Genomic DNA, 72,089 nt, shown 5'->3' on the forward strand with positions numbered 1-72,089 from the left:
TTGGATCGTAACTTGATTTTTTGTCTTTCACCGTTTTCGCTCTAGAATCTTCGTTTTAGCTCCGTTTCTCTTGATTCTTTTTTGCATCGTCTTCGTAATTACTTTATCTACAAATTTAACCGAAAAAGCGATTATTTTGCCTACAAAGTTTTGAACTTTATGCTTTTTAGTACTCAATATCGGAGGTAAAAACGTGACTTTTTAGCCGATATCATGGGTGTTAAATCACTAAGATTATAGTGTGTTAATGTTTAGATGTTCTTAAAGAACATGTTAGTTGGTCAAAATGGGTTGACTTTGATGGGTCAAAATTGGTAATGCCACTAATTTGGATTAAATGTAAGCACTTTTGTTAAGTGTTAAATGGCGTTTGTTATGATTACTACCTAAGTAGTAATTTAGTATTAAGACCTAGGTTGGTTTAAATGGTGTTAAGTATAATTTAGGTTAAATTGTACTTGTTTGATGGGTTTGAATTACCACCGGAATTGGTAGTTGGTTTGTGTCCATTAGGTGTTAAATGGGTGGTTTTTGGCGAGCAAGGTGTGATCCCTCGACCAAGGGATAATTGTGTCGGATTCTCTTTTAGAGATTGTGTATTTATGTGTATATTGTGCCTATGTGCGATATAGGTAACTACTTGCTTGGATATGAGGAAGGAGATCATAATACACTATTTGTGCGAACATTCCAAGGTGAGTGGAATAATTATACATGTATGTATGTAATGTATTTACTTGTGCGAAATGCGATGTGGGTTTTAAGTTCGGGTATGCGATACCACATCGTGTTGGCATGGGATGAGGGTTTAAAATTCGGGCATTCAATACCTCATCATCATTTGTGGCATGTGATATGGGTTTAAAGTTTGGGCGTTCGATACCATATCATATGTGTGCGTGGGCGTGAAGTGTGGGTTTAAAGTTCGGGAGTTCGATACCACATTTCACGTAACGGGTGGGTTTAAGGTTCAGGCGTTCGATACCACCCAAGTGGCTAGTGATACATACTAGCGGCATCTGCGTGGCTAACGTTTCATTCACGAGAATCGTTCCCTTTGGATTTTGGTTAACCATGGTTATGTGTTGTAGTATAGCATATTATATTGTTCGGGTTATATGCAATTGTTCATGCTAGCTTGTGTATTGGATATTTAGCGTTATAATTTGCGATGGTATGCTATTTATATTGCTAGCGTGTATGCGGTAATTGTGTGAGTGATTGCAAGTAAGTAGATTATATATGTATATGTATAATTATTGCATTCACTAAGCTTTATGCTTACCCCTCTCGTTGTTTACCTTTTTACAGGTATTGTGATATGAAGCTAGCTAGTTGTTAAACTAGATGCGTAGGAGCACTTGGGCTCGATGGGGTAGCTTTTGGATGTTTGGATGCGGATTGGGGATTTGGTAGTCCCCGGGATTATGCTCTTGGTAATGGGTTGGGTTATTGAGTCTTAATCCGTGTTTTACGGTGTAAACACTTTTGTTTAGTGTAAAACTCGATTTGGTTGTTACAAAGCATTGGTTGTGGATTTAAAGTGTTAAAACTTGTTTTGTGAAGAAAAGTGCAGGTCAGCTGTCTTGGACGCCGTCCCAGTTGTCTAGACGCCGTCCAGTATAACGTGGTTTGGGGTATTTTGGTGACAGTCAAATTTAGTTCAACTGGATGCCGTCCTAAAGTTTGGACGCCGTCCTGTCCTTTGTTACTCGACGTCGTCCTAATGTCTGGACGCCGTCCAGATTACTGTTTGTAAAAAAAGGGGGGGGGGGGTGGTCATGATTGTGGTAAAACAAAGTTGGGTCGTTACATTAGCCGAGGCTGCACCCGCATAATACGCGCAAGCATTTGAAGTTCTAGGCCAAACTGATGCAACCGTGAAAAACTTCAATGCAAGGATATTAGGGCGCAAAATAAACTCTCTTATTAAAATCACACTCTTCATTGAAAAGTTCACACCGCACATTACCAATATGTGCTCACCACAGACCCTACTATTCATATTACAATGGGGTGGTATGACGGCACAACCAATCCAGATGATTTCTTGCAGCAATACGAAGGAACAACACTCGTACAAGAATGGAACGATGAAACTAAATGTTTATAGTTTCCTACTTTACTGCAAGGAGTTGCTAGAGAGTGCTTTAGTAATTTGCTACCTCCTTCAATTAACTTTTATAATGATCTGCGCGCCTGATTCTTGTTGAATTTTCATAATATGCACACAAAGAAGATGACGCATGTCGAGTGCCACGATATCAAGATGCAATCTAGGGAACCCAAGGACAATTCATCGATCATTATACGAAGGAACTGGCCAAGATTCCCTGGTTACCTGAAAGCCAGAAATATCAGGATTTATACATGGAATCGACAAAGAACATCACCTAGTCATATGCTAACGACTCCGTAAGGTAGTCTCTGAAACTCTCGCATAAGCAATCAAAGAGGTGCATAAATATATGCGTGCACATGAAGATACAGTGCGCAACAATAGAAAAGGTTTGGATCATCGCAATAACAATTACGACGATTACCATCAATGGCAATCTGGAGGTTCGAAATGAAAGGGTAATCACGATCATCAAGGTTCAGGGTCAACCAGGTAAAACAACAATAATAATGGAAAATTAAGAAAGGGGCAATGATAACCAGGGGAAGAGTGGCTTCTCGAATTAGAACTTTGCGTTAGTACGGAACCTGAACAAAACACCCAATTAAATTTTAGCTGCCGAACCAGCTTGTCGAATGTTCTCTGCACCCGCCGAAATTTCAGATTATGCGCATCGAGATAAATCGAAGTGGTGCAAATTCCACGATGATTTTGGGCATAATATCGACCGATGCAAAGCCTTTATGGAACGAGTTGTCAAATTTCTGAGGAGGGGGAGTTAAAGCACTTGAAACAACCAAAGAAGCAGGAGGGTGGATCTCAAAGCAATACCACAGATAAGGTGTACCCCTGGCAAAAGAAGAAGGATGACAAAGGTAAAGGTGCAGACAAAACCATCAGCATGGTTTATACTTGGCAAGTGGGTCAGGGACACAAGTCCGAACAGTTGGAGGAATGAGAAGTTGTGCCCAAATCATTCCCTCCATTACAGTCTTTAAATCTATCTAATGCACCCATTGTGATTTAAGGGCGCATAGTGGATTGTTGCTAGGATGTTAAAAGGTTGAACATCAATACAGGAAGCAGCATCAATGTAATGTACGAGCACTGCTTTAAGATTCTCCTCGAAAATATCCGGTCACGACTTCATGCCCCAATAACTGTTCTGTCATGCTTTTCTGGCGAGTCCGCCTGGTCGTTGTGGTACGTTGATCTAGAGTTAGAGTTAACCGAAAAAGATGATTATGCTCTGTCCAGAGTATCAATAGAGTTCTATGTCGTGCGATCTTATTCACGCTATAACACGCTCTTAGTACATCTAGCAGTACAGGATATCGGTGCGGTATCGTCGAATGTGCACGGGTTAGTAAATGTTTCCTCGTAAAAAGGGATCACAACAATACAATCAGAGTTTGACGATGTTTTGTGCATCAATTACCTCCCCCTGAACAGCAACCTACAATAAAGAAACAGATGAGCAGTTATTCCATCTTAGCAAATCCAAAGTATCCTAACCAAAGAATCAAAATAGGTGTCAATTTGTCCAGCAAAACTATGATCAAATTGAGTGACATATTGGTCTCAAATATAGACATCTTTGCGTGGAATGAGGTCTACATGACGGGAGTGCCACGCAAAATAATGGAGCACAAGCTTAATGCCAATCCAAAATATTGACGTTCTAGTGGATAGATTTTAATAATGTCATTGTGTGTGTGTGTGCGCGCTTGTGTGGGCATACATGCATGCATGAATGTATGTATGTATATGGTCATCATCAAAGGGGAAGTAGATTTTAGGGGGAATGGGGAAGTAAATTTATGATTTTTTTTTATTTTTAAAAAAAAATCATAGACATTATGATCATGTGAAAATATGAACATTTAAAAAGACACTTTGTGATTGTTATTATTTTAACCAGAAAATGTTCGAAGAAATAACATTCGTCAATAAATTTTATTCCTGATAACATTCGTCGTGATGAATGTTATACTTCGAGAGTTTTTTTTTCATGTGTTGTGAAGTTTTTTTCGAATTTTAGCCCGATTTAGAGTAATATTGATGGTATTATGATAAACAAAATAACACAAAAAGTCTGTGGCTTTATTTATTCCACGAGTAGTAATTTTAAACAAAAACTGAGTTGCCAACCATACAAAATACGAATATATAAAGACTTCAACATTTAGAAACTATGAAGTTCAAATGATAGGTATTCAATAGGACTTTTCAGATGAAAGATAAAAGACAACTCTTATTATCCAGCTCTTGCACATGTCAATTATCATGATCCACATTAATCTTGTTGTTGGATCCTTTTTTTTTGTGTTCCAAGTATGAGCCCAAATTAGTGGATTGCAAGCTGAATGGGCCCAATGCTAAATCATCCTCCCCCTTCAAAAAGACTCGACCTCGAGTCTAAATCCTCCTCACTATCTTCAAGGTACGGTGATAAGTCTGCAACGTTAAATGTGCAGAAACATTGTAGTGTCCAGGATGGTCGATTTGTAAGTGTTATCATTAATATTTTCCAACGCTCGAAACGGTCCATCAGCTCGGGGTTTAAGTTTACCAAAATGTCCTGTAGGAAAACGCTCCTTCCGTAGATGAATCCAAATCAAGTCTCACACCAAGTACACAGTTGTTTTTACAATGCTTGTTAGCCCGAACCCGGTACTCTTCATTTTGTTTTGTAATTTTATCACGCACCTGCTCATGTAAATCCTTGAATTGATCAGCTTGAGTATGACCATCAGTATGGCCATAATCATGCACTGGACGAGGGAGCATGTCAAAAGGGTAAAGAGGATTGAACCCGTAAATGATTTCATACGGGCTTTTACCCTTAGTTCGATTGACCGAGCGGTTTAAGGCAAATTCTGCTTGAGCCAATGTCAAATCCCATTGCTTAGGGTGATCGCCTACCAAGTTGCGAAGTAAATTACCAAGACTGTGGTTCACAACTTCTGTCTGTCCATCCGTTTTTGGGTGATGCGAACTAGTAAAGTTGAGTTTCGACCCCACACATGCCCAAAGGGTTCGCTAAAAGTGACTGACAAAACCTCACCTCCCTGTCAGATGTTAACGACTTGGGAATCACATGCAATCGTACAAACTCAGAAAAATATAGTCGAGTAACATAACTTGCATAAAAAGTTTTAGCCCATGCCACAAAGTGTGCGATCTTAGAAAAAACGGTCGACAACCACCATCACCACATCTTTTTATCGCTGCGTCTTATGTAACCCAAGTACAAAGTCCAAACTTACATCTTCCCATGGACGACTTAGAACAGGTAATGGCATATAAAGGCTTGCATTTCTACCATGAGTCTTTGCGATGTGGCAAGCACGACATCGGGCAACAATCTTGTTAACCGTACGTTCCATATATGGCCAAAAAAAGTGTCCTTTGATTAATGCCAAAATTTTGTTTACTCCGAAATGTCCTGCAATTCCTCCCCCATGATGTTCAATTACGACTGATTCACGAAGTGAGCTGAGAGGGACGCATAGACGTAATCCCTTAATAAGAAACCGTCACGAATGAAATAAGATGATGTAGGTCCATTCTTTCATTTTAACCAGATAGATTGAAAATCAGGATCATCACGGTACAGTGTCTTCCAAGTATCAAAACCATGAAATTGGACCCACATGGTGGCTAGAATAGTGTGTCGCCGACTAAGGGCATCAGCCACTTGATTTTGAGAACCTGATTTATTCTTTATGACAAACGATTAATCTCGTAACGAATGCACCCATTTAGCATGTTGGGGACTAAGTTTGTGTTGCCCATGAATATATTAAGTGATTCATGATCCGAAAAAAAACAAGAACTCCGCAGGTAATAAGTAATGGCATAAAATTCACGGTCATATGTATAATACTTACGCCGCACCTCATTAAGTTTTTCACTAAAAATGCAATTGGTCGTCCATTTTGACTTAGGATGCCGCCAATACCAAAGCCATATGCGTCACACTCTAGTTGGAATACCTCGTCGAAGTTTGGTAAGGCCAACACCAGGGCTTGGGTGACCCGTTCTTTTAGCTCATTAAAAGAGCGAGTGGTGCTATCAAACCAACTAAAATTTCCACCTTTCATACATTTGGTCACCGGAGCTATAATTGTACTAAAGTCGTGAATGAACCGTTAATAATTGATGCAAGCCCATGAGAGATGCGCACATCATATATGTTGGTTGAAACTGACCACTCCATGATGGTTGTCACTTTATCTGGGTTCATGCGAAGCCCGTCACCCGAAATAATATAACTAAGAAAAGTGACCTGCGATGCAAGAAAATGACATTTTTTAACATTGGCAAACAACTTCTGTTGAACACTTGTCGAAGATGTTGTAAGTGTTGATCAATGGTTAGGCTATAAACGAGAATATCATCAAAATAAACAACCACAAATGTACCGATAAAAGGCCGGAAGACTTGGTTCATTAACCTCATGAAGGTACTCGGTGCGTTGGATAACCCAAATGGCATGACCATCCATTCATAAAGACCATCACGCATCTTAAGTGCGGTTTTCCACTCGTCTCCCGGTCGCATGCATATCTGGTAGTAACCGCTCTGTAAATCAATCTTTGTGAAGACAGTGGAACCATATAATTGATCCAATAAATCATTGAAGCGAGGAATGGGGAAACGGTATTTAATCATGATTTTATTCACGGCCCGACTGTCAATGCACATACGATACGCCCCGCCATGCTTGGGGACAAGTAAGGTTGGGATGGCACAAGGACTTTTACTCTCGTGAATGAGATCTTTAGCTAGCAACTCATTTACTTTCCTTTGCAACTCGACGAACTCAGGCGGATTCATATGGTAGGCGGGCTTGTTTCGAATTGTAGAGCCCGGAACGAAATCAATTCAATGTTGTACATCACGAATTAACGGTAACTCGAGAGGAATATCGTCAAGTAGAACCTCTGAAGACTCATGTAATAGCCCTTTAAACTCGACTAGAATATGATGACCAACCTTGCTTTCTTGTTCAATCACCAACGCAAAAATCAAAGGGTTGGTTTTCACAGCTTCAACAATTTCTATCGACTCTTTAATAATTTAGGATCAACCAGCTGGTTTGTGTGTATTGATAAGGCTAAAAAGGAACATATATTTCATAGCAAAATCCCCCAAGAAAGACAAGATTTTAGTTGCAATTGTTCCATTTTCAAGTAATATTCGTTTATTTTAAATAAGTGCGAAGACAAAAGGCGAAAACGACGAATTGAAGACACAAAGGTCCAAAAAGCTCAAAAGTACAAGATACAATCAAAAAGGTTCAAATTATTGATGAAGAACGTCTAAAAATGACAAGAGTACAAGTTACAAAACGCAAAGTACACGATATAAAATTGTACGAAAAGGCGTTCGAAAATCCGGAACCAAGACATGAACCAACTTTCAACGCTCGACGCAACGGTGTAAAAATTACAAGTCAACTATGCACAAGAATAAAATATAATATTTAAATAATTCATAATAAGAATAATATTAAATAATAAAAATTTGTTAATTGAGCATAGTTCAGGGGTCGTAAGCGAAAATTCAATTTAACATTTTGCCTATAAAAGGCGACGTATTACGATCAATTAACACACACCTTTTTCTATCTTTTTCTTATTTATCAATATCAATTATCAATATCTATATTCTATATCTCTATCATAATGTTAACTTAATAAGATATAACAATAATCTTAATTTTAATTTTAAATTATGATAATAATAAGATTTATGATAGAGATCGTTTGAGTGTGTAAGTCGAAATTCTGTCCGTGTAACGCTACGCTATTTTTAATCATTGTAAGTTATGTTCAACCTTTTTATATTAATGTATCGTAACTAAGTTATTATTATGCTTATTTGAGCCGAAGTAATCGTGATGTTGGGCTAAAATATTAAGAAGGGGTTATTGAACTTTGGACCATAATTAAGGTTTGGGCAAAAGACCGACACTTGTGAAAATTGAACTATTGACTATTAATAGATGGGGGGTTGTCTAATTGAGTGACAACTCATTGGAGTCTGTCGAACCTATCTTCAAATTAATTAACCTAATAATTAATAATGATTATGGTTGTCCTATTTAGTGATGTTCATATGGAATCTGTTATAATCATTTAATTAATTATTCGGGTTGGGTAATTGATTATTCAAACTGATCAAGTGGGTAAATTAATATTCATATCTAATCAAAACAGGGGTAGATTACATACAGTGATAACTGGTGTAATTGTTGACAGAAGTGATAACTGCGTCACAGTTTAAATCCTTAATTAGTTGGAATATTTGACTTCGGGTATAAGGGTAATTTGACAAGGACACTCGCACTTTATATTTATGACCGATGGACTATTATGGATAAAAACCAGATAGGTATCAAATAAACCATGACAAAGGACAATTAACCCGAGTAACAATTAATTAAAATCAAAATGTCAAACATCATGATTACGGAAGTTTAAATAAGCATAATCCTTTTATTTCATATTCTATCGCAATTTTATTTATTGTTATTTTATTTATCGTCATTTATTTATTTTACGCACTTTAATTATTGTCATTTATCTTTACGCTTAAAAATATAAAATCGACAAACCTGTCATTAAACGGTAAAAACCCCCCCTTTTATAATAATATTACTACTTATATAATTATATATATTTTGTATAAATATAGTTGTTAAAAATATAGTAAGTATCACCAGCTCCCTGTGGAACGAACCGGACTTACTAAAAACTACACTACTCTACGATTAGGTACACTGCCTATAGTGTTGTAGCAAGATTTAGGTATATCCCACTCTATAAATAATTAAAACTTGTGTCATATTTTGTATTAAAAATAATACTATTTCGTACCATCACGCTACATCATCAAGTTTTTGGCGCCGCTGCCGGGGAACGCTAAAACGCTATATTTTTAATTTATATTTGTGAAAATATAAGTTTTTTTTAAAAAAAAAAAAAAAAACGTTTTAAAAAAAAAAAAAATGTTTTAAAAAAAATGTTTTAAAAAAAAACATTTAAAAAAAAACGTTTTCAAAAGATAAATTTTTTTTTTGTTGTTTTGCGATACCTCTGTTTTACCTCCTTTCATTCAAGAACTAGGATTTAGATGGTAATTAAAAAAAAAAAACTTTTTTATCATAAGGTTTCATTGTCATCAAGTGGTCCAACATGTTAGGTATTGGCCACCCTTGTCCAAGAGATTGGAATCCAATCTTCTTCTTTTTTTTTTTTATTCCTGGCCTATTGTTAGCCCCGTGATACTAGTATTGTTTTTGAGTGAATTTTTTTTTTTTTTTTTTTTTTATCAATCATTCAGATTCTATTTGATTCCTCTCCTTTAAATCGAATTATGTTTGTTGAGTATTATATTGGGGTTAACAGATAAAATGACAGCTAATATGACTAAATTTTCATTTGTTTTCTAGTTAAAATACTCGACACAATATTCGTTTAGTACAAAATTAAAAAAAAAAAAAAAGCGAATATGACCATAATTATTTAGACTATAGTCGCAACTTCTAGTATTTGCCATAATTATTTTTACTTTTAGATTTCTAGGCTTTGCCGTAAAATCCCTTGAGTACTTTTTCTTTAGATTAAAATTTAGGTGCCTTAAAATTTTGCGACGCCATTTTTCGTGCTATTTTCTTATTTTTTTTTTTTTTTTTTTCGACGCCTTTTACCTATGTATCAATTACAATTCCAATTAGTATCTCTATTTGTAGTTTTAATTTTAAGATAGTGATAGTTATAAGGTTGGATTAATCGCGTGTTTTTAAGTCTTATAAACCACTCTTCGCCTTTTTCATTTTTCGACACTTTTCGAAGCGCAATCTATTTCTTCCTTATTTCTCGTCATTCTAGTTATAGGACATAGAATTTTATCTACTTCTTATCTAATATTTCTTAAACGGAAAGGAAAATTATTTAAGTGGTTAAATTAATAGACGTTGACATTTTTCTGGTTCGTAGTAATAGTTGGATTTGTACGTGGAACGGGTTGTTGGAGCCAAACAGTCCTCAATTATATTGAGACCAAACGAATCCTGCCCCTCTGCTGCATCTTTTGGCTATTCGAAACATGGGCAAAAATCAGAAAAGTCTATTAATTGGATAGCTTATTTAAGTTTTTCTTATTATTTTTATAACTAATAGGATATTCTGTGAATGCACCGAGCAAGACGTTCGCCGCCGGTCATACGTTCACCACCTGTAACTCGATCAAGACATTTAGCGAATATCGCCGCCGTTGATTTTTCTTTAGAATCGTCATCCAGTCGACCAATTACTCAAACTCAAATTTCCGATAATCCAGTTTTTGAAACAAACCTCACAATTGAGAATCCAGAGAATACTCAGGGACAATTCAGAGACCCTGATCCATTAATTATTCCTCCGGAACCTCCAATCATACAAACAGAGATTGTTGAGGAAAGAAACCATTAAATCAGAAACCTCTAGTGATTCAGATACAACACTTCCAATCATGGAAAATCTAGAACCTCTAAGTATGGAAGATCGAATGAGAGCCACACGCACGGGCCAAGGTCACGCCATTATTAAGCCAGAAGTTAATGCGCCAGATTATGAAATCAAAGGACAAATTCTACACATGGTAACTAACCAATGCCAATTCAGTGGTGCACCGAATGAAGATCCTAACGAACACCTTCGTACGTTTAAAAGAATTTGTACACTATTCAAAATCCGAGAAGTGGAAGATGAGCAGATCTATCTCATGTTGTTTCCCTGGACTTTAAAGGGAGAAGCCAAAGATTGGTTAGAATCGTTACCTGAAGGGGCGATTGACACATGGGATGTTTTAGTTGAAAAATTTCTTAAACAATTCTTTCCGGCATCCAAAGCCGTGAGACTTCAAGGAGAAATTGTTACGTTCGCGCAAAAGCCAAATGAAACATTATATGAGGCGTGGACAAGATTCGGAAGGATGTTGAGAGGATGTCCTCAACACGGATTAGATACTTTTCAAATAGTACAAATATTCTACCAAGGCGTAGACGTTGCTACACGAAAAGACATCGACATAACAGCTGGTGGTTCCATTATGAAGAAAACCGCAACTGAAGCTTACAAAATTATTGATAACACAGCCTCCCACTCGCATGAGTGGCACCAAGAAAAAGATATCTTTCGATCATCTAAAGCGGCTAGAGCCGATTCTAGCCATGACTTTGATTCCGTTTCCGCAAAAATAGATGCTTTCGAAAGACGAATGGAAAAGATGAATAAAGATATTCACGCAATACGAATCAGTTGTGAGCTATGCGGTGGACCACACTTAATGAAAGATTGTAATGTTGAACCAACCATGGAACAACGAGAGAATGTTTCCTATATGAACCAAAGGCCTGGAAATAATTATCAAAATAATTATCAACCGCCAAAGTTAAACTTCAATCGAAATCAAAACATTCTTTACAATCCAAACGGGCCCAACAACAACTCGTACAACCAACAAGGTCCGAATAACCAACCAACTCAAAACAACACTTTCAATCAACAAAGACCTAGCTTGTATTAAACACCACAACAACCCGAAGAGAAAAAGCCAAATCTAGAAGAAATGATGGCAAAGCTGATTGAATCTCAAACACAATTCATTACATCTCAAACCCAAACGAACGAGAGGTTTGATCAGTCATTAAGAACTCAACAAGCTTCCATTTTGAATCTTGAAAAACACGTAGGTACTCTTGCTAGCATGATGAGTGAGAGGGAACAAGGAAATCTACCGAGTAATACTGAAGTAAATCCTCGGAAAGAGAATGTTAATATGGTGTCAACAAATTCTGAAAAACCAGCTCCAGAAGTTGGGGAGGTTTTAGATATGAGTAACAATGAAGAAGTTACAACACCACCACCACCCGAGTATGTAAAGCCAGTGGTGGCACCATATAAACCACCCATCCCGTTTCCAAGAAAAGGAGTTGAGTATGAGCAAGTAATAGGTAATAAAGTTGGTGATACCATTGGAAAGAAGAAGAAGAAGAAGTATAAGAAAGTGCAAGAAACAAAAACCGTAGAAGTAAACCCGGTGAAGACAGTTCCACCAAAACCTCCACCAAGAGTAGGTGATCCGGGTGAATTTATTGTTCCTTGTCTACTTAGTGATTGTGTCATGTATGATGCACTAGCAGATTTAGGTGCAAGTGTAAGTGTTATGCCTCTTTCCTTATATAAGAGATTAGGTGTAGGTAAGTTAAGTCCAACGGATATGAGTGTTCGACTCTTTGATCAAACCATTAAGCACCCAGTTGGAATTGCTGACAACCTACCCGTTCAAGTAGGCAATTTAACCTTTCTAGTCGAATTTATTGTCATTGACATAGAAGAGGACCCAAACATTCCTCTAATTTTAGGTCGGCCATTCTTTGCGTTCACCGGGGCGTTATTTGATGTAGGAAATGGAAGAATGACACTTAAAAGTGGTGACAAATCGATCACCTTTATGATTCGAAAATCTAAACCTCCACCAACCAAAACCGTTGAACCAATAAAAACGATTGGTAATAACCATGTTGTTTTACCAACTCCAACGGAAGTGCTTAGCAATAATGAAACGCCTAAGTGTGGGAAAAATGAAGTAACACCTAATGATAACCCAATAACAAAGGACCCCGTTGTTGATACGAAATTAGATGACCCCGTTATTAACAGTTCAATGAAGAAACTTTTTAAACGGGCTATTGATGCTAGAAGTAAGGGGAACTTTAAGTTATGTAACCGGTTAGTATCCAATTTGTCGCCTAAAGAAAGGGCGAAGCTAGTTGAATTATGGGATATTACGGAAGAAGCCGGGCACTGGCTTAAAGAAAAAGTCACAGATAGGCAAGTTGATTATGGACCAAGAGAAATTGACAATGAAGTTAATCACAATTTCAACACCACAGCTACCTAAGTGTGGGGAGATTCGAATGTTCTAAAAAGATAATGCTGTCTAAAGTTATTTGTTCTGTTCTCGTGTAGTTCCGAGAATGGAATCCGATTGGTCTTTTCCGCTAGCAGACACTAAAGAACTAGTTTTCTCCCTCCATTCTGAATTTTTATTTTTTTAGGTTTTATTTGAAATTAATATGCATTTTAATTTATGTTTTATTGTGATTTTAAAAAAAACAAAATTTACTTTATTTCATTAAGTTAAAAATATGATTTTTAAAATTCGTCGTGAGTTGAAGACTAGGTCGTTGAGCCGAAATTACTTTACCCGAGGGCGGGGCGACAAATTTTGTTATCATTATTTTTAATTTTATTGATTTAAAGTATGCCAAAAATATTATACTTTATAAATTTTTGAAAAGTGGGGTTATAAACCAAACTTCAAAAATATATATATATATATATATATATATATATATATATATATATATATATATATATATATATATATATATATATTTGTATTTTATCTTATGTACAAAACAGGGTAAAACAGCGCACTTTCAAAGACTGTCATGAAGTTCAGCAAAAGCTACTGATTTTGACAAGATGCAAAAAATCAAATGTGAAATAACAATATGTTTGCAAACTCGGTATTTTTAATCACTTTTCTACGCTAATCACCCTCATGAATTTAAATTATAGTCTGATTTCATGCAAATGAGGGCATTGCATGATCTTAAGTGTGGGGAAGGGTTATAAATTCTCTCAGGTTTATACTTGGTTTATTTGCCAAATTTTGTGAAAATTTGAAAAATTTTCAACTAAATGAACTCAAAATCATGTTTATACATATTTATGAACGATGAAAACTAGGTGTTAATACCGAAATTATCGTTACCTCGGAAAGGACATAAATTGAGAAACAACCTAAAATGCTTGAATTCATTTAAAATGGAATAAAGGAGAATAAAAAGGCAAAGAAAGAAACTAAGTGTGGGGAGAATGTACCAAGTTATTCAATTAAAAATTGTCTATCACATATCTTTGTACAAGATTATTGCAGGTACTTTTGTTTTGGATGATACTAATCAGTTTTACCCGGTTTACTGTAATATATTTGAAAGAAAGATGGATCTACACGATGAATCAATTCCATCATTAAAAGGAAGTAAAGTCTTCCGAAAAAGACACGCGCTTCTTGATTTAGGTCAAGAAGTTGTCGTCCAGACCAGCTATAGGTTGACGAAAAATCTAGAAAAGTCATCTCTAAAATCAGCAGGAAATCCACGGACCTCAGCATCAAACAGGGTCGCCAAGTGGTCAGATTTATCCTAACCATGAGAAGGATTTATCTCGTACAATGGGGAGGCACCGTGCAAATTAGCTTGATAAGACTAATGAATCAGATCCCCAGAAAGGATAATCTCCTTAAAGATTAAAAATTAGCTTTTAAGACTGATATTACTCAATCCTTGAGATTGACCTTAAAGATTGAGAATTCAAACTCATGGAATTCAATGATATCTAAACTCGAGCTTGAACGAGAAAATATTTTGATCAAAATTAAAACCGATTTATTTTCTGAAAACCCATTTTCAATGCGTTCATTACCATTGAACGTAAAATTCTGAGAATTCATCAGAATTCATTAGGTCACCTGAACCAAATCGGGTGTCAACCGTAAGAACGGTGGTTGCATAGCATGGTCGGAGACAGGACCTTGTGCCAGACTGAAAAATCATAGGATGATCTTTACTATCGCTCCTACCAAGGATAGTTCTAGCATCCGACACGTTAAAAGACCATAATCATCTGCATGTCACGGGACATTGCCTTAACAGTTTCTTGTTCATCGCTTTCCTTTACAACCGGACGGTAGTTTACCGAAAGATAATATACGGAACAAGTAAACTGGATGTGTACTTTCCGATACCGGGATAGCAGTGGATTACACGAACCTAAAAGTTTTAGCCAAAATATTGATCCACAAATATATTTTGCAACACCGATGATGGATCAAATCAGAAAACTTGTCTAGGGTAAAATCTAGCTTGAATTTTCAAAAGATCAAATGTTTTCATAAAGATCCAATTTCCTTAAAGGATCTAAATTTTTATAGTCATGTGGGACTGTAAACCGCCTTTCAAATGTGCACTTTGCTTTGGAAACCGAAAGTAAATCAGCTATTTGATTGCAAGTGTCGTTGTCCTAAACCCAAGGCAACTGTGGATGACACACCCACCTTTAACCATATCGTTACTATCATTGTTTATACCGCTCTATCAAAATCACTGATGTACAAAGTGTGAAGAATAAAGAAGTGATTCGTGTGATGTATTATATTATTTCAAGACTGTATTGCTTGAGGACAAGCAACGCTCAAGTGTGGGGATATTGATAAGGCTAAAAAGGAACATATATTTCATAGCAAAATCCCCCAAGAAAGACAAGATTTTAGTTGCAATTGTTCCATTTTCAAGTAATATTCGTTTATTTTAAATAAGTGCGAAGACAAAAGGCGAAAACGACGAATTGAAGACACAAAGGTCCAAAAAGCTCAAAAGTACAAGATACAATCAAAAAGGTTCAAATTATTGATGAAGAACATCTAAAAATGACAAGAGTACAAGTTACAAAACGCAAAGTACACGATATAAAATTGTACGAAAAGGCGTTCGAAAATCCGGAACCAAGACATGAACCAACTTTCAACGCTCGACGCAACGGTGTAAAAATTACAAGTCAACTATGCACAAGAATAAAATATAATATTTAAATAATTCATAATAAGAATAATATTAAATAATAAAAAGTTGTTAATTGAGCATAGTTCAGGGGTCGTAAGCGAAAATTCAATTTAACATTTTGCCTATAAAAGGCGACGTATTACGATCAATTAACACACACCTTTTTCTATCTTTTTCTTATTTATCAATATCAATTATCAATATCTATATTCTATATCTCTATCATAATGTTAACTTAATAAGATATAACAATAATCTTAATTTTAATTTTAAATTATGATAATAATAAGATTTATGATAGAGATCGTTTGAGTGTGTAAGTCGAAATTCTGTCCGTGTAACGCTACGCTATTTTTAATCATTGTAAGTTATGTTCAACCTTTTTATATTAATGTATCGTAACTAAGTTATTATTATGCTTATTTGAGCCGAAGTAATCGTGATGTTGGGCTAAAATATTAAGAAGGGGTTATTGAACTTTGGACCATAATTAAGGTTTGGGCAAAAGACCGACACTTGTGAAAATTGAACTATTGACTATTAATAGATGGGGGGTATTGTCTAATTGAGTGACAACTCATTGGAGTCTGTCGAACCTATCTTCAAATTAATTAACCTAATAATTAATAATGATTATGGTTGTCCTATTTAGTGATGTTCATATGGAATCTGTTATAATCATTTAATTAATTATTCGGGTTGGGTAATTGATTATTCAAACTGATCAAGTGGGTAAATTAATATTCATATCTAATCAAAACAGGGGTAGATTACATACAGTGATAACTGGTGTAATTGTTGACAGAAGTGATAACTGCGTCACAGTTTAAATCCTTAATTAGTTGGAATATTTGACTTCGGGTATAAGGGTAATTTGACAAGGACACTCGCACTTTATATTTATGACCGATGGACTATTATGGATAAAAACCAGATAGGTATCAAATAAACCATGACAAAGGACAATTAACCCGAGTAACAATTAATTAAAATCAAAATGTCAAACATCATGATTACGGAAGTTTAAATAAGCATAATCCTTTTATTTCATATTCTATCGCAATTTTATTTATTGTTATTTTATTTATCGTCATTTATTTATTTTACGCACTTTAATTATTGTCATTTATCTTTACGCTTAAAAATATAAAATCGACAAACCGGTCATTAAACGGTAAAAACCCCCCCTTTTATAATAATATTACTACTTATATAATTATATATATTTTGTATAAATATAGTTGTTAAAAATATAGTAAGTATCACCAGCTCCCTGTGGAACGAACCGGACTTACTAAAAACTACACTACTCTACGATTAGGTACACTGCCTATAGTGTTGTAGCAAGATTTAGGTATATCCCACTCTATAAATAATTAAAACTTGTGTCATATTTTGTAGTATTTTGTATTAAAAATAATACTATTTCGTACCCTCACGCTACATCATCATGTATCAAGGGGTACAAGTGTCACGTTAACTCCGTCTTTGTAAAAACTAAGTACGTGTTCTGATAGCCGTCGTGTTTAGTCTTCCGATCGTATTGCCAAGGACGACCAAGGAGAATATGGCACGCATCCATTGCAATAACTTCGCACCAACTTCATCGATATACTTCTTCCCGATGGAAAATTGCACCAAACACCAATTTTTCATTGTGATATGATTTCCTTTTTTAACCATGTGAGCTTGTAAGGTTCTAGGTGTTCCTCAGCTTTTAAACCAAGCTTTTCGACCATGTCAACAGAGACCACGTTTTCACAACTACCTCCATCGATTATCATATTACACACCTTACCACGAGCTGTAACCTTAGACCGAAAAATGTTATTACGTAGTCATAAATTGTTGTCTTTTGAATCACCCCCAGATGCGGCTAGTGTTCGTTGGATGACCAACGCCTCCCCTTTATCAGGGTAAAAGAATTCTCCATTGTCTTAATGATTCTCACCTTGTTCACAATCAGTGTCATAAAGTGGATCGCCCGAGGTGTCTCGTACGATTACGGTTCGCTGGTTAACACAATCCCAAAAATAGTGTCCTACCCCTTGGCATTTGAAACATCACGGTTCCCGACTACTGCTTGGTGGTGTATTAGGTTTTGACGGTGCATCAGTTTTGGTTTCATTCGGTAATGGGATGTTAAGCTTTGGTGAAGGTATGCCTCGATTAATGACTTGCTTTCCTTTAGCCTTTCGCTGTTGTTTCTCTAATTTAAGTGATAAACGGCACACATCCTCAGAAGTGAGGTATTGTTGTAAAGATACCACGTCTGCGATCTCGGGTTACGAGCCCCCAAAAAACGTGCAACAACCTGTTCATCCTCTTCTCGTGCATCACACCGCATTCGTAGTCGATCAAACTCTTGAATAAGCTCATTGACACTCAAAGACCCCAGTTGTAGGTTGTGGTAGTCAAGGAATGCTTCCTTCCTGTGATTCTTGGGCAGAAATTTCCTTCGGAGTAACTTGCGCATTTTTTCCCATGTTTCCACATTGGACTTTCGTGCAACCGATCGTTCCCTTTTAACGTGATCCCACCATAAGGATGCATGTTTTCGCAGTTTGATTGCAACCAATTTGACCTTTAGGTATTCTGGAATTTCTTTAACAATAAATACTATCTCAACCGTGCTCAACCAATCAATAAACTTTTTTGGGTGCACGGCTCCCGCAAACTCTGGAATTTCCACTTTCATTCCGATTTTAAGAAGTGGGTCTTTCTGGTAACCTTGATGAAACCGTCCCGGCTGACGTGGAAATGGATTAGCATACTCCGATGGCACAAAAGTGGTATCCGAGTCAGTTTCTTCTTGCTATGGTTTAATTCCAACACAGCAATACGATGTTGGAGTCGCTCAATCTCGGCATCCCGTGGGTCAGTTTCGTTTCCTCGCTCGACGTTTCAACGATTACTTGCCCCTCGCCCTCTTCTACGCCCCGTTCGTTCATCCATTGCCAAAGCTCTTGATACCAAATAGTGTCCGCTCGTGGCCAAACAATATTGATGGTATTATGATAAATAAAATAACAGAAAAAGCTCGTGGCTTTCTTTATTCCACGAGTAGTAATTTTAAACAAAAACTGAGTTGCCAACCATACAAAATATGAATATTTCAAGACTTCAACAACTAGAAACTAGGAAGTTCAAGCGATAGGTATTCAATAGGACTTTTTAGATGAAGATAAAAGGTAACTCTTATTATCCATCAATTGCACATGTCAATTATCTTGATCCACTTTGATCTTGTTATTGGATCCATTTTTGGCGTGTTCCAAATATGAGCCCAAATTAGTGGGTTGCAACATGATTGAGCCCGAGGCTACATCAATTTAGGGTTCAGTGCTTTGAGTTTAGTCCCTATACCCAAACCCTAAATCCTAAATTCTAAACCCTATCCGTCCGTGTTAGAAACTCAATCTAAACCCTAAATCCTAATTTCTAAACCCTAAACAGTGTTTTTCATTAGTCATTATTCATTTTTTCATTAATTTCTAAACGCTCGAATAATAACATTCATCACGATAAATGTTATTTTTTCGAGCGTTTTCTGGTCAAAATAATAAGATTGATCACAAAGTGCCTTTTTAAATGTTGATATCCCCCCCCCCTCTCCTCATAATATCTACTTCCCTCTTGATTAAATCAATCTCTCTCTCTCTCTCTCTCTATATATATATATATATATATATATATATATATATATATATATATATATATATATATATATATATATATATATATATATATATATATATATAGTGGTAGGATCAAGAGGGAAGTAACCAATCGGGGGGAAGCAAAAACTTTTTTTTTCCGTTTTTTGAAAAAATCTTGTTCACGAACATTATAGATGGGATGAAAATATGAACATTTAGTAGAGACACTTTGTGATAAATGTTTTTATTTTGGCGGGAAAACGCTCGAAGAAGTAATATATAACAATTATCGTGTTTTTCGAGCGTACGTTGAGGTTTTAGCTCTTGGGGTTTAGATATTAGGGTTTAGATATTAGGGTTTATAGGGTTTAGATATTAGGGTTTAGAAATTTAGGGTTTAGGGTTTAGATTTAGGGTTTAGATTTAAGATTTAGATTGAGTTTTTAACACGAACGGTTTAGAGTTTAGGGTTTAGGGTTTAGGGTTTGGTGTTTGGTGTTTGGGGTTTTGAGTTTTTAACATACTTATTTTTATGTATGTTATTTCAGCGCATCTACTCCCTTGCAATTATTCGTTTTGAAGTTGTGCAAGTTGAAGCGTTGGGTCGTTCAGGAAGATTGCTCTCCATTTGGAGGGATGACTCTTTTGGCATTTGAGGAGACGACAGATTATCTTTCATTTCAATGAAAAGAAGACAATTAAAGTTGCTACGGGTCAAATGAATTCGTTTAGGAGATAAATATTCATAACTTTTACATCTTTGCATGAGCTCGATACAATGCCTCTGATAGCGCATGCCATTAAATAGATGAGGTCTGGGTCGAATCATGGAGGGTTTCTTTGTACTACATCAAGATCACATCTTCTCAATGGTGCCAGATAGCTAATTTGTAGTCAAGTTTGTTCATGTTTGGTGGTAGATAGCTAATTTGTAGTTCACATGCACTTGTTTTGTTTAGCTTACTGATATTTGCAATTTACTCATGTGGACATAGTGATTGTAAGTCCTCATGTTATTTGATGTATCTTTGATTTTTCACATTTTTGTGAAAAATCCTTTTATTTTATTCTTGTTTTTCGCCGAAAAAAAAAGGTACCCTCGATCATTTGTATTAATTTGCTTATTGAAAACAGTGACATAAATGCATTTGATAGATTTGTTCAACTATAATGGCATATTTGTATGGACATCTTCTAGTATAGCTTATCTAGTTACCTTCACTGAATGTACTATATGTGAAGAAGGCAATATCGGTGGGTCTGGTTAACTTAGAGACTAATATAGGTCATTTGTAGCACCTCTTTTCATATATCATAAAGAGTTCTGTATAGATTATGTAGATGTCGAAAAACGTGTGGGTTTATTTATGGGTCACAATGTATAGCTTCTCTTGTATGGGTTGAAGTGGGTTGGTTCACTTTGGTTTGCAAAAACCTAATCGTCCTTCTAGTTTCGATCCTTGTGCATTATTCTCTCGAAAACCTTCATTTGTTCTGAAGTCATTTTCAAATTTGAATTAAAGTTATTATGTAGGTTTTATAAATAAATATGCACTTAGATAGTGTTTGAATTACCTTATATGAGCTTGAGTACGCAACAGTAGTCTTAGTTACAGATAATACACCTTGCGTAAATATCATGATTTAAAAATATTACCCCCTATTAATGATCCAGTATTTTTTTTTTTTTAATTGTCCACTACCATAACTAGAAAGTAATTTAATGAAGATTAATATATTATCCTTAATGAATTAATATATTAATATATTATCCTTAATGAATTAATTAAACTACAAAAGTTAGATACTTTTCTAATTAATTTGAGTTAGAAAAAAATTACAGAAAAATTATATTTAAATTAATTGTCCACTACCAAAGTAATTTAATGAAGATTAATATATATTATCCTTAATGAATTAATTAAATTAAAAAAGTTTGATGCCTTTCTAATTAATTGATTGATAATAAAACTGTAAAGTTGAAAAAAATTACAGAAAAAATACAGTGTGATAATGTGTTTCTTTTTTTTCTGTCTATGAATAATTAATATTGAGACGTGTTATTGTTGTTCCATTGAAGAGTTCAATTTTTTTTGTGGACAATTAATATTTTTTGTTTTGTTTTGTGGACAATTAATATTAATATTAAGACGTGTTATTGTTGTTCCATTGAAGAGTCAAACTTTATAATTGATTGTATTATGCATCATTGTAATAAGAATTGCATTATGGACCACAAACAAGACGTATACTCGAGCATAAAAGCACCAAAATAGTGAAATTTAAAAAACATGAGTAGGTTTTTATTTGATCATCCTATTTTGGCGACTAATGGAAGATCACACTCGAACACACTAATTATCTAAATAATATCTCCAATAGACTAGATAGAAGGTTGTATGAGTCAAACTCAACCCGCACCCGTTACCTAAACCACGTTTTTGTTGCCCATTTAATTTCGGACATTCGGGTATCCAAATATCCAAAAATTTTGAAAAGTCGATCCGATATACGAAATACGGAATTCCTATTTTTAGGATCGGATTCCTGGATTATAAGGGTTGCGGATTCAGATTTGGATATAATGAACATCCCTAGACATAACATACTTTTACAATTGGATCTAAATACTAATTTTAACAAGTTAGAAAAATATAACCCAGGCACTAAAAATAAGTTATAATAATCCGAATGTCTTACAAAATCAAAAGATAACAAGACAAACATCTGATAAGTGATAAATGCAGCAAGCATAACTATTGCATTGTTGGTTACTTGGTTAAACCTAGGAACACTACAATAAGTTACAATCTGCATGTTTTACAAAATTAAGAGTCAAGTTGGAACCCCAAAAGAAGAGTGGAATTAGTGGTTACAGCCGGTTAGACGACCTCCCTTGATTTAATTAGCGTAAGTAATAAATACAGTAATAGATAGATATATACTAAGTCAAAAGGTCAAACCCAGAGTGGATTTAACTGTTTCCAGGAGCATCAACCACGGTTTCGCTTGACTCGCTGAAATCTTCGTGGTGGCGCTTAAGCACAGGTGCCGCTGCTAGCAATTCATCCGCAATACCTAGTAGTTTATAAGGTTGTTTGTTAGGTTTATAGTAGTGTCTTGCTTTCTTAAGCTTATTAGACTTAATGGCGTATCATCAATGCAATCATGCCTCATAAACAAGACATCCAAATACAAATACAGTTTAGATGCCAAGTAAAACTGAATTTGACAAAACGTTCCTAACATCTATAGACAAGTTAATAATTAAAAAGCTAAACCTGTTTGGTCACGATGGCGCTTGAGCACCGATGTTCCTTGCAGGTCATCTGCTGGATGAAAAGAAAATAAGCCAAACGTGATATGTATGAAACATTAAGGAGTGAGTAATTATGAAAACCATCCAATTTCATCTCAAGATGTGAGTGGGGATTGGATTGAATGTTTACCAGAAGTTGTTGGCATAGCAGTTAGACTTGAGTCACATTTATCCTTGTGGAAGCGCTTGATCACACATGCGGTAAATGCTTCATCTGGCTTACCTATTAAATAACAAAACAATAATTTCAGGTTATTAATCATATCAGAACAGCTACTCTAAAATAACAAAAATCAAGAAGAAAAAAATATTCAAAAGTCTAACGATTACACACCAGAACCAAAAGCGGCACATACATACCAGTTAATGGGTTCAAAACCTTGAACACCTGCTCACGTGGGTCTGCATTGGCTGCGTTGTTATACCAATCAGCTTCAAACTCGGTATCTAATTAATTAACCATAGGTAAAGTTAGTCTTTGCGGCCTATATATTAATTAATAAGTAGGTTCATATTAGTGAATGGTGTAAAAAACACGAGATGAGGGATTTGGTTTCGTTACATACAACAAGTTAATTCTTCAGAGGTATCTCTTATAGTATGCGGAATGAGGTTAAGCTTCACGGGACCATTTTTTTTCAACCTTTCCAACCTTTCCAACCTACCTGCTTCACCTGAACCAAAATCAAAATAAAAATTAACAAAAATTATTATTATTATTAAATATTAATAATATAAATAATTAAATACTAATAGTATTAATAAAAGTGGGGTTATTACGAAGTTTTTGGAGTTCGGCAGCGTCCATATTGACAGGCTTCCATGACTTCCGCTTGCTCCGTTTCTCTTTGATTTTAGCCAGCAGCTCCGGATTGTTTCTTCGAATATCTTCGAGTATCTGATATCTCCTTTGTGTCTCCCGGGAAGGAGGAGCCAAGGGAACAGGGTCCGGTATCACTATTCGACAAAAATCCGTACTGTTTTCCATCTTTTTGACCAAACCCTAGCTCGGATGGAAAGAAAAAAAAACTGAATTTGATTATGATTGATTACCAGAAAATTAAATAAAAAATAGATAGATAAATAGAGATACCTTGCACAACTTTGGAGTTTGGCGGTTAGGTTAGAGAGACCAATTGATAACAATGCGATGGTTATAGATGTAGGGCACATCATCCCTATTTATTTCGTTCATCAAGCAGTAAATGAGATTGCCCTTCAAGGCTTCATGTAGCCAATGGGGCTTTGCCTCATTGGTCACCATGTTAACATGGTGTTCGAGGAGACCAGGGTTCGAGTCTGGGGGGGGGGATTTTCGTGAATTAACTTCGTGTGCTAACCACTAACATTGCCTTTCAAAAAAAAAAAAAAAAAAAAAAAAAAAAAAAAAAAAGGCTTCATGTATATTTACTTTTTTTTAAAGAAAATATTAATATTTATTATTATTATTATTATTATTATTATTATTCCCTCTAGTGCTATCATACATAGTTGGGTACTATTCACCCTCTACATACTATTAGGAGGGTTGGGGTACTATTGGTGAATAGTATGTATGACGCCCACGAATAATGGGTGCGAATCTTATATACTCGTGATCCGTCCATATAGTTATTTTAACGAGACCCATTATCGATCCGCGGGTGAAAATATTTTACCCATGCCCGTGACCCGCAAATACCCGTGACCCGCAGGTAATAAAAATATACAACTTAGTAAAAAAAAATTAAAATGCTATCGATTTAATTATAAACCATATATGTAGAAGCTACATGTAAAAATGACTTAATAATTAATTTTTTTTACTTATATGTAATATTATATATCTAATATCTAATAATTATTATATTATAACTAAAATTACTTTTAAATTTAATAATTATATGTATAAACTCGCGGGTAAATAAAAAAAGGTGCATGGATTTGCGGATCGGGTTTTACCCATGACGGGTAGTATACCCGCGATCCGTCAGCGGGTATAATTTTTTACATGTACCCGTGCCCGCGGGTAAGAATTTATGATGTTACCCGCCTGTCGCGGATCGAATACCCGCGGGTCACGGGTTTTTTCTCGCCCGTTACAATCCCTTGTGAATAGTATCCCAACTATGCTTTAAAATGTTGTACCTAGAGCTTTAAAAGTTGTACCCACTAGCAACATTTACTAAAATATGTCAAACCTCCCATACATGAAGGCATAAAATGAAAACTACCTACACTCTAATAAAACAATTAAAAACCCAAACAAATCTTCGACGGACCACATCTTTCTACATACTATTAGACATAGTTGGGGTACCATTGGTGAATAGTAACCCCAACTACGCTTTAAAATGTTGTACTTAGAGCTCAAAAGTTGTACCCACTAGCAACCTTTACTAAAATATGTCAAACCTCCCATACTTTGAAGGCCTAAAATGAAAACTACCTATACTTTAATAAAACAACTAAAAAAAACTCAAACAAATCTTCGACGGACCATGTCTTATCGCTCGCGGCGCGTTAAATTTTTTCGAAACCACCGTTCAACTCGAAATAAATTTACGAACACAACGCAAAACTATATGCAAAAATGGATGCTTTTTAGAAAACACTAAATATCCGGACTATTATTCATGCATATTGTTTTTTATTGTTATTATGTTTCCCCTTAGAGTCTATTCTGGGCTTCCGCTGGGAAACGCGGGGCTCATTTACTAGTTAATATTAATATTAATATTAATATTAATATTAGTATAAATATATATATAAAAGATCGTAATCCGGTGGTAAACACAAACGACAATAATTGAAAGGTCTCGCTCTGATCGTCTTACAAACATTTTAACGATACTATTAGAAGAGAGCGAGCACATTGAAATTGAAAAAAGATAATACAATCGTACAAACCACCTAACCTAAATCTAAAACATACATAAAACCGATCTCGTATCTAACTTCACAATCGCCGCTACTCAAAAGTCGCACAACTAAAATGAATGTCGGGCACTCCGGCAACATCTAACCCTAGGCCTACAAACCAAAGTAACATCTCGTACCCGAAAAACCCCGTATCAACTCCAACACCAAAGAAATACAAGCCCGTCGTATAAGGTCAAATTCCCGTTCGAGCGGAAAAAAGGACCCTGATCAAACCTAAATTGGTGTTGATGAAGTAATTTTAGATTTGAGTGCTTGATTTGTGGAAAAGGATGAATTGAATGTTTTATCTTCAATAACTGGGCAAACCTCGATTTGAAATCTGAATTTCAAGGGCGTAAAACAAACGATGGGATTAACCTTACTCGATTTGCATTGAATAAGTTAATATCTTAGAATAAAAGTTAACTCCGATATCGACCGAAATCTCTATCGGAGTTGTATTTTCAGCTGGAGAATGCCACAGTAAGAAATTTGGGCAGAGTAACATTAATGCATCCAGTATGTGTGATGAATGAACCTATGTGTGTATTTATAGATGTTATGAGGGAATGATGACGTGGCATATGTCTCTTTCATGGTTATAACAAAAGAACAGCATGTAGAACATGCTGTTCTACACTTGTTCTACATCAATTTTCATCAAATTAAGTTAGAGTTTAGATTTTAGGGTTTAGGGTTTAAATTTAAGGTTAGGGTTTAGATTTAGGGTTTAGAATGAATTTTTTACACGAACGGTTTAGAGTTTAGGGTTTAGGATTTTGGGTTTACTCCGTAAACCCAAAACCCAAAACCCAAAACTCTACATCGGGCTAAATCATTAAAAAAAGTTGATTTTTGAAAAAAAAAAAAAATAGGTGAAATTCAAACAAAACATGTGAAATTCGAACAAAAATAAAAAATTCGAACAAATTTGGACAAATTCGAACAATTATGTGGAACCGAACAAAATAATTGTAGAACCGAACAAAAATGAGAAATTCGAACAACCCAAAATTGTTCGGCTGCCAGTTTTTTTGTTTGGCCGCCTCTTTTTTTTTGCTCGACTTCCCTTGTTTTTGCTCGCCCGCCACTTTTTTTGCTCTAATTGGAGTTCTCACTCAATTTGAGTTCTCACTGGATCCTCTCCCTATATATATATATATATATATATATATATATATATATATATGCAGGTTCAAACAACAAAAAGGGCGAGAACTGCAAGAACTTTTTAATTTCCTAGTTTTTATTTAACAAATTACATCAAAATGTTAATCAGTGCTCATATCATTAACAAACATATGTTCATAACACAAATTACATGTTAAATTTTTAGTTATATGAAATGTTCACATGTTCAAAACAAGTATGCACATGTGAACGAGAATATATATATATATATATATATATATATATATATATATATATATATATCATTATATACGTAAAATATAAGTTTTTTTAAACAATTTTCTGTTCATTATTATTCTCCATCAAATTTTATGGATAATTTAATCTACTCACATGTGAAAATCTTTGTAAATTAAAAGTTCTCGCAGTTCTCGATCTTTTTGTAGTTCTCGATTGAACTTTTAATATATATATATATATATATATATATATATATATATATATATATATATATATATATATATATATATATATATATATATATATATATATATATAATGTATGATATATGGTGAAGATGCATATACAACTTTGCATTGGAGATAACCCAGAAAAATTAGTTTATTTTACAAAAATTGGGCTCAATCTGTCACATCAACGATTAGAGTAGTACAAATTTCTAATATGAGAAATTTTAAAATAACAAACAGATTTGAAAATATGCTAAGTACCCACACAAGACAACTTACTTACAGACAACCTCTTTGCAATACGCTGACGATGCATTAATTTTTGGAGATGAGTCAAAGGAAAACGCAGAAACCTTGGTTAACATTCTGGAATGGTTTGGCAAAGCATCCGGTTGATTATAAACTTTAGCAAAAGTAAACTGTTCGGAGTAGGAGTCAACTATGAAGAAACACAAATCATGGCTGAGCATTTCGGTTGTTCCTCAGGTAAATTACCTTTTAGCATTCTTGGTTTGTTTGTGGGCAAAAACATGAGTTCTGTTGCGGCTTGGGAAGAGGTGTTCAATCGGTTCATGGCCAGATTGGCACCATGGAAGGCTAAGATGCTCTCAATAGGGGGACGACTAACGCTTGTCAAATCAGTGTTAGGGAGTCTTCCTTTATACTATATGTTCTTATATAGAGCTCCGGATGTCGTTCTTAAGTCATTGGAAAGTCTCGGAAGAAAATTCCTCTGGAATCAATTCGATCAGAAAAAGATCTCATGGGTTAGTTGGAAGCAAACGATAGCATCAAAAAATAAAGGTGGCCTGGGAATAGGTAGCTTAAAAGCTAAAAATTGGAGCTTACTATGTAAATGGTGGTGGCGACATAAAACCGGAAAAGTGGCTTTATGGAGAAAGGTCATTGATACCATATAGGGATGGCGCCCGCGAATAATGTGTGATGACCCGTCAAGTACCCTTAACGGCTCCGTCACTTGATCCACAGCTTGATCGAAACTCTAAATGAATTTATTAAACAACATTGCATTCTTTAATCAAAATAGTTCCCCAAAAAGGAAATTTACCAAAATAAGTAGTTTAAACAAACCCAACTTGTTAAAATAACCAAAGTTGACCAAAACATGTCAACCAAACACCCACAGTTTAACAAATCAAAAGAGAATGCAAAGTTTTAATGTTTAACAAAATCTGCTGAATGCATGCAGAGTCTCTAACACAGCGGAAGCCCAAATAATCAAGTACCTGTGAAAACATGCGAGTAAACTGTCAACAAAAATGTTGAGTGAATTATAGGTTTAAATAAATGTATAAACTTTAGACCACAAGTAAACAGCAATTCTTATTCACAAATTACTACATACAAATAATATCTGAGTTATTAGCTGAGGGTAAAATGGTATTTGGTGTCATTCAGTTAATACAATATCTACAAAAAGTAAACAGCAATTCTTATTCACAAATTACTACCTACATTTATCAATATCCATTATATCATCTATATCCATTAAGGACTTATTACTATATTATCTAATAGACAAAAATGGTGAATAGTAACTAGGAGCATTTTCGTCCCTTCACCTTTTTTTTAATTCTAATTAAATTTCACTGCACCAACAAAGACCCCCACACTTTTTTCAAATATTCAAATCGGCCCCCAAATAGGGGGTAGAGTGTCAAATAACCATTTTCATAAAAAAATCTTAAATAAACTCCACCCAAATATTCAACGGGTCATATCTTCTCGCTCGCAACGAGTTACATTTTTTCGACACCATCGTTAAACTCGAAATAATTTTAGGAACACAATGTCACTAACTATACGTAAAACAACGGACGCTTTTGAAAAAATGCTAAATATTTGGGGTACTTTTCATACACGTTGATTTTGCGTTAAATTTTTAAAAGTCGATAATTACATAGCTAAACTCGAAGATGGACATATATTGTTAATTTAAAATAACATTTAAATTTTTCACGGGTTATACCTTTTAGTTCGACTCGAGTTGCGCTTCAACAACATTATTCTTTAGCCACGAAATAATTTTACAAACTAAACGCAATAAAATACATTGAAAACCGAACCCCCGGCGCGAAGCGAGGGTTCAACAACTAGTTGAAAAAAAAAACTAAACATGCCGTTAAAAATTATTTTTTTTTTTACTTATATGTAATATTATATATGTAATAATTATTATATTATAACTAAAATTGCTTTTAAATTTAATAATTATAAGTATAAACTCGCGGGTAAATTAAAAAAAGTGCATGGATTTGCGGATCGGGTTTTACCCATGACGGGCAGTATATACCCATGACCCGTCAGCGGGTATAATTTTTTACCTGTACCCGCGCCCGCGGGTAAGAATTTATGATGTTACCCCACCCGTCACGGATCGGATACCCGCGGGTCACGGTTTTTTTTCTCGTCCGTTGCCATCCCTAATGCCATACATGGTGATGATTGTCCGTTCTGATTGTCCGTTCTGTTTTAGGGCGGTTGAGGAGCGTGATCACTTATTCACAACATGTTATTTTTTAGCTCCATTGTGGAGAAATTTTAGTAACTGGTGGGGTTTTAACACTTTGGTTCCAGTTGGAATAAATAATGTTGTTAACGATGCAAATTTTCAGCTGGGATCAGAGCAACTTAACTTAGCATGCTTGGCTTCGAGATATGTGTTGCTATGATCGATTTGGAAGTGGCGTAATAAATTGATACACAACTCAGCGGATAGGCGAATAGTAATTTTAAAGGAAGATATCATGGTTCAAACAAAGACGCTTTCCCACCTTTGGTTAACAAATCGCAAGAAGAAATGGTCTATTTCAGTGGATGACTGGTATGGAAACCCCAGGAGTTTAAAAACAAGTTGAAGAGCTACGAAGTTGAAAACACAAGTTGCAGCTGTTGGTATTTGGTGTTCATATTTGGTCTGTATAAATTTGTATTGGTTGTGGGCTTTAAGATGTAATTTGGCCTACTTCTTGCAGGCTTCTTTTGGCCTTTTGTAAGTCCTTCTTGGGCCCATTGGTGGTTTATTAATATTATTCTAGCTTTTCAAAAAAATAAAAATAAATAAAAACTTATAGACAACCTCGCCTTTAATTTCTTCAATGAATCACATTAATTATCTGCACAACAAAATATCAATAATGTTATGCGCCACATTGTGAATAGGTACGGAAAAATGGAAGCAGATTTATATACATAGGCGGGAAACAAAAACGAATAAGCACATAAAGACAAATAAGCAGTACAAGAAGTCCGTTGTAGGCTGCACAATATATAAATAAGATAGTTTAAACCATTCCACAACTGCAATGAATAACATTACAAAGTGAATATTAAAGGGAACATGTAGATCTATTGTTAAATGGGCACAGTTTGACTTTAGAGATCAAAATGGAGACATTAGAAAAGTCAATGTGAGATATCTGAGATAAATTCTATAGAAAAAACACATATGAAAAGGTTACGGTATGAGATTTTGCTATGACTTGACTCTTTTTCGTGAATTTTATGATCCTGAAAAAGTAAAGTAAAAGTTTTTAAGATTTTTCTCTACTCGGGTTACTTAGGAAGGCGAGTAATACAATCGTGAGTTGTGTTTTTTTACTACAACACTACAACATGAGTTTATAATCCTTTTTCTTGTGAGGCTCTACAAAGTACAAAGTATGACTCCGTGTGTCTCATAGCAAAAACACCTAAGTCATGACAAGCTTGATTAACCTTTCTCCATTTCATTCCCTGTAGGTTTAGTATTGCTTAACTGACATATTAAATGTTTCCTGTCATTTTGAAATAATGAACCAAAGTCATTTGCTACAAAACAGAAAAAGTACACAAAGTTAGTATTACATACAGCAATGTGTAAATTATAGTGAAATAACTTGCTTACAAAACATTTTGGGGCATAAACCCACAAGTTTTACATACAAACAACTTCAAATCAAGCAATTTGACACCAAAATCACTTAACCCTTTAAATACATAGATTCAAGCTACGATTTTGATTAGAAATTACCTTGTTTAAGACACTGAAATCACAAAGAAACGATTGCACTAGCTTAACAAACCCAAGAACAAGAATCAATGAACAATGATTTAGAGTTTCAAAAGGGTGTGAGAGGTCCGAGAGTGTTTGGGAATTTTCTAGAAAATGAACAAGGAAGCAGATACATAACACTAATAAGGGACTAAAACCCATACCCCATAACACACAAGTATTTACCAGTGATCTGATATCTTGCTTACTTAGTTAGGCGACCCTGACGAAGTCCAAATTAAATAAACAAACATGTTCTGTGACCCTTGTCACAAAATAGTCTTAACCAAATAATCAAATAATCTATTCACATAATTCAAATAAAACACATAAACACAAACATATAACCTAATGGCAAAAAGATCATCTTACGTCTAGCCCATCTTTGAGTCTCTTACAATTATCTAAGTAAAAAATTAAACATAAAATTATATATTTATATACTATATACTAAATCACGCAATTAATCGACAAATACTATTGGTTCTCATGGACGGCGGTATCAATGAAAACGAGTAAGTAGCCACCCGGCCCGAGATTAATTACTCGACCAATAATAAGTGTTCTGTTTGACTTTTCAAAGTCTTACTTTTAAAATTTTAACTTCAAATATGTTTTATTTATTTTATATAGTATTTGATGAAAGTTATATGAATAGATTTGGTTCTAAAATGTGTTTTATTGATATAAATTTCATCAAATATTATATAACACAAAAAAATATTTGAAGTCAAAATTATAGAATATTCAAGAGTCAAACATGACATTTATTATGTGACAGATGGAGTATTAGATTTTATTTATTTGTAGTTTAAATTTTTAATTATGATTGCTTATTCTTTTGGGTTTTTGTAAGAACACTCATATAAAATATTGTTGACGTACATAAATAAGTTATACATACCTATAGTACTTACTTTTTTAAAATGTTATTGACGTACATAAATGATTTATACATAACGATTATTATTATTATTTATCTTTATTTCAAAATAGTAACCTTTCAAAAAAAAAAAATAGATAGAATTAGAATATGAAAATATGTGTCAGCCGTTCGGAAAAAAAAAAAAAAAAAATTGAAAATATGTGGTTAGGGCCGACCTTAGGGCCAGGGCGTGGAGCATGGACGGGTGAACATTGTTTAACGGGCCATAAAATGTTGATATGGTGTCTATTTATTCTTTATTTAGTTAATATAATTTTCTTTATTTAAGAAAAATAGTGGTAAAAAAAAGCAAGTCAAACCTGTGTATAAATATTTTCCGTATTCCGTAGTAAAACTTTATTCTTGAGCAGACATCAACACATTATCGGAGTTGTATACCTCCTTCACAACTATACTCGAATCTTCAACTTACAATCTATATTCAATTTTGCAATGGAAGACGATCAAAACGACAAGACGAATCTAGAAACACTACGAGCAGATCGATCCGTATGGCTTATGAAGTGCCCCGTAGTTGTTGCTAAATCATGGCAATCAATTCCCCCTGATTCTCAACAAAATCTATCTAAAGTTGTTGTTTCTCTCGATCCTCTTAATCCTCAAGATCCTTCTTCTCTTCAGGTATATTTGTAGATTGATTTAGTTGCCGATTTGATGTTATCACTATTGATTGATTGCTAATTTAGGGTTTATGTATGGTTGTAATGACTAGTAAATTTGAAATTAGATGTTTAATTTTATAATTTAGGATTTATTATGTATAGATTATGAATAGTTGAAGTTTTGGAACCCTAGTTTTGTGTATTGCTTATTTACTTACCTATTTGGAAATTGTAAGCTACCTTCTCAGTATAAGTTGGACTGAATCAATTTGTATCCTGCTAAACTTGTTCTTAAACCTGAAGTATATGTTTTGAGGATTTTTTTTCCTTCACAATTTTAGGGTGCAAATGAGAGCATTCTATGCCTCTCAAGTCGTTCAAAAAAAAAAAAAAAAATAGAAGCCTTATTTCAGTATTGTAGTAGTAATTTATATTTATATTTATATTTATATATTTATATATATTGTTATTAAAACATGTATTATTGTGTTTATACCTTTTATACTCTAGCAATTATGAACAACTTTTTTCAGCCTTTGTCTTCAATATAGACTAATTCTATTATTCTGGTAGCAAGGAGTAAGGACTACAGTAGTAGCAAAGAGGGTTATGGATCTTGGTGTTACTGTTTGTAGGAACTGATTTGTTATCTAGTGAAATTTTGGCCGTTGTTATAAATATACTTCTATATTCGTGGTTTGTTAAAGTATTAATGACTTGTTATTATTACAACAATCAGTTTTCAATGGAGATGGCTGGCAGTGAGATGATCCCGAATATGCCAAAGAGCTACTCGTTAAATATGTTTAAGGATTTTGTTCCTATGACCATTTTCTCTGAATCAAGCCAAGGTAAGGAGGGTTTTGTCTCTCTTTTAATTTATACTCAATTTCACATGCTTTATCTTGCGGGAACATTAGCTGCTCGTGAATATATTGAAATTAAATGTTATCGGAACTTATGTTTTATTTAACATAAAGACTCTTGTAAAATAGGAATAACCAGTTACTTTAAGATCATTTTTAACGTGTTATATGGTTGTGCAACACTCATTTTATGAAATTAGGACAAATCAGTTAACATATATGTCATAATTGGCACCACCAAATCTCTTGTATTCATATTCACTAGTGCATTTGTGAGTGTATTTTAGGGAAGGTTGCTATGGAAGGAAAAGTTGAACATAAGTTTGACATGAAACCACATAATAAGAACATGGAGGAGTATAGAAAGATGTGTCGGGAGCGTACAAATAAATCAATGGTTAAGAATAGACAGATACAGGTATAATTCATCCTTTCTTATATCATTCATCTAGCAATTTTTAGCTATTGTATATAATTCCGGTGGAACATGGTGTTTTTTTTATTATATTTTTCCAACAGGTGATTGACAATGACAGAGGTATGCATATGAGGCCCATGCCTGGAATGATCGGCTTGATTCCATCCAATTCAAAGGTAATCATATTCCCGATGTATTGACATAGTAGCCTGCATATTGTTAGTACTAAATAATAAGAATTGACCTGAAACACTTGTTCTAAAGTATTATTTTTTTTTTAATAATATGTTGTAGTAGTCATAGTATTTATATAATATTTTTGTGCTTTGAATAAAATGTTTTAGAAGGCTTAATGCATTAAAATTACACTTTGGACGATTTTAGACTTGTTTAACCCATCTGATCTGTTCTTGTCTAATGTAATATGCTTGATATTACCATCTGAGTTGGCGGAGATAAGACACAACCCGAATCGACCCATTCAGAAGTAAATGGTTTGAAAATGCTATCTCTAGTTCTCTACATGGATTACTTCTGTGAATTGTATGGTTGTATGAATGGAAATAGGAATTTGTTGTTCTTCTTTCACTTTTTATATTTTCTACCAAGTCACTGAATGGGTCGATACGGGCTATATTTTGTCTCTTACGGGTAACAATATGGCTAAAGTTGTTCAAACATCTCCCAGAGTGTAGTCCGAAATCTGAATGTTTTAAACCTTCTAAACCATCTTACTCAAAAATAAGATCATTGTCAGACACACTAGTACGTAATTATATTCCAACCTTCGCACTCTAGTTTAAAATATTTATTATTATTATTTTTTTCATTATGCAATATATGCATCTTTGTACATGTGCAGGAAAAGAAGAAAGCTGCTGTTCCGGTGAAGCAACCGGAGGTTAAGCGAACGAGGAGGGATCGTGGAGAACTGGAAGATATCATGTTCAAGCTTTTCGAGAGACAACCTAATTGGGCTTTAAAGCAGTTAGTTCTAGAGACAGACCAGCCCGCGGTATGTACTTTCTTTTTGCAGTGTTGCAGAACTCAAAATTACTCGGCGAGTACTCGGATTTTGCAGTTGGGGGAGTACTCGGTCAAACTTGGTCAAAACTCGGGATTATTTGGAAACTCGGTCAAAATAAGTCAAAGTCAAACTTGTTCAACATCCTAGTATTCCTGAGTTGCCGAGTACTTCCCAAAAAGTCCGGACTGAGTACTCCCCGAGTAGTGATTTTTGTAACTTTGTTTATTTGACAGTTTTAGGCTCTTATGATACGAGTTTTTACTGTTTTGCATTGCAGCAATTCTTGAAAGAGATACTGAACGACCTTTGCGTCTACAATAAACGTGGGTCCAATCAAGGAACATATGAGCTGAAGCCAGAGTATAAGAAATCTGTAGAGGATACAGGTGCTGAATAGTTATTGATCTATTGATGAATGAATGAGCGAAGGGACATGTTTACTAACCTACATCAAAATTCTAACAAATACTCTAAAGCTTGCAAGACATGAAAGAGCCGTATTATCGCTATAGATACTATTTTAAGTGGATTTATGGACATATCATAGTTTTATGTTTTAAACGTGACTTTGACTTATGTTGACATTGTATGGGCATGAGTAATGGCCTAATGGGTCTTCCTGTGTTTGACTTAATGCAAATATTTGATTTCCGATAACCATCCTTCAACTCTATTTCAGTAGATTTCTGTTGGCCAAATAGATTTGAACCCTGTAGAGTAATTTGAAGTATGAAGATGAAACTTTGAGATTAGAAACTACTACGAACTAGATATAACTTGGCATTTTTGCTTGATTACCTTTGAGAATCAACCCAAAACCTGTCCGGACATGCCAGGTATAAGCACAGATAAATGGATATTTAAGCTCGGGTAGGGGAGGATTTGTTGTTGTGTTGTGACTTGTGAGGATATTAAGACCCCAACTGTTACATTATCCTAAAATGGTTCCGACTTATCGTGTATGTTACTGAAATTATCAATCACTTAAAGTACCAATAATACCATTATGCTATCCAAAGGTGAGTTTTGATAAGATACAGTCTCAGATATCCAATAATCAGTTCTAATGCTTACAACTTCGTTTAAAATTTCATTACATTGAATCTTAATTGAATGATTCAGTATTTAATACATAATCATTTAATGTTCATCACGTTCGTTTGTCGTGTCTGAATTACAATAATATATTGAACCATTCAACAATTTGTGTGTTGAACCATTCATATAGTTCATTTAGAATAATTATTAAACAACTTGTGTCATGTTTGATTTGGACTTCATGTGCTTAATAGTTAATAGAATGAAAATAAATATGCAAAGTAATAAATGAGTGCTATTTTAACTTGTTGAATTCGGCGCTCCATAATACAAAAAATTCAACTAACTATGAAACTACATTTTAGTTCGAACTTTTTAGAATTTATCAGTAACTGCTTTTATAACTACCTCTATGGTTAATTTCATAATTTTATTTATTCAGATGATTATTCAGTATATAAAACAACAATAAATTTTTTTTTATATATTTAAAACGTATTCTCCGCTTACAACATGATTTGATAGAAAAGAAAAGAAAAAAAAAAAAAAAACAAACAAAATTTTTGTCGTTGGGAATCAAGTTAAATCAAAACATTTCATTTATTAAACAATCTTCCTGTTTTATCTAACGCACTAAGTCATATTTAATGTACAGTTTGAAATATGTTCTTTTGGCAATAATTATTAACAGTATGAACATCCAGACACGTTTATACGAATTAAGAAATGAATGTATGCAAAGCTTTGAGCATATATAAACTAAGTATGCAACTCGTTAGCAAGCTGCAAATACGCAATAAAACCATTATGTTTTCAAACATTACGACTTTCTCATGTATTTACGCTGATTACAGCTATAATCACACACATACATATTACCCTTGATGTCGACCCTTGTACCTTCGAGATACCCACAAGTAAACAAACAAGTTAATAAAACTTATCCCCGCCATTATCGAATAATAATAATCGAGTTTACTCTCGTTAAGATCATCCCTTAACCATCCACCTTCTCCTGTACCCGTTGCACGCTCGATAATCTTTACGAGCGCACTATTCACCCAACTCCCGATCCCAATCTCGCTCAAAAACAACGCCCCGCAAACACTTTTCATACCGTCTGTTGCTTCGTCATAAAAAAACTCCAGTTGTCCAACATAGGTGAACGACTCGGCCCCACCCAAGATGAAAAACTGTGGGACCAACCAAAACACGGATAATTTCGATGGGTTAGAGTGGGTCCTGCGCATGTGCTCAACTACTGCAGCAACCGCAAGGGCAAAAATGGAAATGAACAACCCGAATCCCATTCTTTGTAGAGATGTAAGGCCACGGTGGTGGTTTGTTTTCTTTTGAATGAAAGGGACTACGAGCCGTTCGTAGATTGGGACGGTGATAAAAGCGTTTACAACTGCGAAGACTTGCATTGAGCCCGGTGGGATGAGGAAGTTTGGTCCCAGGTGGCGGTCCAAGATTTTGGATTGGGCTAAGAAGAAAGTTGATTGTTGGGCTAAGGAGAGGGAAAGGGCAATGGTGGAGGCCCACACAGGGAAAACTCGTAAGAAGGTTTTCAATTCTTCGACTTGTGTCACAGTGCTAAGTTTCCAACGATCGTTTACGTCAGTTAACTCGGGGTCTTCCATTACTGCTGCTTTGTCCAGGAACCTGATCAATCAAAAAAAGCATTAGTGGGAAATTCAACCCAAACTTACACTTTCCGACCCGCCCATCCTGACATCTCCAACTACAATTTAACTGAGCTTTTAGGAAAATATACTAACCTGTATTGGGGAGTATGAGACAACTTTCTTGCACCCACAATATCAGATTCTTCAGTAGCCACCTCATACAGCTTAACTTCAGGACTCACTTGTACACCTTTAAAATGATTTCTAACAGAAACAAACACAACCTGAATAAACCTTGTAAAAACGCTCCCCATCGGCTTCTTATACCGATACCTTGGAAACCCGGCTGCTAAAATCACGACCGATGCAAACATGATCACAGTCGGAAGCCCGAAACCCCAGGCGTACCCTTTTTCCTGTTCTATATACACCATAACCGTCAACCCTAATAAAGCCCCAACTTTAATTGATAAGAAAAAAAAGTTGAAAAAAGTGTATTTGTACGATAGTTCCTTCTCGTCGTTTTCATCATGTTGGTCAGCACCGAACGATGGGACATTGGGTTTGACCCCACCTGTACCAAGGGCTACTAGAGCTAGGGCTGAGTAGAGGAAAGCGGATTGGCCCGGGGTTGCTGACTTGCAGTTTGAATTTTCGGTACAAGTAGGTGGGCGTAAGCTGTTGACTGATGCCGAAATGGTCAACATTATCATCCCCTGATCATTATAATAAGATTATAAACTGTTATGGGGCAAAATTTATATGAAATGGAACACATTTAGTTCTATGTTATGATGAAGTTATTCTGTTGTATATGTGAAGACTTAAGGGGGTGAAGATGAAACTGAGCCCACTGTATGCACCGGAAGCAACTGAAGGTGGCAATTTTAACTAATTTAGTAATTTACATATTAACTGATCAATTATGGGAGTCTAATCTCAAACGGGTTAAAACTACTGTGATAATCATATTGTGTCGATTAACATTTAATGATTTATGATGCATAAAACTGCAATAATCATATTGTGTTTTATCACCCACTTACATTTACATTTTTTCAAACTCTAAGGGCGGATCTATATTGTATCCGGTGCTAGCACAAGATACCACTGAAAAACGCAATGCAGTGGAAATTTTTTGGGGCTTTTAACGGGTGATACCACTAGATAGTGTAATTTTTTTTGTGTGACATCATTAGATAATGTAAATTTTTTTGAACTTTTAACTATTGACACTAGTGAAATTTAGATCTGCTAGCTAGCAGACTACAAAATAAAATAAAAGTGTATATATACATTTGGCAAGTGTTTAGGTATTAGTGACAAAAATATTTTTGAACCAACACAACAATATTTGATGTTGATGGTTTCATGTTAACAAAATTTAAGTATGTTTTCACTTTGTATACGCAAAAAAGGAAAGAAAATAATATCATTGTCAAACAAAGTAAAGGAACAAAAAAAAAGTTTTACCTGCAAACTTCATGCAGGGACCACTGAAATACGGTCCACAATTATTTATTATAATTATTTTATTTTATTACCAGACTAAAAGTAAAATTTCTACCTAAAACTATTCAACAGGTATCTTATTCCTAAAACAACCTAAAGAGACACGCAACAAAGATAACAGTTGTGTGATCTACCATAAACTATGATGTTGTATTAAAGAAATGATAATGACATTTCTATTTCTAGTAACTATCATTATAAACGAATTTCATCAATAATATGAGTGTCTTTAATGTTAGTTATATTTTGGTTAGAAGGAAAAATGGAGTTTTGTCCCACATTGGTAGAAGGGTGAAGTTGGAGGTGAACTCCTTGGCTATAAAAGGAGGTCATGGGATTACTTCCAAATTGCACCAATCAATACATTTTAAGTATTTGATTATTTCTTCCTTTCTTACCCTTGTTTGAGAGTTATATTAGTTAAATTTTTTGGAGAGTGTAGTTGGCTTAAGAGAGTCGTCTATATCACTGTAACAATTTGTGATATAGTGTATTTCTCTCTTTCGGGGCCGGTGGTTTTTCTCCTGTTTTGGAATTTCCACGTTAAATCTTGTGTTGTGTATTGTTCTTATTTCTTTACTGTTTTTCATTTGGCGTTTGTTGGGAATTAGTGAGGCCGTAATTTCCCAACAACTGGTATCAGAGCGTCAGGTTTGACGGGGGTCTCGGTTATAGGAGTCGGAGTATGCTCTGTGGTTGCCACGGGAGTGGATCGTCCACATCAGAAACGAGTTCTATTGATAGTATAGGGTATCTGGTTAGACAATATTTTTTCTGATTCGTAGTAATAGTTGGATTTGTGAGTGGCGAGTTGTAGATTTCCGATTTAAAGGGTCCTGGCTACCTGCTACATCTTTTGGCTATTCGAAACGTGAGCAAAATCAGAGAAAGTGTTGTTTATAGGATACGGATACGATGTCGAAGTTCAGTCCAATGAGGTTTGATGTAGAGAAATTTGATGGGATGATCAATTTTGGCTTATAGCATGTTCAAGTCAAGGATGTGTTGATTCAGTCCGGGTTACACAAGGCATTGAAAGGTAAACTCACCTTTGTTCCCGACAGTGATTCTAGCAGTAAGTTCGATGAAGAAGAATGTGATGATATGGATTTGAGGGCAGCAAGTGCGATTCGTTTGTGTCTTGCAAAGAACGTGCTTGCAAATGTGCACGGGTTATCAACGACAAAGGAGCTTTGGGTTAAACTAGAGCAGTTGTACCAGGGCAAGGGCATCTCAAATCGGTTGTGTCTTAAAGAACAGTTCCATACTTTGCGTATGGATGGGGGTTCAAAGATTTCAGATCATCTGAGTATTCTTAATGGTATTGTTTTGGAACTGAGGCTATTGGAGTTAAAATGGAAGATGAAGATAAAGCTTTGAGGCTAATATTATCTTTGTCATCGTCCTATGAGCACATGAAACCTATTTTGATGTATGGAAAAGAAACTCTGAAGTTTGAAGACGTTACTAGCAAGCTCCTATCCGAGGAGAAAAGACTGGAAGGTAACGGGGTCTCGTCATCAGGAGATACGATAGTGTTGTGTTCGGATAGGCGAAAGAGAAACTCTGGGAAGAATCTGGTATGCTGGAGGTGCGGGAAGACTGGGCATGTAAGGGTTAATTGTCCAGGTGGAGCTAATCCGACAAATGGCTCCAAAGACGCTAACATTGTCTCTGTTGTTACGGAGAGTGACGAATTCCTCTGAAGTCACACCATCCTCATGGTGTGTCCGCCACCATGGAAAGGGATGTTCGTTAGCGGTTCCACAATTGCACATGGGCATTGGTTTGGCATTGATGCAGGTTGTGTGGTGAAAACTGATGTTGTAGCTGATGGGACTTTCGGGAAAGCCAAACAGGGAAGTTGCACCATAAAGTTTCAGTTGGTTGTTCAACAACATGTGCCGAGGTGAAATGCTTGGAATGTGATATTCTAAGTGTTATACTCTTAATGGTGGAGTATGATAATTCTTGTTAAGAGTTATGATTGTCTGTGATGACAATGATTGTCGGTTTAGACAATGTTCGGTAAAGATGCAAGTTTTGTCTCTTGGGAGATAATGTCAACGGCATGAAGATGAGGATCTTGAAGTTGTCGTCGAGGAAGCGTCTACATCGGTTATCTTTGTAATGTGGAAGCATGATTATTTTCTTCTATCCAAAAGGTGGAGATTTGTTAGTTATATTTTGGTTAGAAGGAAAAATGGAGTTTTGTCTCACATTGGTAGAAGAGTGAAGTTGGAGGTGAACTCCTTGGCTATAAAAGGAGGCCATGTGATTACTTCCAAATTGCACCAATCAATACACTTTAAGTATTTGATTATTTCTTTCTTTCTTACCCTTGTTTGAGAGTTATATTAGTTAAATATTTTGGAGAGTGTAGTTGGTTTAAGAGAGTCGCCTATATCATTGTAACAATTTGTGATATAGTGTATTTCTCTCTTTGGGGGCCGGTGGTTTTTCTCCTGTTTTGGAGTTTCCACGTTAAATCTTGTGTTGTGTATTGTTCTTATTTCTTTACTGTTTTTCATTGGGCGTTTGTTGGGAATTAGTGAGGCCGTAATTTCCCAACATTTAATTGGTCAAAGTTGAATTAATATTCACTTCAGTTAATATATAATCATGTAACAAGGATCAACGGTTTAGCAATATCGACGTATCCTTCTAACCAAGAGATTATGGTTTCAAGTTCAGGTGTGGACAATGTTGGACAATGTGTATTATTCGTGAAAAAAAATAATGTTGGTATACAAGATACATTTATAACCTTGTGTTGTAGTTCACGTGTTAGTGGTCTGCCTCTCTTAGCGCGAGAGAGGTTAGGAGTCCGACTCCTGTGGGGTGCAGAATTGCACACAAAGTTGCCCCTTAACTTTTGAATTTCACACAAGGGTGCCTTCCACACATCGCGTTGCGGGGGCAGTGTGGGATGGGGCTTTACCGCCCATGCTCTCGGATTGGGTCGGGTTTTCTCCTGAACAGCAGTTAGGAGTGGGTTATGCAACTACTGGAGATGAACGCGTAGGTGGTTTAACCCCTGGGTAATCCCAAAATGCTGTTAAAAAAATGAGATACCTTTCTTAAAATATATATTAACCTGTAGAAAATTGTTGTTCTCAACACTACATTTTTTATCTTAGAATATGGAGTGTTTGAGTAATTTTAAGTTTCAGTTTTTAACACTTTTTAATGCCAAATTGTTTCTTAAACTTAAGTATGTAAAAGCCCATTTTTATCTAATTTTTATAATGTTTCATTAAGACACTAACATATAAATCACACAAAGATGTGCTACACGTGCCTAAAATCTATGGATAATTCATATATTTGACACATAAATTCCACTAATTTCTCCCATTTCATCTAAGACCACTCCCTATGGTTCCATTACCCGTCATTACCCGCTCATTACTCATAGTTACCCGTAATGAACCATAGGCACGGATTAGTTACCCGCGTTAGTTACCCGCATTCACCATGAATTTAATGGAAGTGTTTAGGTTAGTTATAGGAATTGTGAGTCCCGGTGGCTTTTTATTGTTGGACTTGATGCTTTATTGCTTGTACGTTGTATATTAAGAGGAGTATTGTTTTAGCCATGATAGGGAGTATTTAGTTATGTGTTAGTTATAGGATATTGGTGTTGATGTTGCGCTGATGTCGAAGATTAAGAGGATGAATAGTTTAGTTACGATAGAGAGTGGCCTAACAATCATCCACTCATGCTATATTTAGGTACACGTGTTTAAACACATCACGCATTTTTCTAATATCAAACATTGCATTTATTTAAGTACTTATCCTGTATCATTAATTGCAAAAACTAAAAACAAGAAAAAAGGCACTTACAACAAGGTAAACAGCAGAGGAAAGAAGAACAGTGAGATAACGTCCTAAATAAGCATCTGCTAAAAAAGCTCCAAGAAGCATTAATAAATATGTAGCTCCCACCCAATCACTCACATGTGTCGCTGCATCTGGCAATGATTCCTTCATCTCTTTAGTTAAATACAACACTAAACTTGCTGATACTGTAAACGCAGATAACCTCTCTGCTGCTTCATTCGCTACAATTTCATTATTCAATCGCAACCACAATATATCAGATCAAATTAATTTTTTTATTAACAATTAAATTAGTCATTACGTCGCAATTTAATTATTAGATAATAATTAATTTAAATACACAAAACAATGATGATTAGTGATTACACCTGCTAATTAATAAAAATTCATAGTAACATACTTGAATCAATTTCAATTGACTGGCATCCATTTAGTAAATATTTTGATAATTAATAAAAAATTGAAATTAAATGACTGGCATCCATTTAGTAAATATTTTGATAATTAATAAAAAATTGAAATTAAAAATACGAAATTAGGATGAAACTATAATTACTATGAATGCACACGGTCCTGATGAACAACTACAATGATTACACTGCTAATTAATAAAAATGAGTATGAGTATTTATTTTGATAATCAATAAAAATTAAATTAAAAAAAATGAACAATTAAATTAAATTAGGAGGGAATAAGAGATATTTAACCGCCAAAACATATAAAGAAGATGATGAAGCTAAATTTAAGCAATAAAATTAACGTTTAACGGCCTAAAAGTGTTAACACAACAACAGCGTGATGAAATTATGATTAAAATTAAAATATTAAAAACAATAAATAATAATTACGCAAAATAATAAAATAGTACCAATGATAAACGGAGAAGCTTTCCAGCCACCAGTTATCCGTTTATTAGCAACTCTTCCTCTAAAATCAACGCTTCCGTTCGTCACTAAATCCATCGATGATGACGTGGACGCCGGAAAATTTGTAACGGAGTTAGAAACTGCGGTAGGATCGTTACTAGTAAGTAACTGATAGCTCATCGAGTAAATAGTGAAAGAATTGAATATATAAAGAGGTTAATTTTGGAAGGATTGAATTAAATTTACAGGTGAGAAAACGAATTGAATTTTTTTTCTGCGTGTGTGAATATTAATTCTCGTGATTTTGTCACGATTTAAGTCCGGATACAGCTTGCGACTTTTTTAGTCAAATTAATTCAAATTGTGGTTTTAGTCGGATATTTTGAGACGTTTTTGTTAATTTTATTTTTGTAATACAAAATATTGTAGATTGTAGATGTAGATGTAGACTTATTTAAGTTATCCTGTTCTTATCTTGAAAAACACCAGCCTTTCACACCAATATTTATATTTATTTGTATTTTATACAAAAATCTATATATTAGTTGTTTAATTGATATACTTATATCAAAATATACAAGAAAATATAATATTCATTTTTCTCATGTTTCTATTTTATATAATGTGATTGTAATTGTAATCTGATTTTTTAAGGGTTGTGATCAATTTACAAATCGTTTTTTACATATTCATCGCGTGTGTATATTAAAGGTTGTTTGTATTGTAATGAAGAGTTTATTTAAAAGAGTTAAATATCTTTTTTTTAAAGATGATTAATTAACAAAGAAAAGGTAAAATCTATTTTCTACCGGTCTCACTATTGGTCTATATTTAAAATAAGAGAGGAAAATTGTCTAATCTAATGGTCAAATCCTTAAAGGGTCGTGAGTTTAAAATCAAGCCATGATCTCTACGTCACTTACTTAGAGTGCATGTCCCTAACTAGTAGGCAACCATCGTGGAGAAGATGAATCAAGAATTGCATGACAAATTTATACTGCAAAATAATTCACTTACAAATTGCAATTGTAGTAATGAAAGTATCGTTTGTACCTTTTGGTTTATGGACAACTCCGTTACTATAATGATGAAATCGAGCGCACACCTTCAAAGCGTGTATGTATTTTTATAAAGTAGCACAAAGTAAAATATCGGGTTATGGAAGATTGTAATATATATAAAAAAAAATTGATTCTTGATTTGATCATATCATACATCAAACCAAATACGTATCATCATCGTATAGATATATGAAAAGAGAAAGTATATAACTTCCTGGTTTGTGTTATTGTTGTTCATGTAAGTTTATTCCGTCTTATCTTGATCTTTATTTATTTATATAAGTAATGCTAATTAAGGAATAAGATTACAATTAAACTTATCGTTTTCATATTTTTTAGAACTACGTATTATACAACTCCTTATATCCTAAGAATCTCTTCGTTCAATTAAAATTAAGTTAGTCCATGCGATGCACACATTACTTAGAAGTTGTGCAGCTTGTGCTATATAATTTTTTTGTTTCATTTGTCCGAAAAGGATTTTCCCTTAATAATCTTTTTGAATTTAAGAGCCCTTCCAATGGTCCAACTTCTAAACCCGTTCAGACCGCCGCCCTTGTGGGCGTCGATCGCAGTCCATTGCCCTTTCGTTCGTGCTTTTTAATCATTTTTGTGGACGGGATTTTTTGGGTCAAAATGACCATTTGATAAAAAAAAGAAATTTAAAAAATTGTAACGGCTAGTGAGAAGCAATGGTTCTTTTTTTATTATTATTATTTTTTTTCATTTTTTTCATTTTTACACTCTATATAATCCACACTCCATTTACCCATTTTACACAACCAAGAAGTACACTCCATTCCAATCAAATCCATTCATTTCTATATTTTATACAATCCTTTTTTTTAATGAGTTCCAAAAAAACCCTAAACAAAGGCAAATCGAAACAACGCCCTCAAGTTCAAGACCCGAGTGCGCTCGGTCGCGATATGACGCAAAATTTGCTTGATCAATCGCAACAAAATATCAGGTTTTCTCGCTTTGCAAATACTAATCCATCTAATGCATTTGCGGGTATGTTTCCAAACATTCACACACAATAAACTCAACATAAACAATACTACACCAACCAACACTATCAACAACATATTCCCTACAATATCAACCAACAATCTCAACCATTTTCCATTTTCACGAACCAACAATCTCAACAACAATCCCAACAAACACCATATTATCCAAGACTTCGTGACGAATTCGATGATGAAGTAGTTCCCGAAATTCCACGCCATGTCGAAGCCAATGTCGAACCCGAAGACGAACCCGTGGCCGATGTTGAGGGAAAAAGTGAGGTGTCCGAAAGTTCCTTGGACCGACTTAGAAACAAAAATTTTAGCCGAGCGTTATGTGTATGTTTCGGAATATCCGGATGCGGGAAACGACCAAACTTATAATTCATTTTGGGGTGAAGTTCGAAGACAATACAATTCGTTAGTTTCAGAGCAAAGGCGTGCGGATCAAATAAGTGGTAAATGGGCTAAAATTCAAAGAGATGCGAAGATTTTTATTGGTATTTATTCAAAACTTGAGAAAATGTGGCAAAGTGGTTGTTCGGGGAGGACGTTATGAATGCGGCCTGAAAACAATTCAAACACCAAACCAAGCGACTTGCTTTTGAGGATGTGTGGCTAGTTTTGAGGGATTGCCCAAAGTTTATGGAAAGTGAAGGTATATCGGCTACCAACAAAAGAAAACAAGCCGATGAATTACCAATTCCAACCGAGGCTAGTTCCAACCCGAAAATTAGCACGAACCCCGACCCAACCTAATTTGAAAATTTATTTAAAGATCACGACCCGATCCGACGTCCTCCGAGTCGAGCTAAAAGTCAAAGGGATTCGTACCCATCCGATGCCGCGAGTCGTATGTCATCCGACGAAGTTCGGATAAAGATAGCTCAATCCGCCGAAGCTTCTCAACTAGCGGCGACTAAAACCATGGAAAAGCTTTGTGAAGAAAGCGAGACGAGGGCAATGTTGAAAAGTTTGAAGCTTCTTTCCAAACCGGTAACACAAGACTTGCCTCACGACGAATATGAAATGATGATGAATTATCGATCGAGACTTAAGAAAAAATATGCTAAGGAATTGGCACGTCCGGACGACGACGACGACGAGTATTTTATTTGTAGTATTTTATCTTTATTTATGTTGCATTTTATTTAAATTATTGTAACGTTTTTTTTTTAATTATTGTAACTTTTTTTAATTTTTAATGAAATTTTAGTTTTATATTAATGCCTTTTATGTTTAATTTTAATTATTTAATTGTTTAGAAAAAATAAAAAAGTAATTAAAAAAATATGGAAGAAAGGTGTAACTGCTGGGAATGTTTAGTCCTGGGTCTAGTCCTGAAAAAGAAGTGCTGATGTGGCGTTGATGTGGCGTTGATGTGGCGTCTAGTCCTGGAGGACTAAGACGAAACCATTCGGACTTAATAAATCAATATTTGTTATATTCAATTTAACTAAATTTAATTTAAAATAAAGACTTAAAGCCACAAATAGACCATATACATTCACTTATTAATATTTTGTAAGCTATATATCTCCAATAATCTCAGTGTATGTTATAAACTTTCAAAATCTGTATTAATATAAACGACTAAACGAAGTTGTGATGTGGTCCAGCGGTTGATGGTCTGCCTCCTTTAGGGAGGTCAGGAGTTCGACCCCGTTGGCTACATATTAAAACAATTTCATCCCTGCCATGAAGTATCCACTCATGACACCTTTTCCATATCGTTTGGGGGGTAAAGGGTAGGGGTTTTAGTTGACTATGCCGATGCATCGATAATAACCCCGCCCCCATCGCTGCCCGTGAGAAAACCTTGAAACCGATCCAAGGGCACGAGATGATCGCAACTGGTAGTTTAGTCCCCCTGGGATGATCCAATCGATGTTCAAAAAAAAATATATATAAAAACGACTAAACCTTTTAGCCTTGAAAAAAAAACGTGATGACGTATCATCCTACTTGGCCTTGAGTTGTCATTCTCGTAGGATTAGAGTTGCTATTTAAATCCTCTACAATAATACTTTTTTTTGTTGCATATAACCTATATTATAACAAAAAAGAAAAGAAAAAAGAAACGATATAGTCTATTTATAATTTAACCTTTAATTATAATTATATTCATTTCATATCATCTTTAAAAGAAAAAAAATGACATGTAATTGATCTACCAGTAAACCAATAGCAGGAATAGCTTTCGCTTTGTTGACATGAATACATCTTTGAAAGTTTATAACCTATAGTGAAATTAATTGAGGTATATAGCCTACAATATAATAAAAGTGAAAGTCTATGACTTATTTTATAGTTTTAACTCTAATATGTCGTTTAAAAAAATGAATAAAAGGAATAATTAAGAATAATATTGAGAATTCAATAACATTTATTAGTTATTTTTTATAACCAAAGTTATTTTTACAAGTAAACAATTAATATGGGACAAATAATAATAGTAAAGTATTAAGGTAAACAAATATGTATTATAATATTCATTTAAAAAAATGCTAGATTAAGTGCTTATTATAAAAAATCACTCCTAGCAATAGTTTGAATTTTATTTAATATTATGATTGTGCAACTCTATTAGTTCACAGTAATACGACTATGAATACCAGACTCTCACTTTATACAATAAATAAGAATTGAAGTGCAGAAAATGAGAGAACACGATGAATAGAATGAAAGACTGATAATTGATCGTGCAAAGTACAAGTTCATAAAAAAAAATACGCCCCTATTTATACAGGTAAAAACCAAATCTGGAGATTTGGTTTCCATAACTACTTACCAATAAAACTAGAAAATATAAACTAAAATACATCAAATTAACTATTAATTAGGAAGTCAACTCTGGAGATAAAATCAAAGCTTCAAAACAAATCTTCTTAATTAACAAGCATATCTTCAGAATATTCTATGACTTTGGCTTCAAGAAATCATCATACGTTTACTTCAGTAATTTCAGAGTCTGCAACTTCAGACTCTAAAATCTGCAAAACACTTTTGACTCATCAGATTATTATTTTTATTTTTCTCAACAACCTCCCCCTATCAGATGATGTAAAAACCACCTGTACTCCTAAACAAACATCTTTGCATACTCCCTTTCAATTAGCTTGCACTTGCTCTTCATATGAGAAATTTTCTTTAACATACTCTGAAATGTCCCGTTCATATTGATTATAAACGTTCCATATTAATTGATTTCGTCGCGAGGTTTTGACCTCTATATGAGACGTTTTTCAAAGACTGCATTCATTTTTAAAACAAGCATAACCTTTATTTTATCGATAAAGGTTTAAAAAGCATTACGTAGATTATCAAATAATGATAATCTAAAATATACTGTTTACACACGACCATTACATAATGGTTTACAATAAGAATATATTACATCAAAAATAAGTTTCTTGAATGCAGTTTTTACACAATATCATACAAGCATGGACTCAAAATCTTGTCCTTATTTTAGTATGCAACAGCGGAAGCTCTTAATAGTCACCTGAGAATAAACATGCTTAAAACGTCAACAAAAATGTTGGTGAGTTATAGGTTTAACCTATATATTTATCAAATCGTAATAATAGACCACAAGATTTCATATTTCAATATACATCCCATACATAGAGATAAAAATCATTCATATGGTGAACACCTGGTAACCGACATTAACAAGATGCATATAAGAATATCCACTATCATTCCGGGAAATCCTTCGGACATGATAAAAACAACATCGAAGTACTAAAGTATCCGGTACTTTGGATGAGGTTCGTTAGGCCCAATAGATCTATCTTTAGGATTCGCGTCAATTAGTAGATCGGTTTACTAATTCTTAGGTTACCAAGCAAAAGGGGCATATTCGGCTTCGATCATTCACCCATATAATGTAGTTTCAATTACTTGTGTCTATTTAGTAAAACATTTATAAAACTGCATGTATTCTCATCCCAAAATATTAGATTTTAAAAGTGGGACTATAACTCACTTTCACAGATTTTTACTTCTTCGGGAAGTAAGACTTGGCCACTGGTCGATTCATGAACCTATACAAATATGTACATATATATCAAAGTATGTTCAAAATATATTTACAACATTTTTTAATACGTTTTAATGTTTTAAGCTTATTAAGTCACCTGTCCTCGTTAATAACCTACAACTAGTTGTCCATAGTTAGATGTACAGAAATAAATAAATATAAATTATCTTGGATCAATCCACGACCCAGTGTATACAAGCCTCAGGCTAGATCATAACTCAAACTATATATATTATTTTGGAATCAACCTCAACCCTGTATAGCTAACTCCAACATTACTGCATATAGAGTGTCTACGGTTGTTCCAAAATATATTATATAGATGGGTCGATATGATATGTCAAAACATTGTATACGTGTCTATGGTATCCCAAGATTGCATAATATATATTAGAATACATGAATAATACAATATAAGTTTGTTAAGTTATGATTTGTATAGAATTGTTACAATATTTCCCGTAACTACAACAATCAAAAAATATCCAATCTTGTTTTACCCATAACTTCTTCGTTTTAAATCCGTTTTGAGTGAATCAAATTGCTATGGTTTCATATTGAACTCTATTTTATGAATCTATATAGAAAAAGTATAGGTTTATAGTTGTAAATATAAGTTACAAGTCATTTTTGTAAGAGGTAGTCATTTCAGTCGAAAGAACGACGTCTTGATGACCATTTTGAAAAACATACTTCCACTTTGATTTTAACCATGATTTTTGGATATAGTTTCATGTTCATAAGAAAAATCATTTTCCCAGAAGAACAACTTTTAAATCAAAGTTTATCATAGTTTTTAATTATCAAACCCAAAACAGCCCGCAGTGTTACTACGACGGCGTATGTCCGGTTTTACGGTATTTTTCGTGTTTCCAGGTTTTAAATCATTAAGTTAGCATATCATATAGATATAGAACATGTGTTTAGTTGATTTTAAAAGTCAAGTTAGAAGGATTAACTTTATTTGCGAACAAGTTTAGAATTAACTAAACTATGTTCTAGTGATTACAAGTTTAAATCTTCGAATAAGATAGTTTTATATGTATGAATCGAATGATGTTATGAACATCATTACTACCTTAAGTTTAGTAGGTAAACCTACTGAAAGTGACAAGAAAATGATCTAGCTTCAAAGGATCTTGGATGGCTTGAAAGTTTTTGAAGTAGGATCATGACACAAAAACAAGTTCAAGTAAGATTTTTACTCGAATTAAGATAGTTTATAGTTATAGAAATTGAATCAAAGTTTGAATATGATTATTACCTTGAATAAGAAAGATAATCTACTGTAAATAACAAAGGTTTCTTGATCTTAGATGATTACTTGAAATGGATTAGAAAGCTTGGATGTAAACTAGTAAACTTGAAAGGATTTTCGAAGTGTTCTTGAAGTGTTCTTCCTAAGATGATTTTAGCTTGATTCTTGAAGTAATTTTTGATGAAGATGATGATTAGCTACTAGAAAAATTCGTTCATAAGTGTGTGTGTGTGTTGAGAGAGAATTAGAAAGAGAATTGAAAGTGAAATGGAGTGAATGATGAGTGGTAAGTGGTGAGTGGTGAGTGGGGTTAAAAGGAGTTCTAGTTAGTTGACTAGTTCATGGTAGAAGTTAAAATTAATTAGTTATATATGACATAATCAAGAGTGGAATCCCATGCTAGTTCCTATTAGTATATACCCACAGTAAGTACGTCTAGAAGCTGTGTATAATACGGGTATGAATAGGACTAGAATTCTTGATGAAAAAAGAATGGGAATGTAATTGTACCCATTTTCGTTAAGTATTAGTGTTTTGATATATGTCTTGAAGTCTTCCAAAAGTATATTAATACATCTAAATACACTACATGTATATACATTTTAACTGAGTCGTTAAGTCATCGTTAGTCGTTACATGTAAGTGTTGTTTTGAAACCTTTAAGTTAATGATCTTATTTAATGTTGTTAACCCATTGTTTATTATATCTAATGAGATGTTAAATTATTATATTATCATGATATTATGATATATTAATATATCTTAATATGATATATATACATTTAAATGTCGTTACAACGATAATCGTTACATATATGTCTCGTTTCGAAATCCTTAAGTTAGTAGTCTTGTTTTTACATATGTAGTTCATTGTTAACATACTTAATGATATATATAATTATCATTTTATCATGTTAAATATAATGTAACAATATCTTAATGTGATACATATGTATTTAGTAAGACGTTGTAATAACAATAATCGTTATATATATCATTTCGAGTTTCTTAACTTAGTAGTCTCATTTTTATGTATATAACTCATTGTTAATATAATTATGGAGATACTTACTTATCATAATCTCATGTTAACTATATGTATATCCATATATATATCGTCATGTCATTTTTACAAGTTTTAACGTTCGTGAATCGCCGGTCAACTTGGGTGGTCAATTGTCTACATGAAACTCATTTCAAATAATCAATTCTTAACAAGTTTAATTTCTTAACATATTGGAAACACTTAATCATGTAAAAATCAATTTCATTTAATATATATATACATGTAAAAGTTCGGGTCACTACAGTACCTACCCGTTAAATAAATTTCGTCCCGAAATTTTAAGCAGTTGGAGGTGTTGTCGTATCTTCTGGAAATAAGTGCGGGTATTTCTTCTTCATCTGATCTTCTCATTCCCAGGTGAACTCGGGTCCTCTACTAGCATTCCATCGAACCTTAATAATTGGTATCTTATTTTGCTTAAGTCTTTTAACCTCACGATCCATTATTTCGACGGGTTCTTCGATGAATTGAAGTTTTTCGTTGATTTGAATTTCGTCTAACGGAATAGTGAGATCTTCTTTAGCAAAACATTTCTTCAAATTTGAGATGTGGAAAGTGTTATGTACAACTGCGAGTTGTTGAGGTAACTCAAGTCGGTAAGCTACTGGTCCGACACGATCAATAATCTTGAATGGTCCAATATACCTTGGACTTAATTTCCCTCGTTTACCAAATCGAACAACGCCTTTCCAAGGTGCAACTTTAAGCATGACCATCTCTCCAATTTCAAATTCTATATCTTTTCTTTTAATGTCGGCGTAGCTCTTTTGTCGACTTTGGGCGGTTTTCAACCGTTGTTGAATTTGGACGATCTTCTCGGTAGTTTCTTGTATTATCTCCGGACCTGTAATCTGTCTATCCCCCACTTCACTCCAACAAATTGGAGACCTGCACTTTCTACCATAAAGTGCTTCAAACGGCGCCATCTCAATGCTTGAATGGTAGCTGTTGTTGTAGGAAAATTCTGCTAACGGTAGATGTCGATCCCAACTGTTTCCGAAATCAATAACACATGCTCGTAGCATGTCTTCAAGCGTTTGTATCATCCTTTCGCTCTGCCCATCAGTTTGTGGATGATAGGCAGTACTCATATCTAGACGAGTTCCTAATGCTTGCTGTAATGTCTGCCAGAATCGTGAAATAAATCTTCCATCCCTATCAGAGATAATAGAGATTGGTATTCCATGTCTGGAGACGACTTCCTTCAAATATAGTCGTGCTAACTTTTCCATCTTGTCATCTTCTCTTATTGGCAGGAAGTGTGCTGATTTGGTGAGACGATCAACTATTACCCAAATAGTATCAAAACCACTTGCAGTCCTTGGCAATTTAGTGATGAAATCCATGGTAATATTTTCCCATTTCCATTCCGGGATTTCGGGTTGTTGAAGTAGACCTGATGGTTTCTGATGCTCAGCTTTGACCTTAGAACACGTCAAACATTTTCCTACGTATTTAGCAACGTCGGATTTCATACCTGGCCACCAAAAATGTTTCTTGAGATCCTTGTACATCTTCCCCGTTCCAGGATGTATTGAGTATCTGGTTTTAGTTTATGAGCTTCTCTAAGTAACATTTCTCTCATATCTCCAAATTTTGGTACCCAAATTCTTTCAGCCCTATACCGGGTTTCGTCTTCCCGAATATTAAGATGTTTCTCCGATCCTTTGGGTATTTCATCCTTTAAGTTTCCCTCTTTTAAAACTCCTTGTTGCGCCTCCTTTATTTGAGTAGTAAGGTTAGTGTGAATCATTATATTCATAGATTTTACACGAATGGGTTCTCTGTCCTTTCTGCTCAAGGCGTCGGCTACCACATTTGCCTTCCCTGGGTGGTAACGAATCTCAAAGTCGTAATCATTCAACAATTCAATCCACCTGCGCTGCCTCATGTTCAGTTATTTCTGATTAAATATGTGTTGAAGACTTTTGTGGTCGGTATATATAATACTTTTGACCCCATATAAGTAGTGCCTCCAAGTCTTTAACGCAAAAACAACCGTGCCTAATTTCAAATCATGCGTCGTATAATTCTGTTCATGAATCTTCAATTGTCTAGACGCATAAGCAATTACTTTCGTTCATTGCATTAATACACAACTGAGACCTTGCTTTGAGGCGTCACAATATATCACAAAATCATCATTCCCTTCAGGTAATGACAATATAGGTGCCGTAGTTAACTTTTTCTTCAACAATTGAAACGCTTTTTCTTGTTCATCCTTCCATTCAAATTTCCTCCCTTTATGCGTTAATGCAGTTAAGGGTTTTGCTATTCTGGAAAAGTCTTAGATGAAACTTCTGTAGTAACCAGCTAGTCCTAAAAACTGGCGTATGTGTTTTGGAGTTTTCGGGGTTTCCCACTTTTCAACGGTTTCAATCTTTGCTGGATCCACCTGAATACCTTCTTTGTTCACTATGTGACCGAGGAATTGAACTTCTTCCAACCAAAATGCACACTTTGAAAACTTAGCGTACAGTTTTTCCTTTATTTACAACTCTAGCACTTTTCTCAAATGTTCTTCGTGCTCTTGGTCATTCTTTGAGTAAATAAGTATGTCATCGATGAAAACAATGACAAACTTGTCAAGATATGGCCCACACACTCGGTTCATGAGGTCCATGAATACAGCTGGTGCATTAGTCAATCCAAACGGCATAACCATAAATTCGTAATGACCGTAACGCGTCCTAAAAGGAGTCTTCGGAATGTCATCCTCTTTTACCCGCATTAGGTGATATCCAGAACGTAAATTGATCTTCAAATAAACAGACGAGCCTTGTTGCTGATCAAATTAGTCGTCGATTCTCGGTAATGGGTAACGGTTCTTGATGGTAAGTTTGTTCAACTCTCGGTAGTCGATACACAACCTGAATGTACCATCTTTCTTCTTGACAAATAGAACAGGAGCTCCCCATGGTGATGTACTTGGTCGAATGAAACCACGCTCTAAAAGTTCCTGTAGATGACTTTGTAATTCTTTCATTTCGCTGGGTGCGAGTCTGTATGGAGCACGAGCTATTGGTGCAGCTCCTGGTACAAGGTTTATTTGAAATTCAACGGATCGATGTGGGGGTAATCCCGGTAATTCTTTCAGAAATACATCGGAAAATTCTTTTGCGACGGGAACATCACTGATGTTCTTTTCTTCAAGTTTAATTTCCTCGATGTGTGCTAGAATGACGTAACAACATTTTCTTATTAGTTTTTGCGCCTTCAAACTACTAATAAGATTTAATTTCGCGTTGTTCTTTTCTCCGTACACCATTAAAGATTTTCCTTTTTCACGCATAATGCGAATCGCATTTTTGTAACAAACGACCTCTGCTCTCACCTTTTCCAACCAGTCCATGCCAATTATTACATCAAAACTTCCTAACTCGACTGGTATTAAATCAATTTTAAACGTTTCATCCCCCAGTTTAATTTCTCTCTCCCGACATATATTATCTGCTGAAATTAATTTACCGTTTACTAATTCGAGTAAAAATTTACTATCCAAAGACGTTAATGGGCAACTTAATTTAGCACAAAATTCTCTACTCATATAGCTTTTATCCGCACCCGAATCAAATAAAACATAAGCAGATTTATCGTCAATAAGAAACGTACCCGTAACAAGCTCCGGGTCTTCTTGTGCTTCTGCTACATTAATATTGAAAACTCTTCCACGGCCCTGCCCATTAGTATTCCCCTGATTCGGGCAATTTCTAATAATGTGGCCCGGTTTTCACATTTATAACAAACAGCGTTGGTATTACTTGCTCCGGCACTATTCGTTTCGGCATTACTTGTTCCGACATTATTTGTTCCTTTAGTTCTGTTAAACTTTGGTCCGTAGACCTCACACTTTGTCGTGCTATGACCATTTCTTTTACACCTGTTGCAAAATGTCGTGCAAAACCCCTGATGATTTTCTTCACACCTATGACATGGCTGTTTTTGGTTTTTCTTGCCGTTGTTGTTATTGAGGTTGTTGTTGGGATTGTTATTGTTGTTGAAACGGTTGTTGTAGTTGTTGTTGTTGGGATGTTTGTTGTAGTTATTGTTAGGATTGCGGTTATTGTTGCGATTGTTGTTGCGGTTGTTGGGATAGTTGTTGCGATTGTTGTTGTAATTGTTGTTGTTGTTGTACTGGTGACTCTTGTCACCTTTTTCCTTCCACTTCCTCTTGAGTTGTTTCGTGTTGGCTTCTTCGGCCGCCTGCTCTATAATTCTTCCCTAAATCTGATTTATGAGTTTATGAGCCATTCGACTTGCCTTCTGTATAGAAGCGGGCTCGTGTGAACTTACATCTTCTTGAATCCTTACTGGTAACCCTTTTACAAACGCGTCGATCTTCTCTTCTTCATCTTCGAATGCTCCCGGACACAATAGGCACAACTCTGTGAATCATCGTTCATATGTGGTAACGTCAAACCCTTGTGTTCGTAACTCTCTAAGTTCTGCCTTGAGTTTATTGACTTCGTTTCTAAGACGGTACTGCTCGTTCATCAATTGCTTGAATGCCGACCATGGTAATGCGTAAGCAGCATTTTGTCCTACCTGTTCAAGATAGGTGTTCCACCACGTTAACGCTGTACCTGTGAAGGTATGCGTAGCGTACTTAACTTTGTCCTCTTCAGTACACTTACTTATGGCAAACACCGATTCGACCTTCTCGGTCCACTGTTTCAATCCAATTGGTCCTTCGGTTCCATCAAATTCCAAAGGTTTGCAGGCAGTGAATTCTTTGTAGGTGCATCCTACATGATTTCTTGCGCCGTTAGCTGCATTGCTAGATTCAGAGTTATTGTTGGTATGTAGCGCAGCCTGTACTGCAGCTATGTTTGCAGCAAGAAAATTACGAAATTCCTCTTCGCTCATATTCATGGTTTGTTGAGTAGTCGGTGCCATTTCCTTCAAAATAGTCAACTGAATCGAGTTAATCATACAGAATATTAAGAGTAGTTAATAGTATTTCGTAGCATAATACGAACTCATTTATAAAAGCTTTTTCTTCATATTAGCGTTTTATAAGTTTAAATTCGGGTACTACCTACCCGTTAAGTTCATACTTAGCAGCTAATATACAATTCAACTACTACAATTCCATATGAAAAACTGATTATAATAATATATCACATACAAATATTCTTCAAACTTACAACTTCGCTATATTACATATAACATGAAATATATTACACTTTGATACAGGACAGTTTTGAAGATAAATCTAGTTAATACGCAAGTTGTTCAGCAAAGGAAATAAAGACTCGTAATTCATAAGTCCAGAAACAAGTCATGCATTCCGGTTTTACTAAGACGACTTCCCATCCTGGTCTTGTGAAAAATAACCGTTATGACCATTGGCTAGGCAGCATGTTGTAATGTCGTCAAAAGGACGAGGGTTTCGTAATGTCCAACAGCCCCGTAATAATCTAAAAACCTTGTTTCTCACCCCAACTACTGAATCCGTCACTTGTGGAAAGGTTTTATTTAAAAGTTGTAACCCGATATTCTTTTTCTCACTTTGGTAAGAAGCGAACATCACTAACCCGTAAGTATAACATGCTTCTTTATGTTGCATGTTAGAAGCTCTTTCTAACTCACGAAATCCTATGTTGGGATATGTTGAGTCAAAATAGGTTCTTAACCCGTAGCGTAAAATTGCATTTGGGTTCCCCGTATTTAATGCTTTAAAGAAAATACGGCGTAACTTACAGTCTCCCCAATGTGATATACCCCACCTATCAAAGGAAAACCTTTTATAAACTAAGGAATTTCTGGAAAGTCTTTCAAATGTTTGACAAGTTAATTTCGCCATAACTAAATGTGCTGATGAACTCTGACAGACTCTAGACAAGATTTCCTCAATCATATCCTCTGGTAGGTCTTCTAAAATATTCGGTTGTCTACCCTTAACGTCCATTTTGTTTTTATACTGTAAAATAGACAAGGATTAGATTCATAAAAGATAATTAACATAAAATACAAGCAATTTTTACATAGAACATAAAAGTACAAGCACACTATAATACATATAATACACAACATAATTACAACTCCCTAATCTGAATCAATGGTTTCTTCTTCTTCAGACTTGGTTCGCTTTCCTAATTTTCCAAGGATATATGGTGTTCCTCTAATACGAGCCGTCCTTTTCCACAATAGTTTAGAAAAACCTGGTGGTTTAGAGGTTCCCAGGTTATTGTTACACTTTAGGAAATACGGATGTTGCCGATACATATAAAGCTCATCGGGGTTGGAATCGGGCTTCTCTATTTTTATAACTTTTCCCTTATTATTTTCTTTTGCTATATTAAATTGGGTCGAGGTGATTTCTATAACATCATCGGAATCCTCATCGGGATCCGATTCATCGGAAAATTGGTAATCTTCCCAATATTTTGCTTCCTCGGCAGAAACACCATTGACCATTTTTAACTTTGGTCCGTTGGTTGAGGATTTTCTTTTATTTAAACGATTTACTGTAGGTATCACTATTTCTTCCTCTGGAACCTCTTCTTCTTCTGGTTCCTCCTCTTCTGATTCATCCTCTTCTGGTTCCTCTTCTTCTGGTTCCTCCTCTTCCGGTTCCTCCTCTTCCGGTTCCTCTTCGGGAATTTATGAATCTTTCCAAAATATATTCGACTCTTCATTATTATTAGGTGAATCAATGGGATTTGTACTAGAGGTAGACATCTATCACATAATATCAAACACATTAAGAGGTTAATATATCACATAAAATTTACATGTTAATAATATATAGTTTCCAACAAAAGTGTTAAGCAATCGTTTTTAAAGAAAACATGGTCGAAGTGCAGACTCACTAATGTATCCTAACAAACTCGATAAGACACACTAATGCAAATTTCTAGTTCTCTAAGACCAAAGCTCTGATACCAACTGAAATATCCCTTTCATATTGATTATAAACGTTCCATATTAATTGATTTCGTCGCGAGGTTTTGACCTCTATATGAGACGTTTTTCAAAGACTGCATTCATTTTTAAAACAAGCATAACCTTTATTTTATCGATAAAGGTTTAAAAAGCATTACGTAGATTATCAAATAATGATAATCTAAAATATACTGTTTACACACGACCATTACATAATGGTTTACAATAAGAATATATTACATCAAAAATAAGTTTCTTGAATGCAGTTTTTACACAATATCATACAAGCATGGACTCAAAATCTTGTCCTTATTTTAGTATGCAACAGCGGAAGCTCTTAATAGTCACCTGAGAATAAACATTCTTAAAATGTCAACAAAAATGTTGGTGAGTTATAGGTTTAACCTATATATTTATCAAATCGTAATAATAGACCACAAGATTTCATATTTCAATATACATCCCATACATAGAGATAAAAATCATTCATATGGTGAACACCTGGTAACCGACATTAACAAGATGCATATAAGAATATCCCCTATCATTCAGGGAAATCCTTCGGACATGATAAAAACAACATCGAAGTACTAAAACATCCTGTACTTTGGATGGGGTTCGTTAGGCCCAATAGATCTATCTTTAGGATTCGCGTCAATTAGTAGATCGGTTTACTAATTCTTAGGTTACCAAGCAAAAGGGGCATATTCGGCTTCGATCATTCACCCATATAATGTAGTTTCAATTACTTGTGTCTATTTCGTAAAACATTTATAAAACTGCATGTATTCTCATCCCAAAATATTAGATTTTGAAAGTGGGACTATAACTCACTTTCACAGATTTTTACTTCGTCGGGAAGTAAGACTTGGCCACTGGTCGATTCACGAACCTATACAAATATGTACATATATATCAAAGTATGTTCAAAATATATTGACAACATTTTTAATACGTTTTAATGTTTTAAGCTTATTAAGTCAGCTGTCCTCGTTAATAACCTAGAACTAGTTGTCCATAGTTAGATGTACAGAAATAAATAAATATAAATTATCTTGGATCAATCCACGACCCAGTGTATACAAGCCATAGGCTAGATCACAACTCAAACTATATATATTATTTTGGAATCAACCTCAATCCTGTATAGGTAACTCCAACATTACTGCATATGAAGTGTCTACGGTTGTTCCAAAATATATTATATACATGGGTCGATATGATATGTCAAAACATTGTATACGTGTCTATGGTATCCTAAGATTACATAATATATATTAGAATACATGAATAATACAATATAAGTTTGTTAAGTTATGATTTGTATAGAATTGTTACAATATTTCCCGTAGCTACAACAATCAAAAAATATCCAATCTTGTTTTACCCATAACTTCTTCGTTTTAAATCCGTTTTGAGTGAATCAAATTGCTATGGTTTTATATTGAACTCTATTTTATGAATCTATACAGAAAAAGTATAGGTTTATAGTCAGAAATATTAGTTACAAGTCGTTTTTGTAAGAGGTAGTTATTTCAGTCGAAAGAACGATGTCTTGATGACCATTTTGAAAAACATACTTCCACTTTGAGTTTAACCATGATTTTTGGATATAGTTTCATGTTCATAAGAAAAATCATTTTCCCAGAAGAACAACTTTTAAATCAAAGTTTATCATAGTTTTTAATTATCAAACCCAAAACAGCCCGCGGTGTTACTACGACGGCGTATGTCCGGTTTTACGGTGTTTTTCGTGTTTCCAGGTTTTAAATCATTAAGTTAGCATATCATATAGATATAAAACATGTGTTTAGTTGATTCTAAAAGTCAAGTTAGAAGGATTAACTTTATTTGCGAACAAGTTTAGAATTAACTAAACTATGTTCTGGTGATTACAAGTTTAAATCTTCGAATAAGATAGTTTTATATGTATGAATCGAATGATGTTATGAACATCATTAATACCTTAAGTTTAGTAGGTAAACCTACTGGAAGTGACAAGAAAATGGTCTAGCTTCAAAGGATCTTGGATGGCTTGAAAGTTTTGAAGTAGGATCATGACACAAAAACAAGTTCAAGTAAGATTTTTACTCGAATTAAGATAGTTTATAGTTATAGAAATTGAATCAAAGTTTGAATATGATTATTACCTTGAATAAGAAAGATAACCTACTGTAAATAACAAAGGTTTCTTGATCTTAGATGATTACTTGGAATGGATTAGAAAGCTTGGATGTAAACTAGTAAACTTGAAAGGATTTTCGAAGTGTTCTTGAAGTGTTCTTCCTAAGATGATTATAGCTTGATTCTTGAAGTAATTTTTGATGACGATGATGATTAGATACTGGAAAAATTCATTCATAAGTGTGTGTGTGTGTGTGTGTGTGTGTTGAGATAGAATTAGAAAGAGAATTGGAAGTGAAATGGAGTGAATGATGAGTGGTAAGTGGTGAGTGGTGAGTGGGGTTAAAAGGAGTTCTAGTTAGTTGACTAGTTCATGGTAGAAGTTAAAATTGATTAGTCATACATGACATAATCAAGAGTGGAATCCCATGCTAGTTCCTATTGGTATATACCCATAGTAAGTACGTCTAGAAGCTGTGTATAATACGGGTATGAATACGACTAGAATTCTTGATGAAAAAAGAATGGGAATGTAATTGTACCCATTTTCGTTAAGTATTAGTGTTTTGATATATGTCTTGAAGTCTTTCAAAAGTATATTAATACATCTAAATACACTACATGTATATACATTTTAACTGAGTCGTTAAGTCATCGTTAGTCGTTACATGTAAGTGTTGTTTTGAAACCTTTAAGTTAACAATCTTATTTAATGTTGTTAACCCATTGTTTATTATATCTAATGAGATGTTAAATTATTATATTATCATGATATTATGATATATTAATATATCTTAATATGATATATATACATTTAAATGTCATTACAACGATAATTGTTACATATATGTCTCATTTCAAAATTCTTAAGTTAGTAGTCTTGTTTTTACATATGTAGTTCATTGTTAACATACTTAATGATATATATAATTATAATTTTATCATGTTAAATATAATATAACAATATGTTAATGTGATACATATGTATTTAGTAAGACGTTGTAATAACGATAATCGTTATATATATCGTTTCGAGTTTCTTAACTTAGTAGTCTCATTTTTATGTATATAACTCATTGTTAATATACTTATGGAGATACTTACTTATCATAATCTCATGTTAACTATATGTATATCCATATATATATCGTCATGTCGTTTTTACAAGTTTTAACGTTCGTGAATCGCCGGTCAACTTGGGTGGTCAATTGTCTACATGAAACTCATTTCAAATAATCATTTCTTAACAAGTTTGATTGCTTAACATGTTGGAAACACTTAATCATGTAAAAATCAATTTCATTTAATATATATAAACATGGAAAAGTTCGGGTCACTACATACTCAGCTTGTTATGCAAGTGCTTTAACAATTGCATCCTGAAAGGAGATGTTTGCTGTGTTTCTCATCTGGACAGTAGACTAATCAACATTTCAATGCCAGCCCCTTCAAACTGATCACACCTAATTAACATCCTTTGATTTTCAGTGGTCTTAATCATTAAGCCATCCAAGTATTCAACATACTTATTGTCCACAAACTCCATATGCTCAGGAATAGCATATCTTTCAACATTACCCTTAATTCTTTTTTTCTTTCATCTCCAGATTAAAAGTCCCACAAAAAACTTCATAATCTTTAGAGCTTATGAACCCCTCTTCAAACACTAAGTGAATCAACATAAACACCCTTTTTAAAACTTCATCCAAAATAACCTGATCCCCTGCACAGTCCTTAATACAAAAAGCTATGCCTCTCCATTCACAAAAACCCAAACGAACTATTTGATTTATTTTCACCCTCAATCTTCTGTCTGTCATATGAGTCATTGTTAGCAAGAGAATCACACCTTTAAACTCAAACCTTTCAACCTCAACTTTCATAATGTCACCAGCATATCTTCTGAATCTGAACCTTTTGTTCATCTGAGCCCTAAGATCACCAACTGTTCTTTGTGTAGCAGCAACTAAAACACCACTAGAACTACCCTGTTTATCACCAGCACCCTTATTAGTAATATCCTCCCCCTCAATTCGATTCTTCTCGGATTGCTCCCCCTCAATACCCGCATCATCTGATCTTTTTTTTTTCTCCCCCTTTTTGACATCATCTAAAGGAAGAGAAGATAAGAACTTCCAAATTTCAGTCTGTTCAACTTTGAGGGAAGAAATGTCAGATGCAAACCCAGTAAAACATTCTTTAAGTTCATCAACACCAGCCATTCTTTTCTCCAGTTCTGTCAACCTTTGATTTATCTCTGTTGCAGACCCTGAACCACTTGGACCAGTCAACCCCTGCATATCCCCAACCAACCTCCTCACCTCCATCAACTCAGTTTTAGAAATAAAATTATTATTAAAGTTAAGATTATTAAATTTAGACTGCACAACAGAAAGCTTGTCATCAAACTCCTTAGTCAACCTGGTCAAAGCCTGATGCAGGCCAACCATGGTGACTTGTGCCTCAGTCTGGGAAGTTGTGCCAATGGATGTGGGTAGGGTTGGTATGTCCTCACAGCCTTCCTGTTGTAAAGAAAGGTGATCTTTGGACATAGAAGGATTTGAGGCATGTATTACACCCTGTGACATGAGTGTAACATTGGCAGCCTGTGCAAGAATGTGTAAGGATGGAACATTTTGGGTGGGTAGTGACAGACTTAAGTGTAAGGTAAAAGTAGGCTTGGTCATTTTAGCTGGTTTTTGGATTTGGTTTTTGGAGTCCAGGATTGGGACTTCTTCATGTAAGTCAACTGAGTGGGTTTCTTCAGTGACTGTAATGTGGGTATTCAAGTTTACTATCCTATCAAGTTTAGGTTGGGTCAAAGCACTGCTCTCACCAACCTCTAGCAGAGGTGATGGAGTAGTATTAGAAGCACCTTGCCCAGTGAATTTTAGAGGGAAATCCACATGTGCTGTATCATCTAATGTTTCAAATATGGTGGTATTCTCTGTATGAACTGGTGAGTTCATAAGGTGGTTTGAGTAGGAAATTTGCTCAGTAGCGGTGGGTGAGGATGGTTTATACTGAGGTGGGATTTCCTCATTCATGTCCTCAGCCTGCTCTGTATGTGTAACATCATGGGGTGAAGAATGTGTGGGGGTAGAATCTGATTGCTCAGATTCTAAAGAGTGATTTTTGACCATCCTCATTCCCTGATTGCTCAGAGTCAAAGGAGTTGTTGTGATCCTCTTCAGACTCTGATTGCTCAGAATTTGATGAAGATGCCCCTTCAGACTCTGATTGCTCAGAATCTGTAAGTTGGTCTGCACGACCAAGATTGACCCAATGCATCATAGCAGGAGTAAGAGCAACTTCTTGATCATCCACAATGTGCCTGTAAAACATTCTGACACTACATTCTGGCATATATGTATGCTCATACACACCAAATAGTTTAAGCCCATCATACAAAATAGGAGTCATAGCTTGTTCAAACGTAAGACTTAAAACTCTGATAAATGGAACATTATGATCCCTTTGAGGTTTTTCAGTGAGCACCAAGAGTTCATTGAAATATAAACGTGCAAAATCTATATTCCTCCCTATGACCATAGCATGAAACAGATAAGCCTCAAAATCATTGACTTCAGTCAAACTTCCACACTTGAAACTCAGACTCCTAGTGATATTTGACAACAAAAACATCCATCTTGGAGAAAACATACTGATTTTAACAGATGAATCAGTTAAAGGTTGACCAACCAAAGGAAAACTAGTTCTTACAGCAGTTTTTGACACAGTTCTAACAAAATTATCTTGAACAAGAAGATTTAAAGCAACCCTTAAATGATTTTCAGTAAGTGTTAAGGAATTGTTACCATCTCTGTAAGTACCAGTAATAGTCCTAGCTTCTCTGTTCCCAATGCAAGTGTACCAAAATTCTGCCAACATCTCTGGAAACATGATTGCAGTCTTGAAGAAAGCATCCTTCAAAGGATGATTCTTCATAAACAGTATCAGATCCTCATACCCTTCATTAGCGAAACCCTCAGGTACAGTACCACAAGCAACCCTATTATTAACCGAAACCTGTACATCATTTACTCCTCTGATTTCTTTAGCCCTAATCATGTTATCGGTGGGTTCAAGAACAAAAGGGATGAACTTCGTGTTTGCCATTAGATACACAATTTTGAATCGAGAGAATTTTTCAAGAAGATGACGATTGAATGAGAGAGTTTAGCAAGATACACAATTTTTGAAGAGTAGAAATAGGAGAGATGAAAACAAATAAATACACCTGACACAAAAATTTTCAAAAAGTTACCATTAACCCCCTCTATTAATAACAAATTTGACTCTTTTATTTTAGAAAATAGAATAAAGAAAAATAAAATTAACCTAAAAACGAAATTAAAAAAAACTTTATTTGACTAAAGAAGAAAACAATTTTATACACAAAAATACACTTGAGTAAACTTTCCCAGACTCTGAATAATATTACGTCACCCAGACTCTAAGAAAATAATTCAGACTCAAGGAATATCATCACCGGACAACATTTTAATAGACGGATTTAACATTCCAAGTTGTCCAAGAACATAGAAGTGCCTTTCCTCAGTAAGTGCCTTAGTAAAAATATCTGCTAATTGATCCTTAGTGCCAATATACTTTAAGAAGACTTTGCCCTTTTCAACACAATCCCTTATAAAGTGGTGCCTGATTTCAATATGCTTAGTTCTTGAGAGAAACACTAGATTCTCAGTAATAGAAATTGCACTCTCATTGTCACACATGATTGGTGAAATGTCTCGTTCATATCGATTATAAACGTTTCATATTAATTGATTTCGTTGCGAGGTTTTGACCTCTATATGAGATGTTTATCAAAGACTGCATTCGTTTTTAAAACAAACCATAACCTTTATTTTATCGATAAAGGTTTAAAACCATAACGTAGATTATCAAGTAATGATAATCTAAAAGATAACGTTTTACACACGACCATTACATAATGGTTTACAATAATATTACACATCGATTTAAATCTCCGAATGCAGTTTTTAAACAATATATTACAAGCATGCTGACTCCAATTTGTGATGACCCGGGAATTTCCGACCAAATTTAAACTTAATATTTATAGCATTTCGATACGATAAGCAAGGTGTAATGTAGAGTGTCGAAAATTTTTGGAACTATGTTCATATAACCAATTACCCTTTGATTGTGCCCAACGATTCACGAACTATTGGTTGTAAATAAATAAATAAATATATATATATATATATATATATATATATATATATATATATATATATATATATATATATATATATATATATATATATATATATATATAAATGTAAGTATATGTACATTAACTTAAGGTTATAAAATATAATTTCACCATTAGAAATAAATATGTTAAGTAAGATACATGATATTATATTTTTATTAATATTTATCATATATATATGTATATAAAAGTTACTATCCAATATAATTTATTACATAATATAAGTTGTAAACGATAACATGTAATTCTAATACATTAAAAAGTTATACAACAATAATATTACTTTCATTACAATAAGAAGTATTAGTAGTAATATATGTAGTTATGAAGTGGGATAAATTTAAATTATTACAATATTATCATTAATAATATTATTGTTATAAAACTTATAGATATTATTATTATCAATAAAATAATTATTATCACCATTACATTATTATAAAGTGTTATTATTATTTATAATATTAAGAAGTATTCTTATTATAATTATACATATACGTAGACAGATATATATATATACAGATATATTTAAATACAATGTATATATATATATATATATATATATATATATATATATATATAGAATTACAAGTTATAATATGATTAACATGTTATTATTATTACATTCAATATTGTTAATATGTATATTAATAATAGCATTAAAATCAGTAGTATTATTATTTGTTATTAGATATTAATACTAAGCATTATTATTATTAATTAAATCAGTATTATTATTTATTATTATTATTTAGATTATTATTAATATAATTATAATTATTAATTATTAGTTATTAATATTAATAGAAAATTGATCAATCGTACAAGTTGTTTTAGGTAACCATCATACTGTTTTAAATTGTGTTCCTTGTCTCTAAGCTGTATAACAGATCGAATAAAATCAAAGGAAACCAACAAAATCAGTTAGAGATCAATTCAAGCTTTTATATTTTTTTTTCTGTACTTAATTCCAAAAATTGTCGATCAATTTGCTTTAAAACTAACCCATTCTAGTGATAATTGATACATACGACTACATAATATCACCTACAACTCACAGAAATCATAAATAAACTTTGTTTGATTTAAATAAAAAAAATTAAAAATTCGCTGAAGAACAGATACACTGTTCTGTTCACATTTTTATTTTTTTTGGATTGATTTCAAATAAATTTCCAAAATGTATAAATGTAGAAGTGTTAGGAATATTTCGTTTAATCTTTCTGCAAAGCTTGAATCGTCAATTTTACATATCGAATTCGAATTTCTAAGTCAAAGTTCTTAAATTAAAAAGTCAAATAATTGTTCATAATCAAAGTCGAGTTTTCTGTTAGGATTTGGGTTCAATTAATGGAATGGAAAGTTTCTAGGAACGATTTAATATCTTTTTCGTTTTGTAATTTTTCTCTAAAACTGCTTTAATTTCGAAATTTGATTTTGAGTTGGTTTGTGTTCTTCACGACACAGAACACTTTTTTTTATATATTTTTTTTCCTGCGACTGATTAATCAAAATCATTCCTTTTAAATCGTTTTTTGGTTCATTTACATTTTCTAATACAATTAGTATTTTGTTACTTTGAGTTTGATATACATATATATACCCTGGTCAACTGAATTTTGAAAATGGAGAAGAAAAGGAAAACATAAGAAGCAGGAGTTAAATATGTTTGAATCCGTTTTATAAACAGAAAAGTATCATTAGATAGATGGTTAAGGGTGTTATTGGTTGAGCGAGTGGTCTCGGGTTCGAGTCTCGTTTGGGCCATTCTTTTTATAAAAGCTATTAAAAGGGGTTCGTGAATCCGAGGCCAACCCTGCATTGTTCAGTTGTTCATTATAGTCGTATGCATTTTTACTACAAAATACATTAGGTGAGTTTCATTTGCTCCCTTTTTAAATGCTTTTGCAATATATATTTTTGGGACTGAGAATACATGCTCTGCTTTTATAACTGTTTTACGAAATAGACACAAGTAAATGAAACTACATTCTATGGCTGGATTATTAAACTGAATATGCCCCTTTTTAGTCTGGTAATCTAAGAATTAGGGAACAGACACCCTAATTGACGCGAATCCTAAAGATAGATCTATTGGGCCCAACAAGCCCCATCCAAAGTACCGGATGCTTTAGTACTTCGAAATTTATATCATGTCTGAAGGAGGATCCCGGAATGATGGGGATATTCTTATATGCATATTGTGAATGTCGGTTACCAGGTGTTCAATCCATATGAATGATATTTTTGTCTCTATGCATGGGACGTATGTTTATGAGAAATGGAAATATGAAATCTTGTGGTCTATTAAAATTATGAATTGATTATTTATGTTAAACTAATGAACTCACCAACCTTTTAGTTGACACTTTAAAGCATGTTTATTCTCAGGTACGAAAGAAATCTTCCGCTGTACATTTGCTCATCTTAGAAATATTACTTGGAGTCATTCATGACATATTTCAAAAGACGTTGCATTCGAGTCGTTGAGTTCATCAAGATTATCATTAAGTCAATTATAGTAAGATATATTACGAAATGGTATGCATGTTGTCAACTTTCGACGTAATGAAAGATTGTCTTTTCAAAAACGAATGCAATGTTTGTAAAATGTATCATATAGAGGTCAAGTACCTCGCGATGTAATCAACTATTGTGAATCGTTTATAATCGATATGGACTTCGTCTGGATGGATTAGGACGGGTCTCTACAGTTGGTATCATAGCGGTGGTCTTAGCGAACCAGGTCTGCATTAGTGTGTCTAACTGATAAGTCGATAGGATGCATTAGTGAGTCTGGACTTCGACCATGTCTGCATGTCAAAAGTTTTGCTTATCATTTCGTGTCGAAAATTATTTGCTTATCATCCTTAAAGTCTAGACATGTCTTACTGCCTCTATTGCATAGACAGTGTATAGATAAATTCATATCTTAGTGTATCTGTTATTGTTACCTTTGCCTGATAGCTTCCGTAGATTTCTCCGTAACTTATGGGACTTTAGTATTATATATGCATATGTAAATTATGTATTGTAGGGTACTAATCTACATCCTATAATCTATTTCTTATCGAAAAATCCTTTATCTGATTGTACGAGATGAATCCCTCAATCAGTTCGAATTCCTCGGATTCTGACAGCTATTCCGATATGGAGTTTCACCTAAGCTCCGAAGGCAGTGTCACCAGAATGAACCAACCAATCATCCATCCCCAATTCATCTGATGAGTTCGTAGTCGATTTAATTAATGGAGACGCGAAGAAGGCGATCCTTTTCACCCACCGAATTTACCTCTTGGCGATGAACCTGAAGCACTTATTAGCGAACTAGTCCGAATCAATATTTTCACCCTCATTTCCCGAATATCTCACCACGATTATATTCTACCCGCAATTCTAAACCTTATTCATTTGCAAGTTCCGGCTGACAATCATCCCGGAATAATGGAAGAAGTCAACGAGCTTCACACCCGAGTTGTAGCCTTGGAAAAATATGGTGCAAAACTTACCAGCTTCAACAACAACATCAATACCATTACCACCAACAACCCAAGTTTTAACTTCACACGCCTCAACGTCTCATTCGGTACCTCGAATATAATCATCGTTCTACGAATCGTTCTACATAAACTATCTTCGTCCTTCATGACAATTATGTAATCTTTAATGTTTTAAAGATTATGTACTCTAGTTTTAGCCGTAAATCTGATGAGTTTAATATCACATTGACTCATTAAATCCATGATTACGTCTGAAGAAAATATATATGTATATATGTTTTCATAAAGATTGTAATTAAAAAAAAAAAAAATTTTTTTGTACAAACTGTTAATGGTGAAAATATTTTAACGGGTAGGTAATACCCGAGGAATATTTAGATTTCATATTAATAAGTTACATTGTACATTCTTCGAATCTGATTCAACAGTCATTTACTATCCTACTTACACCCACAGATATACGTATCCGTTCACCGCAGAATAACCATTTTTATTCGATTTCATATTTGAATTTTGACCTATCATAATCCAACAAGTGGCATAATGAAGAAAACATTTGACATAATAAAATTTGTTAGAAACAAACAAATTAACTATGAGAAATTTTGTTAAGAATCCACGCTAACTGTTCCTAGCTAATGGTTCCCAGCTAACTGATTACACTTTATTTTATCGCAATTTAATTATCACAATTTACATTCTCGCAATTTTATTTATCATCATTTAATTTCTGTTATTTACTTTACGCATTTTATTTATCGTCATTTAATTTCTGTATTTATTTTAAGCACTTTAAATATCGGGACACGCATACAAGGTTTTGACATATCATATCGACGCATCTATATATATTATTTGGAATAACCATAGACACTCTATATGCAGTAATGATCGAGTTCTCTATACAGGGTTGAGGTTTATTCTACAATAATATATATAGTTTGAGTTGTGATCGAGTCCGAGACATATACACGGGTCACGATATGTATTAATTAATTTGAATATTATAAATTAAACTATATATGAATTATTGGACTGTCAACTATGGACTATCGACTGTGAACTAATAACATTGGACAATTAAAATGAATTAAAATATTGATTATAACATATGAAAATAAACATTTCTTCAAGTTTGCCACTTGATTTTATCTTAAATCTCGTTTATATCTTGGCGATTCCAATCTGCGTTCAAACATTTCATAATTCTTGAAAATACTTCAAACGAGAGGATGAACCAACCGCACTTCATCTACGGAAGGAAAGATTTATGCATATAGTTATGCACCTGAAAAATTTCGCAACCTGAGTAAATGTTTAACACGTATATGTGCTAATTCCTTTAGTGTTATTATCACCCAAAATAACTTGGTGATTCCTTTTAAAGTAGCAAATTTTGTCACAGCTTCAGCAAGTCAACTTCAACTTTTCGTTCAGACTAGCCTTATTATTATAACCTCGATATATAAGTTGTCTTTTGTCATCGTTACCGGGAAACCGTTTATATTCCATTACATTAACAGTAAACTTACCAGCAACTTCATTGATCTTTGAATTTCCGAAAAATCATTATATTCATTAAAACCCTATCATATATTCAACCGCACCTTATAACGAGAATGACTATACCAATCACCGAGAATCAGCAATCAATATTTCGAATCTCGCTGCGATTCTACATCAACAGTTATATGTATACATATAACATTGATCTCTTAGAATTATGATCTTTCATTCTGAAACTATGAGAAGCACTCTAGTCTACGAATCAGTTCTTTAAATTTTGAGAAAGCTGATAAAGCAGCGAAAAC

General features: G+C 34.2%; 3 protein-coding genes across 4 annotated transcripts; 1 reads left to right on the plus strand and 2 right to left on the minus strand.

Annotated features, from left to right (window-relative positions):
- Nucleotides 1-22,124: 22,124 nt before the first annotated feature.
- On the minus strand, nucleotides 22,125-23,939 carry LOC139893911 (uncharacterized). The gene is made up of 7 exons (XM_071877111.1): nucleotides 23,875-23,939; nucleotides 23,562-23,784; nucleotides 23,348-23,455; nucleotides 23,142-23,228; nucleotides 22,912-23,004; nucleotides 22,744-22,794; nucleotides 22,125-22,540 (listed from the first exon to the last, which is right to left on the minus strand). Exons 2-7 carry the CDS (start codon nucleotides 23,767-23,769, stop codon nucleotides 22,437-22,439), a joined length of 651 nt encoding a protein of 216 aa, XP_071733212.1. The 5' UTR covers nucleotides 23,770-23,784; nucleotides 23,875-23,939; the 3' UTR covers nucleotides 22,125-22,436.
- An 8,661-nt stretch (nucleotides 23,940-32,600) lies between these two features.
- LOC139893913 (transcription initiation factor IIF subunit beta-like) lies at nucleotides 32,601-35,875 on the plus strand. The gene is made up of 6 exons (XM_071877112.1): nucleotides 32,601-32,904; nucleotides 33,625-33,736; nucleotides 34,039-34,169; nucleotides 34,271-34,345; nucleotides 35,032-35,184; nucleotides 35,474-35,875. Exons 1-6 carry the CDS (start codon nucleotides 32,716-32,718, stop codon nucleotides 35,591-35,593), a joined length of 780 nt encoding a protein of 259 aa, XP_071733213.1. The 5' UTR covers nucleotides 32,601-32,715; the 3' UTR covers nucleotides 35,594-35,875.
- Nucleotides 35,876-36,967: 1,092 nt separating this feature from the next.
- LOC139894649 (protein NRT1/ PTR FAMILY 8.2-like) lies at nucleotides 36,968-45,275 on the minus strand. Of its 2 annotated transcripts, XM_071878053.1 has the most exons (5): nucleotides 45,141-45,275; nucleotides 44,090-44,227; nucleotides 43,224-43,441; nucleotides 38,016-38,578; nucleotides 36,968-37,899 (listed from the first exon to the last, which is right to left on the minus strand). In XM_071878053.1, exons 2-5 carry the CDS (start codon nucleotides 44,181-44,183, stop codon nucleotides 37,110-37,112), a joined length of 1,665 nt encoding a protein of 554 aa, XP_071734154.1. In that variant the 5' UTR covers nucleotides 44,184-44,227; nucleotides 45,141-45,275; the 3' UTR covers nucleotides 36,968-37,109. The 2 variants fall into 2 exon arrangements, with proteins under 2 accessions (XP_071734154.1, XP_071734153.1); XM_071878052.1 differs by lacking the exon at nucleotides 45,141-45,275 and having other exon boundaries at nucleotides 44,090-44,491.
- Nucleotides 45,276-72,089: the final 26,814 nt, after the last annotated feature.

Source organism: Rutidosis leptorrhynchoides, chromosome 2 (assembly GCF_046630445.1).
Source record: "Rutidosis leptorrhynchoides isolate AG116_Rl617_1_P2 chromosome 2, CSIRO_AGI_Rlap_v1, whole genome shotgun sequence".
In the NCBI taxonomy this organism is placed as follows: Eukaryota; Viridiplantae; Streptophyta; class Magnoliopsida; order Asterales; family Asteraceae; genus Rutidosis; species Rutidosis leptorrhynchoides.

Bases quoted from the DNA above. Each gene is read 5' to 3' on its own strand.
- LOC139893911 (XM_071877111.1), bottom strand. From the start codon at position 23,769: ATGGAAAACAGTACGGATTTTTGTCGAATAGTGATACCGGACCCTGTT. The intron at 22,795-22,911 runs GTAAACATTCAA...CTTTTCATCCAG, and splicing joins TGCTATGCCAACAACTTCTG to CAGATGACCTGCAAGGAACA. The intron at 22,541-22,743 runs GTTTAGCTTTTT...ATAAACTACTAG, and splicing joins GCGCCATCGTGACCAAACAG to GTATTGCGGATGAATTGCTA.
- LOC139893913 (XM_071877112.1), top strand. From the start codon at position 32,716: ATGGAAGACGATCAAAACGACAAGACGAATCTAGAAACACTACGAGCA. The intron at 33,737-34,038 runs GTAAGGAGGGTT...AGTGTATTTTAG, and splicing joins TTTCTCTGAATCAAGCCAAG to GGAAGGTTGCTATGGAAGGA. The intron at 35,185-35,473 runs GTATGTACTTTC...TTTGCATTGCAG, and splicing joins TAGAGACAGACCAGCCCGCG to CAATTCTTGAAAGAGATACT.
- LOC139894649 (XM_071878052.1), bottom strand. From the start codon at position 44,267: ATGAGCTATCAGTTACTTACTAGTAACGATCCTACCGCAGTTTCTAAC. The intron at 43,442-44,089 runs GTACTATTTTAT...ATGAAATTGTAG, and splicing joins AGCTTCTCCGTTTATCATTG to CGAATGAAGCAGCAGAGAGG. The intron at 38,579-43,223 runs GTAAGTGCCTTT...TATAATGATCAG, and splicing joins CCTCTGCTGTTTACCTTGTT to GGGATGATAATGTTGACCAT.